This window comes from Anastrepha obliqua, chromosome 6, assembly GCF_027943255.1.
Source record: "Anastrepha obliqua isolate idAnaObli1 chromosome 6, idAnaObli1_1.0, whole genome shotgun sequence".
Taxonomy (NCBI): Eukaryota; Metazoa; Arthropoda; class Insecta; order Diptera; family Tephritidae; genus Anastrepha; species Anastrepha obliqua.
The window spans coordinates 12,493,609-12,565,697 of NC_072897.1; the positions used below are offsets into that span (position 1 = coordinate 12,493,609).

A 72,089-nucleotide genomic window follows, 5' to 3' on the forward strand; every position below is an offset into this window, starting at 1 on the left:
CTAAGTAGAAGGCTTTCCCAGCTGCACACATTACCCCACATAACAGCAGTGCAAGAGCCCTGGGTCTTTAGGGGCCGTCTCTGTGGCTTAAGTGCGCTGAAAGGGGCCACGCTATTATATGGCAGGAGTTCTAGCAGACCTAGGACCGGTCTTATAGTATCATCCCACCTCACTGTGACGGGTCTTGAGCAATTCTGTTGCCAATACCTGGTAGCGGCTGAGGTGTGTTATAGGGGTAGACGCGGATGGTCGAAGTTTGTGATTGCATCTGCTTACTTTCCTTATGATGCTCTGGAAGGGCCACCACCCTGGAAGGCCACTAGTCTCGTGAGGTTCTGTGAGCGGCGCAGTCTGGGCCTCATCCTATGTTGCGATGCTAATGCCCAGCATACAATCTGGGGCAGCAGCAAGTGCAATGGACGGGGCTCTCGACTATTCGAGTTTATCGCGTCCTCCTGCCTAGACATACAAAACAAGGGCTCAGAGCCAACGTTTGTAACGGCTAGAAGGCAGGAGGTGATTGATCTAACCCTATCAAACTTAAAATTGGGGTGGTCAATCAAGAACTGGAGAGTCCTTGCCGAAGATTCGTGCTCGGACCACAGGTACATTGAGTTTCAGTGTGGCGAGGAGGCACAAATGCCATTGCCCTCTAGAAACCCAAGAAAAACAGACTGGCAGAAGTTTAGGGAGGCACTGCGGGACCTTGACGTTGCGCCACCAAGACTTCGAAAAGAACAGGCCATTGAGGCGGCTGTTGAGAAACTCAACGCTGCCCTAACCGATTGTTTTGAGTCAGCCTGTCCAATTCGACCTCTCCCGAGCCGGACTCCCGTTCCTTGGTGGAATCGAGAGCTCCAGATGTTGAGGCGTGAGTCGAGAAAACTTCTAAACCGGGCCCTCAAGACTAACCTTGCAGAGGACTGGGAGCGATACCGTGATGTTCAGAAGAACTACAAGAGGCTTATTCGGGAATCGAAAAAAGCCTCATTTAGGGAATTCTGCAGCGGTATTGAATCTCTGAGTGACACGGCGAAACTGGTTAGGGTCCTGAAAAGGGACCAAACGGCAAAGCTGGGGTCACTTAGGAAATCTGATGGCTCCTTCACGGAGCGGAAAAGTGAGACACTCAGCTTGCGGATGGAGTCTCACTTTCCTGGTAATCAGACAAGCATCAGCCGGCAACAGCCCTTATTGATAGAGGCAGTTGTCAGAGCTGCTACACCTTCTCGGCATGACTGGTTCGTTGCCAGATCTGTGGCGAATGAGGCCGCCATTCGATTTGCCATCAAATCTTTTGGCGACTACAAGTCGCCCGGACCAGATGGCATATATCCTGCCATGCTGAAGGGAGGTGCGGAGTTCGTGACAGCGGCCCTGAAGAAAATCTTCTCGGCATGCCTGGCACTGGCTTGCATACCACGCTCTTGGAGGATGGTGAGGGTCGCTTTCATCCCAAAGGTTGGAAAAGACGACTACACCAGCCCCAAAAGCTTTAGACCCATCAGCATGACCTCTTTCATGCTGAAAAGTCTCGAACGACTGGTGGAACTGCGCATACGTCAGAAGTCGCTGAAGGCTCACCCTCTGTCTCTATTTCAGCATGCCTATCAGAGTGGAAAATCCTGCGAGTCGGCACTGCAAAACCTTGTTGATAGGGTAGAGCTGGCCATCGACAGGAGGGACTACGCTATGGGCATCTTTTTAGACATAGAGGGGGCGTTTGATAATGCCACTTTTGACAGTATGTGTAACTCTGCCAGTAGGCACGGCGTAGACCGGGTGCTAGTAAATTGGATTCGTTCGATGCTGGCCCAAAGAATCGTTTCGGTGCGGGCAGAGGAAGATCTGCTGGTGTCATCTGAGGTTAATAGAGGCTGCCCCCAAGGCGGTGTGCTGTCTCCATTGCTCTGGTGCATGGTAATCGATCCTCTACTCACCACTCTAAACGAGTCGGGAGTCTACGCACAAGCATATGTGACGATGTTGCTTGTCTGGTAACAGGCCCTTCGCTTATGAATATCTGTAGGAAAGTGCAGAAAACTCTGGATCGGATTGACACTTGGTGCTGTGCGAACGGGCTATCGGCAAATCCCGCCAAGACTGGTATTGTCCTCTTTACCAGAAAGAGGAGTCACAATCCAGCTATCCAAGGAAATTAAATATCTTGGAGTAATCCTCGATAGTAAGCTCCTATGGAAATCACACGTTGAAGCAAAGGCATCCAAAGCACTGACAGCTTTCTGGCAGTGCAAAGGTGTCTTTGGGAAAACGTGGGGTCTCTCTCCTAGCAAGGTCCTATGGATCTACACGGCTATGATAAGACCCATCATCACCTATGCATCAGTGGTCTGGATGAGCAGACTATCCCTAGTGGGAGTCAGGAGGACCTTATCGAGACTACAACGCACTGCGGCCATCTGTTGCACCGGAGCTTTTCCGACTACTTCAGGCCCGGCACTAGATGCTCTGATTGGTTTACCACCACTTGATGCTTTCATCCGAGGAGAGGCCTTGAAGGCCATCTGCAGACTGAAACACAGTGGGAACTGGTACGGCCCTTGTCCGGCATTGGAACACAGAGAAGGCATGGACATCGATCCAACGACTCTCTCCATGCCCCTTGACTCAATGCCATCAAGAGTCGTACTTGAGAAGAGATAAAGTGTAGTGCTACCAGAGGCTCAGTTGTGGGGAGACTCAGAAAATGAGCCCGGCAAACACTGTTTTCGCATTTTTACGGATGGCTCCAGGACCGAGCATGGCTCCGGCTCTGGGGTCTACGTGGAATCCAGCGGGACAAAACTGCACTTTGCTCTTGGAATGCATGCATCTGTGTTTCAAGCGGAGGTGTATGCAGTTCAAGAAGCGATGAACTTTGTTGTGGAAAAACGATGGAGAGGCAGATCTATATGTGTCTGTAGCGACAGCCAAGCAGCGCTTATGGCCTTAGACAGCCCTCAAACCACATCAGGGGTAGTGAAGTCCTGTAAATCCAGGCTGAACTATGTCGGTAGACATAATAGCCTGATGCTAACATGGGTCCCGGGACACGTGGGTATCGCGGGTAACGAGACCTCTGACTCCTTAGCTAAGATGGGCTCTGAAGCCAACTTCTTTGGCCCAGAGCCCGCTTTGCCACTCCCCTCTGCGGCCATCACGGCCACGGTTAGCAAATGGGTAGCTACTACCCACAAGCGAGCTTGGCAGGCTGAGAGAGGCTGCAGATGGACAAAACTGATGTTACCTGTCATGTCCGATCGACTGTCGCAAACCCTTCTGTCATTAAGCAGAGGGGAGTGCAGACGGCTGGTTGGACTGATGACGGGCCACTTTCTGTGGGCGAAGCACATGGAAAGGTTGGGCATCTCAGACAGTGTACTCTGCCCAGCTTGTGAAGAGGAGGATGAGACGGCGGACCACTTCCTGTGTGTCTGCCCCGCCTTCGCCCGAATCAGGTTTGAGGTCTTTGGCACTGATGTGTTAAGAAGCGACCATCTTGGCTCCTTGACACCACAAGATCTTCTCAGATTTCTTCGGAGATCGGGTAGATTTAAAGAAAATTAAAAGGGAATCCAAGTGTAGTACAATGGACTCAATTAATGTCTGAGTGCTGCACTTGCTAGTTGTCCCGACAAAAAAAAAAAAAAATAATAATTACTATGTACATTATATCACTATTGCAATAACGTAAATAAGATTGAAAATTTTAAAACTTTTAATTTTAGTCAAATTATGCGTTTCTTGCAATTCTAGCCGTGAGGATGATCCCCACGGCGCTTCAAAACAACTTAGTGTCGGTCACCTGTGACCCCCATGGCATTCAACGTGTTAAACTGACTCACTTAAGCCGTTGCCGTCCTTTTTGATTCCACTGTAGCAGTTTAACTGCTACTTTACGTCAAGCCATTTTGTTTTAAGTACATACCCATTTCTAAGCAAAAACAAGATCTTCAATTTATAGTTAGAATTTAATTGTAACTGGGCTTAACTGCCAAAAATTCGAAATTTTTTTTTTGCACTTGTTAAGCTACGAATATCTCAACGATTCGCGAAAAAGCATTATTTAAAAATGAGAGGAATGAGAGAATTCGAAATTAGATACATAAAAGAGTGTTATGTACAAATATATGGTTTTACTTAGCCGAGTTGAATTCTTCACGGACTTTGCAGCGAGATGTATTCACGGATCTCTTTAACATTCTATCTTCAGGGACTCAGAAATATTTAAAGCGGCTTGCTTTGCAGCTGATCTTCGCAAATCTCCTGAGGTGGTTTGAACTACGGCTGATCGAACTTTATCATCCTTTCGGACAAATGGACAAGACGTACGAGCAAGGACGAACTGAGGATGACTGGGTCACCCTCAGAGAATGAGCTCTTGGCCTCTAGCCAAGAAACAGTTGAGGTCAAAGCTGTGAGCCACAGCACGCCAACTATAACTATAAATAAGCCAAAAACATCCGCGTAAGCCAAGGGGCAAAGGCATGGAAACAAAGGTCCCTGGAGGTATAAACTCTACTAGAAGTCTCTCGTCTCTCTCGAAAAGATAGACCGACAAGGACAGATGTCAAATAATTGACATTTCTAGCCGCCAATAAGACAAATGCCAAAAAACTAAGGAAGAAGAGAGCCTGGGAGCACTAGAGAAAGTGGAAAACAAACTTCGATTCGGTATTGGGAAGGCCCAGCTTAATATATTCCGTTCTGCGAATCCGGAAGAGGAGCAAGATGAGGTCGACGGTGCCAACAAACTGCTGACTGGCACGGGTATGTTCCGCTTGAAAACATAGAAGATTGTAAATTATTGTCAAAGAATTTTTCCTATTGAAAAATGAACGAAGATCAGAGTCTTGCGGAGGTAGCTTTTCTGGCCACCCATTTTTGACAAAGGCTGTAACTCGGCGTAGTATTGCATCTTTCCCGGCGTGCTTTAAAATAACGTCTGAATCTATCGGCGTATTAATTGTTTTAACGTTTAAACAGGCTTCTCGTTTGTCGAATTCCCCATCAGGCCCTAGCGGTAGTCGTGATAGCGCGTCTGCATTTCCATTTTCAGCAGTTTTGCGATATTTGACATCGTACTTATATGTCACTAGCAAACCCCGCCCCCTTCGCTGGGCACACTAAAATAGAATAGATATGGTTTAGAACAGAAAATATATGGTTTTCATATTATTTATTTCTTTATTCTTTATTCAATCGCTTTGGCATAAACAATATTTTTTGTTTTTCTATTTGTTTTTGAGTAAATATAAAATACAAATTGAAAATCAGGAAAAAAGAAGATTGTTTTTAAATTTCAAATCAACGCAAATGAATAACTAAGAAACAACCGTCTTTTTCCTGATCATCCATGAATTTTTCGTTTCAATTTATATGTTTTATTAAGCATTGGAGCTTTTTTAACCATTATCCATTTATATTTTTCAAAAAAAAAAAAAACGAAAAAAATTGTTTTTTCCACGAACACATAATTTCATTCGGATTTCACATTAAATTCTCAAATTTCGTAAGAAATTATTCACTGTTCCAAAATCCACTCCAAAAAAATTCACAAACAATTTTTACATGTTGCACTTACGTTTTTTCCTTATGGCATCCAAATCAGAAAGAAATATTGACACATTGTAACTAACACTGTCAATTTGACAGTTCAGTTCCGCCCCAAGCGTTAAAAAAGTAAGCGACATTATGGCTGGCTCAAAAGAACGCTGTACCCGTTGCCACTGCTCCGAATTACAACCAAACTTTACGAAACCCATTTTCAATACTTACTTAACAATGTGCATAAGTTTGGTTTAATTCGGTGCAAAGACACGGCGGGTCCACGTTTTGGCATATATTTCGAGACCCTAGTCATCAATAGGTATGAAAATTACCCCGTATTAAAGCACTTATCAACAGCTTTCATTTGATATCCATATTGTACAAACACATTCTAGGGTCCACGTTTTGGTCTCTATCTCGAGACCCTAGTCACGGAGCGGATGGAAATACTCTGAACTAAAGCATTCACCAACAGCTTCCATTTGATACCCATATTGTACATACACATCCGAAGGTTACCCGGGTCCACGTTTTGACCTATATCTCGAGACCCTATCTACCAATAGGTATCCATACTATACGGAAACCATCTTCAATACCTCCTTAACAATGTGTGTAAGTTTGGTTTAATTCGGTGCAAAGACACGGCGGGTCCACGTTTTGGCATATATTTCCAGACCCTAGTCATCAATAGGTATGAAAATTACCCCGTATTAAAGCACTTATCAACAGCTTTCATTTGATACCCATATTGTACATACACATCCGAAGGTTACCCGGGTCCACGTTTTGACCTATATCTCGAGACCCTATCTACCAATAGGTATCCATACTATACGGAAACCATCTTCAATACCTACTTAACAATGTGTGTAAGTTTGGTTTAATTCGGTGCAAAGTCACGGCGGGTCCACGTTTTGGCATATATTTCGAGACCCTAGTCATCAATAGGTATGAAAATTATCCCGTATTAAAGCACTTATCAACAGCTTTCATTTGATATCCATATTGTACAAACACATTCTAGGGTCCACGTTTTGGTCTCTATCTCGAGACCCTAGTCACGGAGCGGATGGAAATACTCTGAACTAAAGCATTCACCAACAGCTTCCATTTGATACCCATATTGTACATACACATCCGAAGGTTACCCGGGTCCACGTTTTGACCTATATCTCGAGACCCTATCTACCAATAGGTATCCATACTATACGGAAACCATCTTCAATACCTCCTTAACAATGTGTGTAAGTTTGGTTTAATTCGGTTCAAAGACACGGCGGGTCCACGTTTTGGCATATATTTCCAGACCCCAGTCATCAATAGGTATGAAAATTACCCCGTATTAAAGCACTTATCAACAGCTTTCATTTGATACCCTTATTGTACATACACAACCAAAGGTTACCCGGGTCCACGTTTTGACCTATATCTCGAGACCCCAGTCACGGAGCGGCATGAAAAATACTCTGTACTAAAGCATTCACCAACAGCTTCAATTTGATATCCATATTGTACAAACACATTCTAGGGTCCACGTTTTGGTCTCTATCTCGAGACCCTAGTCACGGAGCGGCATGAAAGATACTCTGGACTAAAGCATTCACCAACAGCTTCCATTTGATACCCATATTGTACATACACATCCGAAGGTTACCCGGGTCCACGTTTTGACCTATATCTCGAGCCCTATTTCCAAAATAAAATATGATCCATGTTACTCGTGGATGATGTAGCTTTCGAATGGTGAAAGAATTTTTAAAATCGGTCTAGTAGTTTTTGAGCCTATTCGTAACAAACAAACAAACAAAGTTTTCCTCTTTATAATATTAGTATAGATGAGCGTTATGGCCCAGCGTTGCAACCGATGTGACGTCATTGTTGGTAGTTGACTGCTTGGGTTAAATATGCTAACCAGCGGCTTGTGGTCAGTTATTAACGTGAATGGCCTACCATAAAGATATTGGTGAAACCGTTTACCCCCAAAAATTATAGATAAGTCTTCTTTTTCTATTTTGCTCTATCGAACTTCATGTTTGTTAAGCGTCTTTGATGCGAAAGCGATTGGGCGCTCCCTGCCATCAGGATAGGTGTGCGAAAGCACTGCACCAATGCCATAAGATGAAGCATCAGTGGCAAGCACTAGAGGTAATTGCTCGTCGTAGTGCGCAAGTTGTGTAGAATATGCAGCTTAAAGAATGTGAACGCTTGTTGTTATTTTGGGCCCCACGTAAAAGGATTTTTTTTTTTTGGCGTAACATATTGATAGGGGCAGAGAGAAGTTTGGTATAAAATTATGGTAATAGTTAACCTTACCCATGAATGCTTCGACCTGCTTGATGTTTTTTAGTGGCTTAATATCTCTTACCGCTACCAGGCCGTATTCGTCTGGCAAAACTCCACCTGCACTGATTTGTTGACCCAGATACTCGATCTTTTCCTGGAGAAAAAAACACTTTTGCTGGTTGCATTTAATACCGTTGCTTTGAAGAACTTGGAGAATGTTTTCGACGCGTTGCATGTGCTCATCGAATGTTGGCGCTGTGATGATGATGTCATCAAGATAATTGCCACACCCCTCGATGCCTTGTATAAGTTCCTCGAGGTACCTTTGAAAAATTGCTGGCGCGCTGGCTATTCCATACGGAAGACCTTGGTACTGATATAGCCCAACCGGCGTGTTGACTACCATGATTGCTTTTGAATCATCGTCTAGCTCCATCTGCATATACGCGTCCTTAAGATCAATCTTAGAAAAGTTTGACCGCAGCGAATTGCGTGAGATAGACTTTCACGTGTAGGCAATGGATATTTCTCTATATCTATTTGCGCGTTAACAGCTCGTTTAAAATCACCGCAAATACGTACTGACCCATCAGGTTTAGGTACAAGTATTATAGGCGATGTCCATTACGAAAACCTGATTGGTTTCCAAATTCCGGCGTTTGTAAGTCTTTCTGATTCTTTTTTGAACGCAGACATTTGCGAAAATGGCATTTTTCGGCTTTTAAAAAACTTAGGCGTTGCGTTTGCTTTTAACTGCACGGTAGCTTTGAAATTTTTTTTATGCCAAGTGCTGGAGTAAACACTTCACTATACTTCTCACAAAGCGCGTCAACTTGTTTCACTTCTTTCTGGGTGATTTTTGAAATTTGCTTTATTTCAAACCCAAATTGTTTGAACAAATCCACACCAAAAGGATTGTCACCACTCTCAACGTTAGCTACCACAATATCAACTTGTTTTATTTTGCTACTACATTTCACAGTTGCACACAGTTCACCCAGCACTGAAATATGCTTTTCACCGAACCCGTATAAAATTCTTTTAGTTGCGCGAAGTTTTGGGCTATTTATTTGTTTATATGTATTTAAGTTCATCACCGAAACTGTAGCACCTGAATCCATTTGAAATTTTATAATTTTCCCGAAAATTTGCAAAATAATTTAGTTTTTATTATTTTCTGTTTTTACAACTCCTGTTACACTGTGCACTGTATCGATATTGTGAATATGTTGATTTGCTTTTTTGTTTTTATTTTTGTTCTCGTGTAAGTTTTTGCTTTGTTTACTCATACACACTTGCACTATATGGCCGTTTTTACCACATTTGTTACATATTGCGTTTCTGAATTTGCAGCTTTGTCGCGAATGAGAACTGCCACAACCCGAGCAAGATTTAAATTTTGGCAAATTCCCGGTAATGCAATTTGCTTTTGTTTTTTGAACATTCACAGCGTTGACTGGAATTTCTTTTTCACACACTTCTTCTTTGATTGCTTGTACTGTTTTTGTTGTTGCTTCAAACGACTCAGCTATGAGCATGACGTCGGCAAGGGTAGGTTGTAATTTTTTAAGCGAAGCGGAGCGAACAGCGTCGTGTGGTGTGTGCGTGATGAGCTGGTCGCGGATCATCTCATCGATGTATGAGTGAGAGCAGTTCATTGCGGAGCACACGAATTGACACTCTCTTGCTAGACAACGAAGTTCGGCTACATACTCTCTGAAAGATTGGTGCTGCTTCATGTCCCGTTTGAAAAAATCGTAACGTGCTGCGATGATGTGTCGCCTTGACTGGAAATGTTCTGTTAACTTTTCCGTTAATTCTTTGAATATTTGTTCTTGCAATTTAGTACTTCCAAAAAGATTTTTTACAAGTTCAAAGACTTCTGCACCAATCCACGACAAGAAGAAGGATTTTTTCTTTTCAGCACAATTGACACCGTATGCACTGAAATGTTGGTTGAGTTGTTCCAAATATGACTCCCATGTCTGCTGATCTTTGGAAAACTTCGGGAATGAAGGTACTATGGTAGAAGTTGTACCAATTTCTATACAGAGTTGCATAATTTATGTTAGCCAGTGTTACCTAAGTAATAAGGTGTAAGCAGTGTTGCATAACAACTTACATATAAGTGAATTTATAACAATAGCTCTTATTGTTCAGAAGTTTAATATAGAACGCTTTGTTAGACCCGTTTTTTACAATGTTGAACAATGTTTGGTACTCACATTCAGCTGTTGCCATAATGGGGCGCTTTTTTATCATCTTGTAATTGGTTGGTTGTTTAATGTTGGCTTTTACTGTGTTCAAATTTGAATGTGAACCAATTTCTTCAGGTGAATTTACAGCTTTTCGTTTTTTAGATGGACGCTTTTTTAAGATCCAGTCCGTCTTTTGATCTAGCTCTTCTTCATCGGTTTCGTATTGAGGTAGTGTTTTATTTTGCTGTACACTGTTGGTTTTACTAGTGACTACAGTTGTAGCTTTTAGTTTAGCGTTTTCTATTTTTAGCTGTTGTAGCTCATTTTTAAGTTCTTAATTTCTTCTTTTTCTATATTTTCTTGTTTTTTTAATAGATTTCCACCTATAGAGGGTGTGTAAAAGTGGCTTGATTTTTTAACGAATTTCCACTACCCGGTGGAGGTGTTCTTTGCAAATTCATTTTTTATTTATATGGCGGGCTTATTCGATTTGGTGTCGATTATGCAGTTGATGGTAAGATATCTATGGCAGTGCCGCACAGTATTTAATTTTGATAAACAAGAACAGCTTCTGTTTTTTTTTTTGTTTACTTATCAATTTGTTTACTTATCAATTTGTTCCAAGTGATTTTGCCGATCACCGCGATTTTGCTGATGTCCAGGATGGGTATACAATCGCTGGTACCTAGTCACGGTAATCCCAGATCATGTATTGTACCTAAAAATCATTTAAATACATTTTAAACTCCATTATATAATTCACAGGATGTGACTTCTGCTGAGGTGGAAGCCACTAACGGAGTCAAAATAATTGGTTGGTTGGTTAAAGTGGTGATTCTTCCAGAATCCAACTAGCGCTTCCGCCCCATTTTGTTGCCACATCCTCGTTACCAACTTGCTTAACGGTTATTTACAGCATGACTATATCCAGTCTGTGCGGTTTAAGAACCTTATTAGGTTGTTGACGTCTAAACCAGACAGTTGTTCGAGATTCTCGAACAGCGGTTTGCCCAGGGTTAACATTCTGTCCTTCCATAGGGCAGGGCATTCACAGAGGAAATGGAAGATTGTCTCCTTTTTCTCCGGTTGTTTACAACTGTGACAGTATGTATTATGAGGGATACCCATTTTGGCTGCCTGTCTCCGATACACCAAAAGCCAGTTATGACTGCCGTTAGTCTCCAGACGTCCCGTCGTTTCACGCTTTTTAATGTCGACGCTCGCTTGAGGTTGTATGTGGGCCATAACGTTCTGCTAATTTTGCATTTCGTCTGGGCTTTCCACCTACAATCCGCGATTCGAAGGTATTTTTGGGAAATTGCATTCTTGACTGCACCTAATGGTGTAAAACCGATTCTGCAAGAACGTTGGTCATGGCAGATCCCCCTCTTACCAGTTCATCTGCTTTTTTGTTACTTACAAGATGAAGTGGCTATTCCTGCTTTGTTCCACCACTTCAGTTGTTGTAGTAGCCGAGCCCAGTGCCTGGATTGCAGCTTGGCTTTCCGAAAGAATAACGATATTGCTCTTGAAAGATAAATCTGCGATTAGTAGCCTACAGGTTTCTCTGGTATTAGGAAGACGCACAGATTTCTCAAGTTTAAGTCTGTGAGAATATATACTAGCTCCAACACTGCAGCCCATTTTACTGCCATCTGTATAGACTGTAGTGTCGAAATTGTTTAGAGAGAATCCCTTATCCCATTTTTCCTTAGATGGAAAGAGAGTCGCAAAGTTCCTATTGAAAGTTACCGTCGGGACGATGTAGTCACAGAGATTAACTGAGTTTGTCGCAATAATAGACTAGCATGACCATACGTTTTTTCTCTCCAGTGACCCGCTTCATTTAACCTAAATGAACTCATTGTTGCCATTGTTGCCGGAATAACGTGTGTCAGAGCGTTCAGGGCCTCCCTAGGACATGGTCTGATCGTACCGACTGTTATTGCACATTCTGATCTTTGTATTCTGCCGAGTAATTTGGTATTGTACTCTCTCCCTAGAGCTTTCCACAAAACTACCAAATCATACGATAAAATTGGCCGTATAACCGTCTTATACAGCCATAATGTATGCTAAGGTTGAAGACCCCATCTTCTTCCTAGCATACGTTTACAGGCATATAAAGCAATTTCTGCCTTCCTTACCCCTTCTTCAACACATAATTTCCAGCTTAGTTTGGAGTCCAGAATTACTCCTAAGAACTTTGCGCTGGTTTGCACAGTCCTGACACCATTAACACCAGAATCAATCAAGTGAACAGACGTGTTTATAAATCGCTCTGCGAAATAGCTACCAAATCCCGGTAAAATATCCGCATATTTCATAAATTAACGAGATAGTGACTCTAAATATCAAAAGTGCCAAACTAATTCGCTAAGTTGCGCTTTGTGACATTCAAAAAAAAAAAAACATAAATAACCAAGGTAGTGCATATTTGCAACTGAGTGTCCAACACTCTCCTCCGTGCGAGCGTAGGCGCTCTAACAGTGTAAACAATTTGTTAAATAATCAACCGCTTGCGGTCCGACCAAATGCCGTACTCTCGCACGCGAATAAGCTTAACAAAGAAAGTGATCAAATCCACACTCCTCCTATAACTGATAATGTTCTAGCTGCTCTACTAACATCTACAACAAAGACCACCACTACAGCAACAGCCCCCGCAACAACAGCTACTCTTGCTCTCGCAACACTCATAATAGACACCAGCACGACAACGACAGCCTCAGCAGTAACAACCAGGGTATCATCAGCGACTAACGCAAAGTCTATTATGTGCACGACACTAAAAACATCTATTGCTGAGCAACCCAACAACACAAAGAAAAGCCAAACACCCAAGCGTTTACGCAGTTCTCCAGAAAAAGCAGAAATAAATGCAAACAAGAAAACAAGGAAATTGTCCTCAAAACAACAACAGCTCACATATTGGCTGAGTAAACCACCGTCAGAGAATAGATTTGATATACTGGACCAAGAGAACGATGTAGAAGAGAATGAAAAAGAAGAGACGCAAACTCTTAATTCAATAACAACAAAGCCCAAGTATGTACCAAAGCCACCACCAATCTATATACAAAAAGTCCAAGTATTAGGCACTCTTATCAAAGCTCTTAATGAATGTATACAAAATAACTATGAACTAAAAGTACTTAAGAACAATGAAATTAAGATACAAACGAAGGAATCAACGCATTATTCAGCAACAATAAAACTAATATACTTAAAGAACGAAATACTCAATACTATACATTCCGACGAAAGGAAGAAAAAGGGTTTAAAGTAATTCTGCGCAATATGCATCATTCTACAGACATAAATGACATTAAATCTGAACTCGCTGAATACAGTCATGATGTAACAAATATTTTCAACATCCTCAAAAGCGATACAAAACAACCTCTACCTTTATTCTCACTGGAAATCAAAACAAATAGTAACAACAAATCTGTTGCATTGTAAGGTAAAATTCGAGCCCTCATGTCAAATAAGGTCTCTTCCACAATGTCTCAACTGCCAAAAATATGGGCATACTAGAAACTATTGCACAAAAAATCCAATCTGTGTTAATTGTGCAGGCCCGCATAAAACTGCGAACTGTTCAATCAATAAAAGTAGTAAAAATATTAAATGCGCACTCTGTGGCGAAAAACACACAGCCAATTATAAAGGATGTATGGTATACAAATCACTGAGGGTGCAACGTTTCCCAGCTCTACGTAAAAAGGAACTCCAGACTCCGATACTGAACCCGCCGCAACAAGAAAACACAGTCGAACCCGCTAGAATCGGGTTATCAACCTATGCGCAAGTAGCAGCACAAGCTACAAATAATAAAACAGGTATGCCTAACCCTCAAAATGATGATATTCAAGAACTTAAAAAAATGATGAGCCAGCTCATCAATCAAATGACTAACATGATGAATATAATCACACTACTGGTCACCAAATTCGATTGACAAGCAAAGTAAAATGACAATAGCCTTATGGAATGCAAACGGACTAAATCAACATATTCTTGAAACTAAAACTTTTATAGACCAATACAACATTGACATACTATTGGTGTCAGAAACTCATGTTAATGACAAAAGCTACGTTAGTATTCCCGGCTACAAAATAATATGCACCAATCACCCTGACAGCAGAGCACAAGGCGGAACAGCTACTATACGGAGACAAAATATTATGTTTAACAAAATGGAAGAATATCAAATGGACCATCTGCAAGCAACGACGATACAAATAAATGACACTCTAGGCCAGCTTACCATATCAGTTGCTTACTGCCCTCCGAAACACAACAAAAAAACAACACAATACGCAAACTACCTTGAAACACTTGGAAGTAGACTTATTGCCGGAGGAGATTATAACGCAAAAAATATGATGTGGGGTTCAAGATTAACAAGCACGAAAGGAAAAGCATAACTTGACATCATATCGACCAATCAGCCTACTACCAACAATATCAAACATTTTCGAAAAAATATTATTTGACCAGATGAATCCATTATAACAAGCATGAATCCGATACCCCAACACCAATTTGGATTTAGGAAAAAACACTCAACAGTCCTACAGATTCATAGAGTAGTTCACAAAATTAATGATTACCTGAATAAAAAAAAGGGTTTGTCCATATACCTCGACGTAGCTAAAGCTTTTGACAAAGTGTGGCACCGTGGGTTACTCCATAAATTAAAAACACAACTACCTAATGACTTTTACCTTATGCTTAAGAGTTACATCCAAAACAGGAAATTCTATGTTAAATATTACGACGCATGTTCAGGCATTCAACCTATGAACGCAGGCATTCCCCAAGGCAGTGTCTTAGGACCAACATTGTATCTATTGTACACGGCTGATCTACCGGAACCGAAGTCAGAAAACAGCATGATTGCAACATTTGCGGATGACACAGTCCTCATGATATCTCATAAAGATACAAAAGTCGCAAAACAAAATTTACAAAACGAATTAAATGTGACATTAAACTGGTTCAAAAAATGGAACATCGAAATTAACGCTGACAAAACCATACAAGTAAACCACACAAACCGAAGGACAACCATTGAACCAGTTAGCGTTGGTAATTCTGTTGTGCATATTGACACCAAAGCGAAATGCCTGGGTATTACGATCGACTCGAAATTAAACTGGCAGGAGCATATAAAGAAAAAGCGAAATGAAGTTAAAAATCGTTTTAAGAAATTGTTCTGGCTACTTGAACCTCAGTCCAATCTATCATTGCAAAATAAAGTACTTATTTATGGAACGATAATTGCTCCGATCTGGAAATATGGAATTGAGATTTGGGGCACTGCTGCAAAAAGTAATTTAAGTATACTTCAACGAGTCCAGTCTAAAATACTTAGGACCTTAACTAATGCACCTTGGTACATACCTAACGCAGATATTCATCGCGACCTTGATATCCATACTATTGATGAAACAATACAAAGAGCTAGCAGAAGACACATAAATAGATTATTAACGCACACAAGTCCTATGATGAGAAGACTACCAAATAAAGAAAAATCTACCCAAAGTCGGCTTAACTGTCAAACACCAACAGATCTTGCAAAATCCATGTAATCAATTGTCAACTATTCGTATATGTCATTGCTTGTTAACCACTTGTTTTTAAATAGTATGTAATTATATTTCTTCTATATGAGCTTGGGGGCATTGGCCCTTCAATATCACTCTCATTCCATCTTTTTGTAAATCAAATTACTTATTGTCTAACGACAGGTGTAATATTTTATGGAAGAAATAAAAAAAAAAACACCACATCATCAGCGTACGCCACCGCTTTTACCCCACCTCTATTAAATTTTTTTAAGATTTTGCTGATCACACATAGCCAAAGAAGTGGAAATAATACTCCCCCTTGTGGAGTGCCCCCGTGGACCTTCTTGGTTATGCTGATATTTCCCATATTTGTTTTGATGATCCTGGTTTCTAGCATGGAGATGACACAGTTACTAATGCAACTGTCCACCTCCAGGTCTATCAACGTCCGTTGGATGGCATCTGTGCTAACATTGTTAAAGGCGCCTTCGATATCCAAGAATGCCGCCATGGTATAATGTTTGCTCTCTAGAGAGCGCTCCATTGTTCGGATTACCTCGTGAAGCGTTGTCACCGTAGATTTGCCTTTAAGGTACGCATGTTGTGCAATTGATATACCAGAGCTCTCCAAAGAGCTTCTGAGCTATATATCCAAAAGTCTTTCAAAGGTTTTTAACAGGAAAGACGAAAGACTGGTTGGCCTATAATCCTTGGCTGATTGAGACTTGAAATGAAGACGACCTTGACTAGTTTCCAACTATCTGGAATATGACCTAGGCTTAAACACGCTTTAAAAATTTCCTCTAGCCATGGTAGGATACAGTGCAAGGTTTCCTGTAATATCTTTGGAATGATCCCATCTGGCCCCGGAGATTTAAAAGGTGAGAAAGATTTAATTTTTTTAATTATTTCTTTTGCAAGATGCTGTGGATTATATTGGCTCCGTCTGATATTTCCCTTTCCACTTTCGTGGACGCTGCACCCCGGGAAATGCGTGTTTAGCAGAAGTTCTAGCGATTCTTCGGTCGTAGCATTCCAAGTACCATCAGGCTTCTTGACCCAACAAACCATTGAATGGTCTTTGGACAGAACACGGCTTAGTCTAGCAGAATCCCTGGTGGATTCGATTGACGAACAAAATTCCCTCCAGCTCTCTTTCTTGGCGCCCCTAATTGCCTTCTTGTACTGTCTCCGACTCTCTCTGTACAATTCCTAATTTCCTGTCGAGTAGCTGAGGTTAAACGTTGATCTAGAATTTTCCCTTAGTTTTGAGAGCTCGCTGTTAAATTTTGTTAAATTTTATGGGACAGCATGTTTTGTAGGCCCTACTAAATGCCGTCTCCAGCATTGTAACCCTCATCTCAAGGTTTTCGGTGAGAGTGATTTGGTGGATGGGAATATCTCCTATCCTTTTATATACTATGTTTCTGAACCTCTTCCAGTTAGTTCTTAGTGGATTTCTATACGGTAAGGGCGGATCAACATTACGATCCAGATCGTACAAGATGAAAGTGGGAGTGTTACCTCTGTTACATACCGGCAAGTTAGTGTTAATTATGAAATCATAAAGAGAATTAATGCGATGTCCACGTCCTCCTCCGCCAAGAGAACGGTTAGGTTGTCTGTTGCAGTCTGTGAATGCTGAAGATTAATTTGGACAACCTTTAAACCCATGTTTATTGGTTTCCTTTTTCGAGCTCGCTGTCATCTAGCTGCATGCCAGTAAGCAGTTCGTTGGCACCATCGACCTCATCCTGCTCCTCTTCCAGATCCGCAGAACGGAATATCTTCAGCCGCGCCTTCCTCATGCCAAACAGAAGTTTGTTTTCCACTTTCTCCAGTGGTCCCAGACTCTCTTCTGTAATTAGAAGGAGGAAAGACATGCTGTGCCTTTGCGGAGCCTCCGCTTTGATGATCGACTAATCGGTCTTCGGCACCGAACGGAAGGTAGGGGATTAATTGATTGGCTTCAAACTCCATGTTTGGTATCTAGATGCGAGCCTCGGCCTTCGTGGAATCTCGCTAGCTGGAATTAGCTTGAGTTTCAGGCCTTCCCAGCTGTTCTGGATTTTACCAAAAACGTTCGTCCGAAAATGCAGTGAGAAGTGGTCATCGCATTTAAGAACACGGTAACCGCGGACTACCTCCATCGAGTCGAAACCTGGTGTTTGGCCCTCCGGGTTCACCATGACATGGTCAACGACTATGTGAGACAACCGTGCCTCAATCTCTGACCACTTGTCAAGCCCAGGTTTTCCGCGGTTAGAGGTTTCATTTACCAATGCCATTTGAAGATGATCCCGTGCCACTTCACTAAATCGCTTGGTAGGTTTGGAGGCAACTGCACCCTGATCCGATATCTTGAGCTTCTTTGTTACCTTCCCAGTTTCGTCATGTGAGCGGTTTCGTTTTTTGGCATCTGTCTTGTTGGCGTCTTGGAATGTCAAGTATTCGTCAACCACCTTTGACATTTTGCCTTGTCGGTCTCATCTTTGGGATGAACTTTACCTTCGGCCTCGTTTTTTCGAATCCTGCCAATGATAGCGAGAGACCTCTGGTAGAGTTTATACCTCGAGGGACCTTTATTACCACGCTTTTGCCCCATGGCTTTAGCGGATGTTGTTGGTTGACTTATGGTTGGTGGCGTACTGTGGCCCACAGCTTTGACCTCAACTGTTTCTTGGCTGGAGGCCAAGAGCTCATCCTAAATGACGCAGTTATCCTCAGTTCGTCCGGGATCGTACGTCTTGTCCATTTGTCTGTTTTTTTAAGTGCGTTCGTCTTTTTCCCCTGTCTATCTGGTTGCTCGTATGTTTTCCCGTCATTTCTTTTGTTGTCCGTTGGTTTCGTGTTTGTTTTTCCGTCATCCGAATTGTTATTTTTTTGTTTGAGCATTTCATCTGGTTCGTACGGTCACCTGCCCCGCCAAGGGAGTTGCGCATGTCGCCATGCGCGGTGACCAAAGAGGATTAAGGGGAAATATCCGGTCGACCATGGCAGCGCTCCATACCATAGCAAGGCCACCTTTACAACATGAGGGGGCCTGATATCAGGAGGGCTTCTTTCGAAAACAGCCTCATTTAGTCCCTCGGCTGCCAAACCCACCCAATAGGCATGGGTGGCATCGCACCTTGGGTTGAAGGAGTGTTTTTTTTAACGAAGTTCACGTCTTTGACCTGTGTGGTTCTCGGGAGACCTACTCTCCTACCTTCCATATCTGGGAGGCGTTCCCCTATCCACCACCTGGGGATGCGCCCTATAGGGATAACAGGTTCCCTCAAGGGGTCAGAATAGTACTTGCATCAATATTCATGGAACATGATAGACCAGCTTCGCCCATGGCAGCCGGTTCTACGTTACCGGAATGACTCGGGTTTTTCTGACCAAGGGCTGCCACCCCAGTAACCTAGCGGCCGCCCACCACCTTCAGGCCGCAACAACTACAGCGGTATGCACAGCAGTCCCAACGTAGGCAACCCCACGAGTCCCTCACCCCCCGTGTTACTACTACCTTACCAAGAAGCTTTAAGCTTCTTCAATTAAACTGCAACGGACTCACGAGTAAGGTGGACGAGATAGTTGACTTTATGAGCCGACACAGTATCCCAAAAGCTGCGGTCCAGGAAGCCAAACTGCACGTTAGGTCCTCTCTTATCACCAGGGATGGCTGAACAGACACGATCGCGAGCGAGACAATGGTGGTTGCCTAGCTTTTATAGTTCACCACACAGTGCAGTATCGTCTCGTTGACGAAGGCATCGACCGCAGGGACAGCACCTTAGAATGTCGAGGTATAGATGTCCGGAGAGGCGATGCCGAGATGGAAATTTATAATGGTTACCTACCCCCTGTTATCTGCTGCCCAGGAGGATGTCACCCTGATATAGGTGCGCTCATCAGAGGTGAAAACCTATTGGGCATCACGATCTTTGGCTTTCGCATCACGATCTTTGGCTTTCAAGCCTGCCAAACGATCGTAGTGGACAACTATTGGCAGAGCAGATAGACAGTTCGACATTCAGCACTGTGAGCGACGACGCCCTCACCAGGGTAGTGGGCAATTGCAGCAGCTCGCCTGACATAACAATAGCTAGCGCAGGTATGATAAATAGCATAACGTAGCGAACTATGCTATCGCTCGCATCAGACCACCCGCCCATTATCGTTTCGACTGAGAGACCTGCCGACTTTGTTTCCGTGAATCACCGATCCTATTTTAGCTTTAAAAAAGCTAATTGGGTCAGCTTCGCGGAATTCACCGAAGACATCTTCGCCGCTCTTCCCATCCCCACCGATATGCGCGCAGGCGAACGCGCATTCCGCAAGGTGCACGGATCTGCTGCGGCTCGCTTTATCCCTGCTGGAAGGCTCAGCCGAAGCAGCCACCTACGCCAGGTCGATCACGCGGATCCGCGCATAAATGATCTTAATTTGGAGATCCGGCAACTGGTAGATCAACATAAGCGGACCAAATGGATAGAGCATCTGAAGACCTGCAATCTCACCACTGGGGTGAGTAAGCTCTGGTCCACCGTTAGGTCCCTGTAAAACCCGACGAGGCACAACGATAAGGTGACTATAACCTTCAATGGTTGCACTTCGTCGGACCCAAAGAGATGCGCGAGCTATTTCAGCCGACTTTTTACACTGTATCCTCCGGCCAACAGAACCAAGCGTCGTGCCACCAGACGGTTGCACAAACTGACGAATGATAGTGCGCCACTTACTTTCTCCAGCGATGAGGTTCAGAGGGCCATCAACAAATCAAAATCTTCAAAAGCCGTTGGCCCTGAAAGACTGAATGCGCTGATGTTGAAGCACCTGGGACCATTGGGAATAGGATTTCTCACAAGGGTCTTCAATCTGTCCTTGGCCACTCTCATCATCCCTGACAAGTGGAAAGCTGGGAGTGTGGTCCCACTACTGAAACCTGGAAACCCGCCAACCAAGGGGAATCTTTTCGCCCGATAACTCTCCTTTTCCCAGTACTGAAAACACTTGAAGCCCTCCTACTTCTACTCTTCACGAAACACCTGGCTCCAGCCCCACAATAGTACGGTTTCCGACGAGTGCATAGCACCACCACTGCACTCACTGCCATAAACGCCCAGATAAACCGCGGGTTTAACCAACACCCTCCTGCGAGAGGACTTTCCTAATAGCGTTGGACCTGAAGAAGGCTTGTGACACTGTCAGCTATTCCACGCTACTAGATGATATTTATCAGTCGACACTCCCGCCAGGGCTGAAGAGGTGGTCCGCCCACTACCTGAGCGGTCGTCACTTGTCAGTATTTTACGAGACCAAACATCAAGACAGAGGAAGATCAAGGAAGGTGTTCCGTAGGGTGGTGTCCTTTTACCGTTGCTGTTCAACTTCTACATCTCGTAGCTCCCCCAACCACCAGAGGGAGTCTCCCTGGTCTCATGCGCTGACGACTGCACGATAATGGCGTCGGGCAATAACATTGATGGCCTGTGTTTCAACGTGAACAACTACCTCACCGACCTTTCTCGCTTTCTCACTGCGAGGAATCTTGAAGTTTCCCTCACTAAGTCCACGGCGACCCTCTTTACCACCTGGACAAAGGAGGTCAAACTGTTACTCAAGGTAAAAGTCTATGACGCACCAATTAGGATTGTAAACAATCCCAAAATTTTGGGTGTAACCTTCGTCAGTTTGCTTTCCTTCTCAGCGCACACAATCGAAATTGTCACTAAAGTCCAAAATCGCAACAAGGTCCTCAAGTCGCCTGCCGGCAGCACTGGGGCAAAGACAATGAATTGTTGCTATCGGCGTTTAAGGCAATTGGCCGACCAGTTCTAAACTATGCCGCGCCTGTCTGATCGCCTTGAACTAGTGACACGCAGTGGACAAAGCTACAGACATGCCAAAATACTGCCATTCGGAAAGCGACCGGTTGCCTCCTGATGTCTCCTATTCAACTCCTTCACAATGAGACACAAATGCTCCCTGTAATGGAGCACAAAAAGCTGCTCAGCAAGCAGTTCCTGCTCGGGTGCCACCGCAGGTTTCACCCTTGCAGACACCTGCTTGAGTCAGAGACGACTCCTTGGCACGTCAGGAGACACCTTTTAAGCTACACCGACTAGATCCAGGACACAACTGACAGAGATCTACTGGACCACACAGCGTTTAGACAGTCAATAAACGACGTTCACCGGGAGGCCGTCACCACCTTCCTAAGCTCCCGTCCTACGAATGCCGTAATCGGAGTCCAACCACCACCTATAGCAGATGAAGAGCTCCAGCTTGCCGTGAGCAGGTTAAACTCCCACTTATCCAGAATTGACCCCGGCATACCAAACATATGTCTGGCACGTGAAGGTACCCCGCACGCCATTACCAACTTTTCACATGCCCCTTAAAACCTACTCATCTAAGACTCCTCTTTATCTGGACCCAACCCGTCGAAACAGCATGTTTCCTGGGCCTATCTTTAGATGAGCCAGACGAAGACGACCGGTGATATACACTACGCTGGCGGGGCTTCTATTACTGTTAAAACAACAACAACAATAACAACCAGCATCGCCTGAGGAGGCCCGCAGGTTAGGGCATGAAAATAACGGGTGGTTTTTAGCTATTATCTCTTTAAACAGTTGGTTTAAACTGCTGATGCACGTTTCGTGTTTTGTTTCAATGTCAAACATCTTCAGTTCGGTCTATAATTTAACCATGAATCGTCTTACAAACGAACATTGAATTTTATTATAAAAATGCGTGTTCTGTTAAGAAAGTTTATCGCGTGCTTCTTCCATTTCATGGTCAGTTTAATCGACCCACTGAAGCGGCTATTCGAGCTATTGTGACTAAATTTAGAACCAAATTTACATTATTGGACATCAAACCACCGACACGCTTACATAGAATCCGAACTGAAGACAATATCGCAGCTGTATCGGTCAGAGTTAATGATGACCATCATATTATATATCGATTCGTCTCCATTCGCAGCAATTGGGTCTCTGTTACTCAACAACGTGGAAAATTTTGCGAAAGGATTTAGGTGTGAAGCCTTTTATAATTTAGCTGGTGCAAGAATTGAAGCCAAACGACCTACCGCAACGCAGATTTTTGGTGAATGGGCTCCTGGAAAGTTGGCCGAAGATCCACTTTTTTATCGAAAAATTGTGTTCAGCGACGAAGCTCATTTTTGGATCAATGGGTACGTAAATAAGCAGAATGGTCGATTTTGGAGTGAAGATCAGCCAGAAGAATTCAGGAGCTACCAATGTATCCAGAAAAGGTCACAGTTTGTGGCGGTTTATGGGCTAGAGGCATCATTGGACTGTACTTCTTCAAAGATGCTGCGAATCGTAACGTAACTGTGAATGGTGAGCGCTACCGTGAAATGATATCCAACTTTTTTTTGCACAAAATGCAAGAGCTTGACTTGCATGACATGTGGTTTCAGCAAGACAGTGTCACATGTCACACAGCACGCGTAACAATGGACTTGTTGAGAGGCGAGTTCGGTGAACATTTATTTTATTTATTTATTTATTGTCTTTCAATGGATACATTCTTACAGACTATATTAAGATAATGTACAATAGTTTAGTAATTACTAAGAAAAGAACGATTTAAGATGATTGACTAAGATGCCATACGGCCATGTAAAATCAGCACCAGAAGAATTGAAAAACATATTTAAATCTGCACATGCATTAGGAATCGGAGCATTCACCCCATAGTTGGTTCTCGAGAAGCCAATTTTAAAGGTTTCATACTGTCGGAGCCTCATATTGGGTATATTAAATTGAATTTTACTTAAAAGGGAAGGACAATCAATAGATCCAGAAATGATACGAGTAATAAGTGAGCACGATAGAATAGATCGTCTGCTATCAAGTGGTTTTAAGTCAATTAATAAACATCGAGAGCGGTACGATGGTACAGGTTCAGAAAAGTTTTACTTCACGTTCGGTTAATGGTGACCCTTACCATGTCAAAATCTATTAAGAACCAACTTGAAGAGGTTAAAAAATGTAGTAAATAACAGGATAGGACAGATTCCGATCCACCAAACCACTCTCCCGGAAAAACTTGAAAGTAGGGTTATAACACTTGAGAAGACATTTAGTAGGGCCTGCAAAACTTCCTGCCCCATAAAATTTTGCAGAACATCTCACCCTCCTAGGTGAAGCAGTGAGCTCTTAAAACTAAAAAAAAAAAATGTAGTTCAACGTTTAACCTCAGGTGCTCAACGGGAAATTGGGAATTGTACAGAGAGAGTCGGAGACAGTACAAGAAGGGTATTAGGGGCACCAAGAAAGAGAGCTGGAGGGAATTTTCTTCATCAACCGAATCCACCTGGGATTCTGTGAGGTTTAGCCGTGTTCTTTCATTCAATGGGGTCTTGGGTCAAGAACCGTGATAGTACTTGAACTGCCACGACAGAAGAACCGCAAATACTTCTGCTAAACACTAATTTTCCGGGATGCAGCGCCACCCAAAGTAGGAGGGGAAATATTAAGCGGAGCCAATATAATCCACAACGTTTTGCAAATGAAATAATTACTAAGGAGAAAGTTCAATGGACTATCAAATCTTTTTCACCTTTTAAATCTCCGGGGCCCGATGGGATCATTCCAAAAATGTTACAGGAAACCTTGGACTGTATCCTACCACGGCCAGAGGAAATTTTTAAAGGATGTTAAAAGTTGGAAACTAGCCACGGGCGTCTTCATACCAAAAATATGTAGGGACATGAATCAACGAAAAACTTTAGGAAAATCAGTATTTCGTCATTCCTGTTAAAGCCTTTGAAAGACTTTTGGATATATACCTCAGAAGCTCTTTGGAGGGCTCTGGTATATCAACTGCACAACATGCGTACCTTATAGGCAAATCTGCGGAAACAGCGCTTCACAAACACTATGCCATGGCGGCATTCTTTGATACAGAAAGCGCCTTCAACAATGTTAGTATACATGCCATCCAACGGATAATTGGGTCATCTCTATGGTACAAACCAGCATCATCAAAAAGCTAATACGGATAATATCAACATAACCAAAAGGGTTGATAGAGGTACTCCACAGGGGGGAGTATTATCTCCACTTCTTTGGTTATGCGTGATTAGCAAAATCTTAGCAAAACTTAATAGAGGTAGGGCAAAAGAGGTGGCGTACGCATATAATGTGGTGTTAAAGGCATCAAGACTGTGTCCCAATACAATCAGTGGGATCATCCAAAGAGCGTTAGGCGAGCTTAACTCTTGGGCAACAGGTTGTGGCCTAAGTTTAAACCCGCGTAAAACAGAACTTATGCTTTTTATCACCAGATATAAAAAACCAATTTTTACGCTACCAAGTATTAACGGATAAACCCTCTCACTTTCACCCAGTGCAAGGTATTTATGGGTCATTCTAGACTCCAAACTTATCTGGATATTAAAGGTCGAAAAAGGGGTAAGGAAAGCAGAAATTGCTATATTTGTCTGTAAACGTATGCTTGGAAGAAGATGGGGTCTTCAATCCAAGTATAAATTATGGTTGTATAAGGCGGTTAACCTCGGGAGGACTGAATACATCGTCCCGACGGTAACTTTCAATAGGAACTTTGCAACTCTCTTTCCATCTAAGGAGGAAGGGAATAAGGGATTCTGACTAAACAACTTCGACATTACAGTCTATACAGATGACAGTAAAATGGATTGTGGTGTTGGAGCTAGTATATATTCTCTCTTAAAATTGAGAAATCTGTGCGTGTCCTTAATACCAGCAGTGTGTTCCAGGGTGAAGTACTGGCAATTGGGAAGCTTGTAGGCTACTAATCGCAGATTTCTCTTTTAGGAGCAATATCGCTATTCTTTCGGATAGCCAAGCTGCAATCCGACCACTAGATTCGGCTACAACAATCTCTAAAGTGGAGCAACAAAGCAGGAGTAGCCATACCACCTTGAATGAAAACCATAATGTTGTCGTAATCTGGGTCCCAAGACATCAGAACTTTCAAGGTAACGCATTTTTGCAGAATCGGTATTCACACCATTAGGAGCAGTCGATAATACCATTTCCTTAAAATACCTCAGAATCGCGGATTATAAATGGGAGACCATACGAAATGCAAATTAGTAGAACGTTATGGCCCACGTAGAACCTGAAACAATGGTCGACATAAAGCGACGGGACGCCTGGAGACTAACGGCAATCACAACTGGCTTTAGGCCTATCTAGGAACAAGCAGCCAAAATGGGCATCCCTTACAACACATACTGTCACAGTTGTAAACAACCGGAAAAAAGGAAACAATCTTCCATTGCCTCTGTGAAAGCCCTGCCTCATGAAAAGACAGAATATTAACCCTGGGGAAACCGTTGTTCGAGAGTCTTGAACAGCTATCTGGCTTGGACGTCCACAACCTAGTTAGGTTCTTAAACCGCGCAGACTGGATATAAATAGTTATGCTGTAAATAACTGTTTACGAAGTTGGTAACGAGGATGTGGCAAGAAAATGGTGTGGAAGCGTTAGTTGGATTCTGGATTAATCATCACAATAACCAACCAACCTTGACCCATTTACTCCTAGCCAAATTTGGTTCGCTGACTAATACCAACTGTCCTCTCTGTAGCGGCTTGACCTGTTCCCTCAATTTAGCGCGACAGATCAGGGATGGCAAATAATCACTTGTTCACCTTTCCCATAAGCGGTTGGTTGTGATGGAGAGGTGTGATACGAAGAGTGTTTGATCTGATTTCATTATCTATAATCTTCTCCATTACTAAAGGAGATGAGATTGATTGGTCTGAAGGACTTAGCCAGTGAGTAGTCCTTTTTTTCTACCTTTGGTATGAAAACCCCTTGAGTTCTTTTTTTCGTTTTTTGTGGAGGAGGGGAAGCATTAAAAGCCAATGGCCGAAGCCGTGGTGTGGGACATTAACCCCCCTCATGTCCTACGGTAAGTCCTCCTGGAACTTCACCGTTAAGTAATACGTCAGGAGGCCGTTGTGTCATTCTGTTCTGTACATTTCGTTAAGGAGCTCTTTCTAGGGACCTACGTGATATGATATTTGTGGCCACTACACAAGTAATTTTCTAGTTTTCTTCGTTTTTGCACATATATGGAATACGATTTGTCTCACTTATGTTTTCATCAAACGCTCTCTCAAGCATATTTCGCTCATTAATGAGCCGCTGGCATTGGAACAAGATATGCCTCGCCGTTTCTTGTTCTTCGGGGCACTGCGGGCAGTACGGGTCGTTCTCAAGATGGAACCTGTGTAGGTATGCTTTGAACCGCAACCGCGTCCAGTAAACAACTGTGTGATACAAAAATTAATCTCTCCGTGTTTTTGCTCAATCCACTTCGCAATGTTTGGAATCAGTTCAAAGGTCCAACTATCTTTCTCGAATTGCTCCCATCTTTTCTGCCATTCTTCAATTGTTCACAGCCTTTCTTCTTTTTTAGCACACGTTCGATGGTTTCTGCCCAATGGTGTTATGTAGCTTATACATCTTAACCACGAGAAGGTTGATAGGCACTATTCCCGTTATCACATGGATTGCATCATCTGAGACAGTGCGATAGGCACTGGGGGTTTGCAGGGCGCCAAGTCTGTATGTGGCTCGTATGTGTTGGAGATACGATGGCTTCGTGTTTGCCCAGATTGGTGATGCGTACAGAATCACTGAGCTCGTGACTGTTAACAGGAGTCTCCGTATACTTGCGCGAGGGCTGCCAATATTACGGATTAGTGTAGTCAACGCGTTATTTATCCTTACGGATTTTTCACTGACTGACTGTAAATGATGCTTAAACGACATTTTCGAGTCAATGAGTGCTTTAAGATATTTGATATATGGCTGCGACCTTATATCATGGTCAGCTACCGTAATCACTAACTCTTTACGTACCCGTCGTGTTGTCAGTAATACGACTTCAGTGTTTTGAGCTGCCAGTTCTAGCTTCACATTTTTAAGCCATCTTTTAGTTCTTACAATTGCATCGTTGCATAACGCTTGCAACACGTCCAGATACTTTCCCACTACCACCAACGCAATGTCGTCTGCGTATCCAATGAGGATAGCATCTTCAGGAAGCTCAAGTTTGAGGATACCGTCATACATAGCATTCCAAAGGGTTGGGCCAAGCACCGAGCTTTGTGGTGCCAGTCACTTAATACAGGGTGGGCCATATAGCGTTTGCTTTTTGAACCACCTATTTTTTGAGAATGGTAACACAAATGACATGGCAAATGTGTTCATAATTTACTTAAAGGTTTGACATTTACGAAATGGGATGCTATACGCTTGAACAAAATTGAGAAATATTGAAAACCTATTTCCAAAGTGGGGAGTCTGCTTCTTCTTTTCTGATTTTCACATCAGTGGCTACGTCAATAAGCAAAATGGTCGGATTTGGGGCTCAGAAAATCCACACGTTACTGTAGAGAAGCAAATGCATGCGCAACGAGTCACTGTTTGGTGCGGTTTTTGGTCTGGCGGCATCATCGGGCCATTTTTTTTCGAAAATGAGCGAGGAGCCGCGGTTACAGTAAATTGCGAGCGTTACCGTGACATGCCCAACGAGTTTTTGTTTCCAAAAATTGAAGAGGATGACATGGACGACATTTGGTTTCAACAGGACGGTGCAACTTGTCATACTGCCATAGTTACACTCGAACTTTTGGCTACCGTTTTTGAAAGCCGAATAATCAGCCGAAATTCCGATATTAATTGGCCACCTCGGAGCTATGGTTTAAGCCCGTTGGACTATTTTTTGTGGGGAGCCGTTAAGGACAAGTGCTATGCGAACCATCCAGAGACGATTGATGCTTTAAAACACGAAATCGAAGTTGCCATTCATGAAATTGGAGCCCAAACAATCGAAAATGTGCTTAAAATATGGGTTGATCGAATGGCCTACTGTAAAGCAAGTCGAGGCAGTCATTTGAACGATATTATTTTTCATTCATAAATGACAATGTTCAATCTTCAAAATAAAAAAAAAGTTTGAAAAAATATTGATTAGTTTTTTATAGCCGATTCAAAAAGCAAATTTTACATGGCCCACCCTGTATATGCCTATTCCGTTGTGAGTATCATAAAGCAAGCGTATGTTTTCAAAGTAGCTTGATATGATTTTTTGCAGGTATGTCGGCACCGCGAATCCTCTCAGTGCACTCGTAATCTGGGGCCATTTTTTATGTCTAAGGTAACGACAGCGCAGTATTTCTTCGCACCACCTTTCCATTTCCTGCCGCTAGTGGCTTGACGAGCAATACTCATTACAACTTGTATTGATTCCACGGTTGAACGGCCTTTTCTAAAGCCGTATTGGTTTGGGGAAAGCCCTGTTGGTTTCTCTAGAAACTCTTGCATTCTGTTACATAAGACGCGTTCTAGTCTTTTGCCGAGTGTATCTAGCAGTGGACGATATGACGATTTATGGTCTGGTGGCTTTCCTGGTTTGAGTATCAGTACCAACCTCTGTATCTTCCACACTTTTTGAAAAACGGGATCAAAATATTGCCTCTTCCACCCTTTTTGCTGTGCTCTTTGAAGGCGAAAATCACTCTTTTCTACACCCATTGGTATATCGACGGTTATTGCCTTATGATCGCTGTACGTATAGATGGAGCTTACAGCCCATGTTGCGTTGCGGGCTGTATGATACTATGGGCGAAGGCAAGATCCACTATTGAGCATCCCCTTTCGGTTTGAAAAGTGAATTTACCAGGCACATTGAGCAATTCCAAGTCAAATGGTGCCAGGCTTTCCAAAAGCACTTTGCCACGTGTGTTAGTACGCGTACTTCCCCAAGTAGTAGACCAGGCATTGAATTCGCCAGCTATAAGTACTGGATGCTTGCCACGTGCCTCTAATGCAAAGGCTGTCAGCATTCGTCTCAACCCATGTAAAGCCGTGTTTAGCAGTCATCATTCGCTCTGCGACTTGTTTGAACCATCCGACCTCCAGGAATAACCATCAATGTTTTTCTATTCCTCGGATATAAATGCAATATCTATTTATTGCTCTTGCATGGTCTACGCCTAAGAACTCTGGGCAGTTTGACAGTGGTTGGGATTAAGCTGTACAACCCTCATTGGATGGCTTCTCTTCGCGCCTTTTTAGCCAACGGACATTTGTAGCTGGCAGCTGCATGGTTCCCCTTGCACAGTGCACATTGTTCAAGATATTTACACGAAAGCGCCTTATGGACTTCCTGCCCACATCTTCTACAGAGTCCCGATCTGTCTATTTGGTCCTTGCACTTTTGACCGACATGATCGTATCCCCAGCACTTGAAGCAACGCTTATGAGAATCGACCTTTCGTACCCCGGTATGACAACCATCCAATTCGCACACGTTGAACCTCTAACACCTTTTTCACATCCCGGGTTAGGAGGACAATGAAGGCCGTCTGTGTACCGTTGTACACCGTTCTTAGGCTTCTTACAGCCGCTGCATCAGGACGTTTAATATTGCATTGGGCATGAAGCGCGTCACATAATTCTTCTGCAGTGGTTACCTCATCCAGATCTCTGCACTGTACTGTTACAGTGTGAGTTTTAACCGTCACTTTTGCTGCGGTTTTCAGAACATCTTCAATCGCTGCTTGATATGCTGATGATTTTCCGTACGGTGCCCCTTGAGGCGCTATGATCAATTCCTGTTTAGCTGTTCTGCGGATTGCTTTTACATCTTCCCCGAGAGTCTTGAGAGAGTCCGATGTTTTTACCTTACGCAGAATGTTAGCATACGTAGCATTTTCGGACTTGGATATGATTATAGCATCAGGTGGCTTCTTTTCTTTTCTTCATTTGACAACCATCCAGCCGGCATTTTGGTCTTTAATTGGTGCCGGTACTGATTTTGTCCGATGAATAGCTGCCGTTGCACACCTTTTTTTTGCCGCAGGCGATAGTGCGTTCACGACAGGGTTGCCAGTTCCTTGAGTACTAGGACTGTTTCTTGTTCTCGTCCTTTTAACTGATTGTGTGATGATACCGGAACATTCTTTTCTAATAGTGTTAACGCTTGAAGTTTTTGGCGTATTCTTTTTTCGAGTTGTCTGTTGTTTCTCACACTCTTGCATCGCCATAATAGCTTCGGTCTGCCTATTTTTCATAAGTGAACCGATCTTTTTTTTCATGATGCATATTGTGACGGCCTTTGTAGTACTCCAAGATAGAGTCAATAGCTTCTCCTAGACTCATCATTTTTACTTGTAGTGCCTTCTTCTTTTCAGTTGCACTTTTTCCTTCTCCAGCGGGTTTTCCGATGCAGAACTCACCCACTGGTGTTTCCATCTCTTTGTTTTTTGCTCCGTCTGAGCCTTCTATGCGCCGTGTTGTTGGCGTTATTACGTTGCTTTGGGGCGGTATGTCTTCGGCCCTTATTAGTTCTCTGGCAATGCATTTTACTAACGGCGTGCTGCATAGCTCCGGTTGCACTTGAGGCCGCGCTCCTCCTAAAGGCTTCGATGCCACCTGTTGTTATTATTTCATCGTTTTTGTTTGTAGGCTTTAAATTTGTTTCCATGCTGTAAGGGTTCCAACTCACGGCCGCAATCTCCGCTAATATACGTAGCTTCCGTAAGTCTCATGGTTATCTATGAGTTCAGGGAGGCCATGCGAGGGTTGACACTGCCCTTTTTGGGGTATAGTGTTCAGAGCCAGACTTCAGGCGGGAACTAATGGGGAGTCATCTCAAACCAACCTACGTGGCCACCAAAGGTGGCAACAGACATTGAACGTATCGTGAGACTTGCCAAGTTTTAGTAGGACGGAGAGGCAGCGAACCATTCTGTGAGTCGTTTCAGTTGGATTCCACTCCACTTACTAAGATCACAGAGAGTCAATACCCCAGCCTAATCGCAAACTGCTTCAACTCCAGTATGCCGATCTTACTGGAAGATCTTACTGGAATCAATCCTGATAGCTCGCAAGCCACTCCATATCATTAAAAAGACAGCCGCTCCTAACATGGAGAACAGACGCCGACCAGGTAGCTGCCCACTATGAGCCAGTCGCGCCTGGACTTTTCTATTGTTCACCATGCGGTGATAGGGATACTTTTCTTTTTATTAAAGGTGGCGTCGAATTGCCTTTAACACAGAAACCTCATCGAGATAGCATTTTATACGCGCGTTCTGCGTTTTTGACACTTAATGTAAGAGCAAACTCTGAGGGCTTCCGTTCTTCGTGATACTGAGATTAAGTCTTGGTCAGACCTTGCACCCGAGGACACTTCCAGTTGAGCTCCCCCACTCAGGGACTGGCCACCCTAGATTTTAGTCGTCTTTTACGACAGGCCTACCTTATCTCGGGCAAATTCTAACCCCTGACCCGTTGGGGTAACCCCTTGTGCTCTTCTCCACACTGTGGGTATGTATGCCAGCGCAAAACTGTTTCGCATTATCACAACTAGTTGTGGTGTAATTACTTCCTCGCCCTGCTGTAGTTAGGTTAGGTTGGAATGGTTACCCAAGTAATGGGCACACTTGGACGAAGATAAACGGATTTGTATTTTGTGAGACTATTGGGAAGGAGGTAAGGTGAAGGAGGAAATCGATAGGATGAAAGGAGAGGGCGGCGAGAGGTGGTGGTGGGATGGTTACGAGGGTGGGTTTAGAGTGTGGGGATTAAGAACGATGACTGTGCTGCGTTTGCGTCAACCGCTTTACACTGCTGATAAAGTTCATCCGATGTTTAATGCCAACGCCAGCTGTTTCAGCAGGTGTAGCAAATGTGTGACCAGCAAGACGCCTGCTTTTTCGACCTCATCACATGTATACCTGAAACCTTTTTTCAATTTCAAACGTTCATTAACAAAAAATGGTTACAAATTTAATCTTGAAAATAAGATCCATCGCTAGTGACATATTTTTCCCATCTCTCAGGCAATTTGTGGATGCCGCGTCAAAAAAATTGGCCGTCTTTGGCCGCAAACTAATCATCGAGCCCTTTTTTGGCTTCTTCGAGAGAATTAAAGGGCTGCTCGGACAGTGCGTGGCCCATCGATGCAAACAAATGATAATGGGAAGGCGCCAAGTCTGGTGAGTAAGCCGCATGCACCAGTCGTTCCCAATCGTACATTGTCAGTCTTCCGACCTTTAAAATCATGCCCATGTCTTTCAAACGTTTGGAAATGGTTTTTTGGGTCTCTCCCAACTGCTCTGCCATCAATTCTTGCGCTTGACTATCATCTTCATCCAACAATGCTTGCAATTCGTCATCCTCAAACTTTTTCGGTGGCCGGCCACGCTTCTCGTTCTCCACGCTAAAATCACCACTTCGGAATTTTTCAAACCACCTGAAGCACTGCTCTACTTAGAGCATGTCCACCATAAGCTTCAATAAGCATTTGATGAGCTTGAGAAGCGTTTTTCTTCAATTGATAACAGAAAATCAACGATGTCCGCAAATCGTAGCTTGATGACAGACGAAAAAAACAAGACATTTGGGAAGGTTTAAAAATACTCCTGGGGACATCTATGGACTAATAGCTGAACGTCTCATTTCATAGGTATATACCTGGTACATATGTGCCATCTATCTCTTTAATAATACATAGTTTAATATCCACTCTCTCCTTAGCCATAAATTTATGAAGCCTAGCTGCTACGGGTATTAACGAGATTTCCTCGCAGAATTTTTTAAAGCTACCCCTCTTTGCTGCCCTAATTTCCTTAGTATATACGGTTAAACAGATAGGCTGACATTGTTATCGGCGTTAATGCCGGTTCCTAAATACACGAAGTCTTTTACAATCTCGAAATCATGACTCTCAACAGTGACGCAGGTGCTGATACGCGAGTGCGCCGACTGTTTGCTTGATGGCAGGAGGTACTTCCTTTTGTTCTCGTTTGTCTCTTTATCCAGTTAGGAAAAGGCCGAACTAACAGTGCGGTTGTTAAGGCCGATGATGTCAATATTATAGGCACACGCCAACAATTGTACGCTTTCATAAATAATTGTGCCTGAGCGATTAAGTTCTGCGGCTCGTACGCTCATTTCCAACATCAGGTTACAGAAGTCACACGACAACGAGTCACCCTGTCTGAAACCTCGTTTGGTATCAAACGGCTCGGAGAGGTCCTTCCCAATTCAGATGGCGCTGTTGGGGTTGAGCTTCTGCATGTTGCATAGCCGTACCAGTTTTGCAGGGATACCAAATTCAGACATTGCGGCATACAGTAACTCCTTTTCCTACTGTAGGTTGCAGCTTTGAGGTCGACGAAAAAATGGTGTGTGTCTATTCTCCTTTCATGGGTCTTTTCCAAGATTTGGCGTGCTATGAATATTTGGTGGATGGTAGACTTTCCAGGTCGAAAGCCACACTGATAAGGTCCAATCTATTGGTTGATGGTGGGCTTCAGCCTTTCACACAATACGCTCCCTTGAACCTTATAGGCGATATTAGAAGACTAATCCCGAGGTAAAAGCCACAGATTCCAGGATAACCTTTCTTACGGATTGGGCAGAGCAGACTTAAATTCCTATCGGCCGACATTCATTCATCCGAGCATATTTTGCAAGCATGTACTTACCAGTTCCTCGCCGCCATGTTTAAAAAGCTCAGCCGGCAGTCTGTCGGCGCCCGCGACTTTGTTGTTCTTTAGCCGCATTATCGCTATTCTCAACGATTGGGGAATCGGGATCTTCACATTCTCTGTGAGATGCACAGCTTTCACTATTTAACAGGTTCGAGAAGAGTTCCCTCCATAATTAAAGGGTGCTCTGAATATCAGTCACAAAAAGACCGTCTTTGTTCTTACAGGAAAACGCCCCGGTCTTAAAACCTTCTGTTAGCTTCCTATTGGCCAACATCTTAAGCCCCTCGCACTCATGTATTTCGGGCTCTCATGTCTTCATTCAGATAATACTTCTCTCTTCCTTTCTTAGCTCTCGGTAGCGATCCCATATGACATTCCTCGTCATACTAACTGTTTTTGCACAGAGGCGTGTGCGCAGTTAACTGCAACGAGGTGATGGTCCGAGTCGATGTTGAATCCTCGGGTCGTACGTACATCTAAAACACTAGAAACGTGTCTTCCATCTATCACAACATGATCGATCTGGTTTCGCGTTTTTCGATCAGGAGACATCCAGGTAGCTCATGAAGTATCTTCTTATGCTGAAATGTGGTGCTGCAGACTACCATGTTTCGGGCCACACCGAATTCGAAGTTGGATCTGTTTTCTGAGGAAAATAATAAACTCAGCATCGTGTATTTGCCCGGTGATTTTTTTGTTTTTGAGCCCTTTGAGTACTAGTTGCAAGTATTGTATTTCAAACGGTGACTCGAGAAAAGGGTCTAACACCATAGGCTGGGCTCAAGGTCCAACACATGTATGATAAAGCAAAGATTTAAAATGCTCATAAAAGTCAGATATTGTGAGGCTACCATTAACCGTTGACGAGCGTCTTTTCGGAGCACTAGATTGTCTCCACCGATTTCTGGAGTTTCTGACTGTGTTCAGTATCTTTTTTTAGCTCATAATTTAAAATAAAATTTCCGTTTAGTTACATACTTAATTCTGGACTCAGTAGTCCGTGTAGAAGCATCTAGTGGCCGCTGCTACTATTTGGTTTCTGCATACATGGCCCACGAAAATGCAGCACCTCCTGAGGAAGGGGGTCGTTTGATGGACTCACCTTCATTTAATAAGGAGGCCATCCTCATCGGCTGCGACGCCAATGCGAGACATACCATTTGAGGAAGCAGCGAGATAAATGATCGACGTGAGCCTCTTTTTGATTTCAATTTAACGCGAAATGTCCTTATTTGGAACAAGGGCTACACCACCACTTTTGTACCGCATCAAACGGTTGGGAGGACGTCCTTGATATCACTCTCTCGACTAATTCGCCTGCCATTAGGGTTGATAATTGGAAGGTTTCTCAGAGAAATTCCTTTTCGGATCAGATGTTGATCCTTTTCGAAATCAATTTCGCACGGGAAAAAATATCTTCCCACAGGAACCCTAAAAGAACTGACTGGTCTCTGTTCAATAGGGTTTTCAATAATAAACTAAGCAGGCGAACTTTTCCCTACTCTTCCACTGATCAACTGGACAAGCAGGTGGAGCACTTGAAGCGATCCTATCAGGCGGCATTTTTTAGCAAGAAAGACTTTCCTCCCTGGTGAAGCAAGACGCTGACTGACTTGAAAAAGAAGGTTAGGAGGGTTCTTAGCATATGCTACCAAACTAAAAACTTTAAAAATTACCGTGTAATTTTGAATGAATAGAAAAAAGCCATTAAATATGCGCAACTCCTGGAAGGATTACTGCAAGTCCATTGAATCCATGAAGGATTCTGCAAGGCTAAGCCAGATTCTTTAGAGAGACTTCTCTTGCAGAAATCTTGTAAAAAGGGAGGACGGGCAGTGGGCTGAATGACTATCCTGGTGAATAATTACCGGAAAATTATATTAAACCACGTGAGATTGTCGACACGAGTCGACAGGTAAGGCTACTCGATGTTTCCCTGGAATCTATTCTGTCGGCTGACAGAATCACGTGGGTAATCAATAGTTTCACTCCCTTTAAATCTCCTGGCCTTGACGATATTTTGCCTGTGATGCTTCAGAAAATCGGTACCTTGGTGATCTCTGTCCTGTAAGAAATCTACATTAAGAGCGATAATCACTTCCCTGCCAACTGGAAGAAAACGAGGGTTGTTTTCATATCCAAGGCAGGGATGAGGGGTCACGACTCGGCCAAGGACTTAAGGCCTATAAGTCATACCTCATTAGCCGAAAGGTGTTTGAAAGATTGATTGATTATTTCCAGCGCAACATGCTTACCTGAAATGGAAATCAGCAGTTACGAGGTCGTAGGGACTGTGGCAAAATCCCTGGAAGGCAAACAATTCACTTTGGCGGCCTCCTCAGATATAGCACCTTATAATAACATTCGGGCGGAGTCAATTGTCACTGCGTTAGATAGTCTAGAGGTGGAAAGACCTATCTGTCTCTGGATCTCGTCCCTGCTTGGCTGCAGGGAAATTAATGCGGTCGCAAGAGGGGCTAAAGTCACTAGATTCGATCACAGGGGGACGATGCAGGGTGGTGTCCTTTCGCCCCTAATTTGGCTAATTGCTATTAACGAAGTTCTGATAATACTAAATAAGGAGAGAGTTAAGGTGGTAGCATACGCCGAAGTCATAGCTGAGATTTTAGAAGATCACTGGCTGTACTCAGTCGCTGCGCTGCCACTTGTGGCCTCCGAGTCCACTCTAACAAAACGGAGATGGTGCTATTTACCAGAAAATATAAACCTCCACCCTTTCGACTTCCCAAATTAAACAACCACGTTTTCCCGCTCTCATCGGAAGTTAGGTATCTTGCCATGATACTTGACTCGAGACTCCATTGGAAGCTACACATTGTGAATCGGGTAAAGGAGGCCAGTATAGCCTTCTACTCCTGCAAATCTATGTTCGGTAAAAAATGGGGACTCAAGCCACAGGTCGTGCTGTGGATGCACAACGCAGTAGTTTTGTCAATTTTAACGTATGGATGCCTGGTTTCGTGAGAAGCTCTGCGGAAGGACTATAATATCACTAAACTGGGGAGGGTGCAAAGGACTGCATGCATTGGCATCACCGAAGCATGTAGAACTTGCTCCAGTGCTGCACTGAATGCCCTTTTGCACTTACTTCCCATCGACTTTTCCATCATTTCCATCGCAGCTCAAAGTGCAATCTTTCAAAGGACATGGACGCATTTTTGGGCAGTTAACACCGTATTTCTCCGAACTTCAAAGAGATCTCTTTGCGGATAGAGCAAACTATAGCTGCTAGAGTTCTAGAGCAATCTTTCCAAATAGGCAGGGTGGGATGGAGGGAAAAATCTGCACCGAAGCTTGCACCTCTGTCTTCACTGACGGTTCCATGATGGAATCGGGGATCGGAGCAGGGGTTTTCTCTAAATCAGCCAATTTATCCATCTTCTTTAAATTGCCGAGCACTGCTAGTGTTTTTCACGCAGAAGTCTTTGCGATCTTGCAGGCAAGAAAATACTTAAGGAACGCGGGAGCGAGGGATATATTAACATTTTCTCCGATAGTCAAGCCGCGATTAAGGCTCTGACGACGCCATGGTGCAGAACGAAATCAGTAAACTCCTGTAAAGAAGAGATCAAATCTGTTGGGTTTGCAGGTAAAATTTCTCTGATCTGGTTCCAGGACATAGGAACATGGAGGGAAATGAAATTGTTGATGAGGGGACTGAATTGGCCTCAGAGATCTCCTATCCGGTCATCAGCATCCTCTTGACAGTTTTTAAAGGGGAACTGCACAAATTATTTCTCAGGAAAATGCAGAAAAGATGGAGCTCAATTTCTTCAGGTGCTATTTTGAAAACCCTTTGATCCCAATCCGATATATGAAGGACTCAGAAACTTCTTTCAACTCCTCGCCATTCAATTTCCAAACTCGTAACTGTGTTTACCGGTCGCTGGACGCAGAAGCTGTGGGGACCTTTCAGAGAAGGAGACTGTGCAGCATTTTCTCTGTAAATGTCCGGGTTTGGCAGCTAGAAGACTAAGGTCCCTGTTAGCTCCTTCCTTCGACAGCCTGGGGCAGTGCGCCAACCTAAATTCAATCAATCATCTCCATTATATCAACAGCTCTGGTTGGCTGTAGGTATCAGCTTGTTGGAGATCTCATAATGGTATCAAAACGTCGCTTTAGTGCTACTTGAGGAGTGCCAGATGCACTTCAACCGTTTCACTGACCTAGCTAACATATTAAAAGAGTTGAGGTACTTGAAAAAACTTTTAAATTGTAACTTATTAGTTAAATTGGATATTGTGTGAAATAATTTCTAAATTAGAACATTCATTTTGTTGCACTGAGTGATGTACTAGCTTCTTTGTTATAATAATTATGAATGAAAAATTCGTATGTACTGGATAAACTCGGTTTTTTCAACTTATTTTTTCTAAAATTGTTTCATACTGAAAGCCAATTACAGAGAAACTGTTGCCATATAAGTTACTTAATATAACATCAGCCGGCTTATCCTTACACATAAGTGTTTTGTTGCTGTTAAAAGACATCCAGTTGCTGTTTACACAAATTGAGTCCTTCCTCATCAGCACCTAATGATTACGGTCTAACAGCAGGAGGGACTTTCTTATATACATAAGCACCTGCTTATATTGTAGTTTTTTCGCGATGAAGTCTTTTCCTATGTATATTTTAGTACCAGACAGTTTCTTTGTATTTTTCAGAACCTCCGCTGCCATATCGATGGTCTCAAATTCAGCTACCACTTCTTTTTTGTCGTCTGTCACATAAAGTTGCCGCGCCTCCCGCACATCATTGTTAGACAATCTGAGTGTTTCACGGCACATGTTTTTGAGTTTCATGTCCAATTCTTCCCTCTTTTTCTTAAAATGTTCTTTCCATCGAAGTTTACAATCAAGTGTCATACCTTGGTACTTCGCAGAGTTTTAGTATGGTACCTGTTGAACATCTATGTATGCATGTTGGTATATAATATATTGTATTTTTGTGTTTGTAAAAACTACGTGTACAGATTTTGTTTGTTTTAGTCCACTGGGAGACCTTATTTACCTAAAGCGGTTTGTTATGTGGCTGTCAATTTGCTTTCAGTTTCACCAACTGCAATAAGCGCGGTGTCATGTGCAAACGTACCTGTGACGTAATTAAGATCAGAAGGTAGGTCATGTGTGAAGATAAGATACAGTAGAAGCCCAAGACCACTGCCTTGAAGTACTACTGCCTTTATTTTGTCGGAGACTTGTTCTTGTTTTACTCGAAAGTAGCGTCCTGATAAGTACGACTCCAAGATTTCGTAGTGTTGTTTGGGAAGTATGAGTTTCGGTTTAACAAGCGCAAACCTGTGTGACAAACTTTATCGAATGCCTTTGCCACAGAAATACGCCAGAATATACTTTTTGTTTTCCAAAGCTTTTTTTAATTCGTGCGTGATCCTGTGTACCTGATTGATTGTGGAATGTTCTCCTCGAAAACCAAACTGATGTGTCGGAATTATTATGTTTTCGTTCTATTATTTTATTGAGTCGCTTAATCAACCGCTTTTCAAATAGCTTTGAGATCACAGGTATAAATGATATGGGCCTATACGATGCAACTTCGGGTCTAGGTTTATCTGGTTTTTTTAGCATAATTACCTCCGCAGTTTTCCAGAAAATTGGAACGTAATGAAGTTTAAAAGATGCCTTAATTCTGTTAGTGAGAATTTGGATGCTTTTAGGTACAAGATGCTTAAGTATTTTTGCGGTGCTTAAATCGAAGCCAGGGAACGTTTTATTTTTTAGCATTTAAATTTCTCTTATTAGTTCGGCGCTCGTAACTCGTGGAATTTCTTCTTGTAGCACGGATGTACACAGGTTTTTGCGTGTTGCTTCATGAGCTGAAAAAACATCAGTTAGATAGTCTGCATATAATTCTGCTTTCTGGGAATTGTTGTTAGCCCATTTTCCTTCTATCATCTTGCGAATAGGACAGTGCACTTGTGGCCTTTTTAAGTATTTAGGGCATTTCTATAAGGAGTAATCCACACGGCGATCGTTCGAGAAAAATTATCATTTTTAATTGTTCTTATTTTTCGACTAAGGTCTTTGGTCATTTTGTTTAGATAAGTTTTATTTATTGGACCTCGAGTTTAATACCACTTACTGCTAAGTTTTCTTTTTATTGAGATAAGATCTCTGATGTCCTTTGGGCATTGCGTAATGATTACGGTTTCCTTAACTGTTGGAGTACTTTTCCATGCGGCACGTTGCACGTTGGACGTAAACCTTTGCACTTCATTATCTAATTGCTCCTCATTAATTATTTGTGCTTCATGATTTTTGCAATTTTCTAGAACTTTCTTGAAACAATGCCATTAATCGGTTACTCAATCTGCCCATCTGTTCTTTGAAAATGATATGGTGAGTGATCCGAGTTTAGATAATCACTATCTTCAATTTCTAGAAAGCTTCAACACATTTTGTTAACTATGAAAAAATCAGCCTAATAGCGGTCGCCCCTCGGCAGGCAATGGCAAACCTCCGAGTGTATTTCTGCTATGAAAAAGCTCCTCATAAAAAAATATCTGCCGATCGGAGTCGCCTTGAAGTTGTAGGTCCCTCCATTAGCGGAACAACATCACACCACGGAACAAGACGCACACCACAAATTGGAGGAGAAGCTCGGCCAAACACCCAAACAGGGTGTAAGCGCTTAGTTAGTAGTATAACCAGAGAATGTTAATGGGAGTAGTACTAATTTGTAGATTCAAGGGATTTTCAAATTCAACTTACCTCATTAGTGGGGTATTGCAGATATTTACCACGCAAGTGGAGGGTTTCTATATTTACTTACCACGCTAGGACAGGAATTCAGATTTTTTCTGCGTTTACCACACTACTAAGGGATTTCATAAGATTTTTCACCACACTACTAAGGGATTCGGCTTATTTCATGCCCACAGCGAAGCGAATAAATTTGCGATTAAGAAGGCAGCGCGGCAGTTAATTTGTGGCGCAGATGCTAAAGTCGGCGGAATTATTCGTTTTGTTTTTTGGCACGTATTTAATTCAGGTTCAGGTCCTGAAGTCATATTTTTTTCCTTGCACATTTTTTTTTTACAATTCAAACCAGGAAAGTTTGGTGAAATTTTTGAGTTTATTTTAATTAAAATTTCTTTAAAATACTGTTTTGTTTTGTATTTCATAAATGGAAATTTCTTTTCGGTATAAAATAGTTCATACTGGATATGACCTGATTTTTATATAAATCAATCAAAACAGAAAATATGTACATATGTCTTTAATCTCTTTTATCAAATCCAAATTAGTACTCTAAAGTATATGGTTTTAAGAAAACTGCAAAAGGGGACTTGCTACTGGTGCTTGAGCGATCATCTGATCTAAACACTCTGAAGATCAACGAAGCAGTTAAAGCTGCCTTAGGAGATGTAGTTGAAGTAAGGACATTAACTGAACTACGTCAAATCGAAATTCGTGATCTCGACGAAATCACGACGAAAGACGAAGTTCATGAAGCTATAACTAGCCAATTCAAGGAACTAAATGTGCCTTTGTCTGCAGTTGCTAACTTGCGAAAAGCTTATGGTGGGACGCAAACGGCGACCCTTAAAGTTACACCAGAGATTGCCACTAAGCTTACAGCAGCAGGCAAAATACGGATTGGCCTAGTTATCGGCCGTATTAGAGAAAAACTTGACCCGAAAAGGTGCTTTAAGTGCATGGAGTACGGGCATGTCGCAGCGAGATGCAAAAGTACGGACGACTTCACCAAGTCCTGCTTCAAATGCGGCAGTAAAGATCACCAGGCGAAGAGTTGTACCCAAACAGCAAGTTGCTTAATTTGCTAAAAGAAACAAATAAGCGACACCGCACACGCGATGACTAGCAACAAGTGCCCTTTATATCAAAGAGCACTCAAAGAAATGCGACATAAATGAAGTTTCTCCAACTGAATTTAAATCACTGCGAGAAGGCTCAAAGCCTGCTCGAACAGTCTGTACGAGAGCACAAAATAGATATTGCAATACTCAGCGAACCCTATAAATACGGAAATGGGAATGATTGGGTATCCGACACAACAGGCAAATCGGCTATATGGAATTGTGGAATGATTAGGTCACGAATGACGAATATGAACGCAACACGTGGCTATGTACGAGCCCGTGTTGGTAAGCTGTTTGTTTACAGCTGCTATCTTCCACCTAGCTTAACCCTAGCGGAAGCCATACACGCACTGGAAGAACTTGCACATGACATTAAAGATCATAGTCCGGTCATTGTAGCTGGCGACTTTAACGCTTGGGCAGTGAACTGGGGATGCCCTCGAACCACCCCTAGAGGTAAAGCCCTTTCAGAAGCGTTCGCTATGCTTGACATAGCGCTTATGAATACCGGGAACCAGCAAAGGGCAAATAATCGACCTGACATTTATTAGCTCTAGCCTCGTGAGTAGTACGAGATGGTCCCTTAGCCAGTATTACACTGGTAGTGATCACTTTGCAATACTTTGCGTTATAGGCAAACAGGATAGGCCTAAGTTATCTAACTCGCACGAGGTCAGATACCGGGTTGGAACTTTGGACCTGGAAGTGTTCGAGATAATGATGGCAAATTTTACACCTACTGGAAATGCGGCTGAAAAAACTAACCAAGTCATGAGGCAACTCACTAAAGCATGTGATGCAGCTATGAGTAAAACAAGGCCTAATAAAAACCACAGAGAGCCCGTTTACTGGTGGACGGAAGAAATCTCTGCAGCACGCGAAGAATGCAATAGAGCAAGAAGAACATATCAGCGGTCGAGAGGTACGACCAGCTTTGAAAGGAACAGAATCCTATTTAAACAAAAAAGGAAAACGCTAAAAAATGCAATTAAGAGCAGCAAACGCCAGTGCTTTCAAAAACTATGCGAGGATGCTGACAGCAATCCATGGGGATTTGCATACCAGCTGGTGATGAAAAAAACAAAAGCCTTCAAACCGCTGCCTACGACGTGCCCGGTTATTTTGCGCAACGTGGTCAAAATATTGTTCCACCAACAGCAAGGCATCGCAGGCAACGCTGCCAGCTGTATGGAAGACGATGGAAATCGATGCCTGACCAACGCTGACGAAATTTTGCACATTTGCAAACAGATCAAAGGCAATAAGGCACCCGGGCCCGATGCGATCCCGAATGAAGCTCTTAAGTTGGCAATCCAAAAGTATTCAGAAATCTTTGTGGATGTTTACAACTCCTGCTTAGAAGAATGCACATTTCCGAAAGAGTGGAAACTGCAAAAGCTAGTGCTAATACCAAAAGGGTCTAAGCTGGCGGAAGATCCCTCAGGATACCGCCCACTATGCTTACTGGACACGGCAGGGAAAATACTAGAGAAGCTAATTGTAAATCGCCTGGAATCTTCCATCGATAGTGAGGGTTATCGCCGCACCAATATGGCTTCCGTAAAACACGCTCTACCACAGATGCTGTTATAGCGGTTAAGCGCATCGCTCACAAAGCGATTGAAGGTTCTCGCTGGCTCTACGGAGATAAAGAGTATTGCCTAGTTACAACGTTATGCATTTAATACATCAAACTGGGACAAAATCCTAAATGCGCTGGAGAATTTCCGAGTCCCAGCCTACATTCGGAAAATTGTTGCAAGCTACTTCACTAACAGAGTGCTGCAATACAAAACCGACGAAGGAATGAAAAGGTACAGAGTAACCAGAGGAGTACCATAGGGGTCAGTGTTGGGCCCACTCCTCTGGAATATAATGTACGATTTGGTTCTGCGTCTCCAACTACCTCCAGGATCCCAAATCATAGGGTTTGCTGATAACATTGAAATCGTAGTCGTTGCTAAATTCCTAAACCAGGCCGAAGCGATTTGCAACCAAGCGGTCGAAATCACAAAAGATTGGCTGCGCATTAGTGGTTTAAGCCTTGCAAACCATAAAACAGAGGCAGTTCTCATCAGTAGGAGGAAAATAGTTGAAACAGCGAATCTCAGAGTAGGTGACCACGCACTAGAATCTAAGCTGTACATCAAATATTTCGGGGTAATGATTGACCACAGATGGAGCTTTAAACAGCATCTAACATACGCCAGCGATAAAGCAGCGAAGGCTGTAACCGCATTGACACGTATTATGATGAATACGAGAGGACCTAGGCAGGCTTCTAGGAAGTTGCTTAGCAGTGTGGTATCATCTATCTTGCTATATGCGGTACCAGCCTGGGTCGAAGCAACTAACTGTAGCACATACATGAAAGGTATTAAATCGGTATACCGGTTATGTGCCCTCAGGGTGTGCTGTGCATTCCGCACAGTATCGGAAGATGCTGTACTAGTCCTCGCGGGTATGCTACCAGTTAAGCTGACTGCACTAGAATTCGCCGAAATAAAAAAAAACATCGAGCGGATCCAGCACAGCTGACTAACCGAAGGACTGAACGGGAGCGAAGCATCCGTACTTGGCAAGAGGAATGGAGGAACTCCATGAACGGACGATGGACATATCGATTGATCCCGAATATCACAAGATGGATAAATCGAAAGCATGGTCAGATAGATTTCTACCTGACCCAAGTACTTAGTGAGCATGGATGCTTTAAGGCTTTTCTGCATAGATTTAAGCACGAAGATGACCCGTACTGCACCTTCTGCGACAGTTTAGTTGAAGATGCAGAACATGTTTTCTTTGTCTGCCCTCGTTTCGAGCTGGAAAGAGTAGAATTGAGTGTTAGGGTGGGGAAGCCAATAATGGTTAGCAACCTAGTAGATATCATGCTTGACTCAGAAGAACATTGGTCCGCTGTCAGTAACATGGCAAGGATAGTAATTACCAAGCTGCGTCGCAATGAACAACAGCGCAGATTGTTACGTAGAGGCAATAGGCCACACCCCCTCCCGTGAAGTAGTACCTAGTAATACTTAACGGTATTAGGAATCACCAAATTGCGTCACGCTGAACAGCAGCGCAGATTTTCATGAAGAGGCAATAGGCCGCTCCCCCTCCCCTGAAGTATTACCTAACGGTCGTCCCGCGGGAGGGAAACGGAGCTGGGGTGGGGTTTTTAGTGGGTGAGTCGAAAGACAAGTTTCACACTTTTCGGATTTCAATGCTTTTTGCCACCTCCATAAAAAAAAAAAAAAAAAAAAAAAACGCATACAAACTTTCAAATATCGCAGAATATGTGCATATAAAACTGCGAATCGAATAAATGAGTGATTTAGAAAAGTTCATTAGTAATTGTAGTTTAGCGCAATCGTGAAAGACGTGTCGTGTATGCAGTACATCGTCCCAGGTTCAAGTCCCTTAAGTATTTTTCTTTGTTCGATATTTTTATTTAAATTTTTTTATTTGGTTTAATTAGTATTGATTTAAAATAGTGTATTCAGGTTTTTCTAATACCTGTTATTTAAAAAATTTATTCTCTATATAACATTATTCATACTTCTTTTGAATTGATTTATATGTAAAACAGCCATAAAGGCAATCATATGAATATGCATTCCTATATTTAATCTCTTTAGTCAAATCTGAGCTACTAACATATACATATTGATGAGAAAATATTCTAATATCCATGGATGCATCCAGAAAGCCAAACGCGCATACACGCATATGTAGGTATATAAATATATACAAGCCTTCAACGAACGCAAAATGTATGCATATAAAAAACAACAACTGCGACCGCCTTCTTGTCCGTCAGTGAAAAGATGGGATATATATACCCTATGAGCAAAAAGAACCGGGTAGGTGATGTTGACTGTTTTCTTCGATTGCCAAGGCATAGTCCACCATGAGTACCTTCCATCGGGCCAGACAGTCAATAAAGAATATTATTCATCGGTTTTGAAGCCTTTGAGAGATGCTGTATGTTGCAAACGGCTGTATGTGAGCAAACAATTCTTGGATTTTGCGTGATGATAACGCGCCGTCGCACCGATCAAAGAGACCAAAGAGAATACGACGAAGGAGCTGAAGGCCATGTCGGCCTGCCGGGGGTGTTTGGAGGACTGGGTTAAACGTTGGCTCATGTGTGTTGCTTCAGACGGGTCATATTTTGAAGGAGATAATATAAATTTGCCTGAAATTTAACTCTGTTTTGTTTGATTTAAACATTCCCGGTACTTTTTGATCATAGGGTACATATATGCGGCTTTGCGGACAGAAATGTGTGATTCGCTGGAATTTCTCAAGGAATCTAAGTCGCATTAACTCGCGACTGTCGCACAGTTAGAAGACATATTTACATACATATAAGGGTGGATACATACATACGGAGCCGCGGTCACTCGACATGACAAAAATTCAAGATTTATCAAATATTGGCAAATAATTCCACGCGAAATATTCCAATATTGACTATTTTCGAATGGTCGCGAAAATTGGCATATGGGCGGCTCGTTTTATGAATGAAATTGAAATATGAGCTCGAACTTATGAATGAACTTTTTGCAGAGAACGTTAAATACAGAGAATTCTCACGAGCTACGAATAGTGTGAATTGACAAAAATGAAGTCTAACCGCTGCCGGGGTGTGGTGAAACTTTTAACAGAGATGTTTTACAGCGATTTCTCCTTTAGCATATTGGCCCTGCACAGTTTTTGGCTTCTGTAGGAAATCAAATTGACCAATAGCCGACGGTATTTTGCAAAGTATTTGCTTGTGCATTTTTATGTTCCCTTGATAAACGAAAATTTATTCAATTTGTATTTTCAGACAAAGGTGATGAAGAAAAAATGATTGAATATTCATTATATGCGCCAGCATTTCAAATCAAAGTAACTTTAATATTTTGATTTAATTTACCTCTCACATTTTGGTATGTGCGTTTTAGTAAATTTAAAACTAAGCAAATTTGATGAAAATTTTTACTAATTTTTTGAGTCGAAATTAATTCATAGCATACAAGTGTTTTGGGTATATCGACATATGTATTGACATTTGAGTATGCATTTATTTGTTCCTTTGGCAAACCAATTTTTGAAGTGAAAACTTCTTTAGAATCGTTGGGAGTGATTTGAGAAAAAGTGAAACGAAAAAAGCGACACTCTTGGCTACGAATATTACATATAAACGTAACTTTTAGGCCAGCGCCGACAGCATGGCGCGATAGCCGAGCGGCTAGCAATGTGAGCTTCCGATCCAAAATTCTTGGTTCGAATCACAAGAAAAAAAAAATGTTTATACAGTTATTTTATTTTATTTTATGATATGTTTATGAGGAGCTTTTTTTCATGGCAGAAATACACTCGGTGTTTTGCCATTGCCTGCTGAGGGGTGAGCGCTATCAGAAAAATAGTTTTCCTTAATTTTGGTGTTTTCACCGAGATTCGAACTGACGTTCTCTCTGTGAATTCTGAATAGTAGTCACGCACCAACCCATTCGGCTACGGCGTTTGTTTAATTTTACTGATGCAAAAATGAGGAAAAATATATGAATAAAGTTTGCTTACTGTTTACACATTTTCCAAAGGGGACGGAGAACCAAAAAAAAAGTCGATTTTCAAACAAATACGAGTGCATATGTGTAATTGTGTTAGAGTTTCGGTCACGCCCCAGCAAAACCTGCGTGCATATGTGTTTGTAACATTCAAAAAAATGTAATTGTGTTAGAGTTTCGGTCACGCAGGTTTTTCTGGGGACGCTCATAATATATTAGCAACCGCGTGTGTATTTTTATATTCGTAAATATTTTCATTTTTAAATATTTACCGCAATTATGCCGAAAAATAATACAGAAAAGTGTCGTGAGTATCAACAGAAAAAAAAAATACAGTCTAACGGTTAGACGGGATAGAAGTGAAACCTTCCGTAAGACAAACTGAGAGAGAATAAGACGAAAGCAGCATTAGGAGCGGGATAATTATAGGTTCATTATAATATTGCTCTAAAGTTCATATTTTATTTTCTTCATTTTATTTTATTCATCCTCAATGTTTTCAATTTCAACAAATGATACGAGTGGCTTATGATAGATAAAATATGATACAAATGCTTTGGTTTCGATGTTGTCAAAAAAAATACCCAAACGGACCGAAGAAACAGACTTACAAATTTCTTCCATTTTCGTCTACTTGTATTCATATAAAAATTTATGTCTCTTCCCACCAAAGCTAAATGTATTTGTATATTTCTTCTTGTATTTATTCAAGGCCGAAATCCCGGCGGTACTGCAATACCGGGCCAACCCCTGACAGAGGTGGAGCAAGCTCCTAAAACACTCCGCCCATTTCCAAAAATCAGTTTAATATTTGTTGTCCTCCGATGGAGGATCTATCAGATGTTAAACTACACTTTGATCTTAGCCATAAGGCCGAGAAGCGATAACCATACACAACCAACAAACTACCTTGTCATTACATTTTCTAATAAACCTTTTGAGAATTACACGCTCACAAAAATTAATGTACGAAATATTTATACCGATTCACTTAAACACGGCGAGCTGTTTGATTCATGTTCGTGCCTGTGTATGTGCATTTGTGCGTTCATATCGCCACAGTGCATGACTACCAGCCTTGGCTGAGCACAGTAAGAAAATGTATTCGAGCGTATATATGTATGTATGTACGTTAGTGTGTTTGTACGATTGTGCTCTGCGCTCAGCTTTGTGTCGATTTTACTGTGCGCTGCGCAGGTTAGGGTATTCTTGCAGAATTTAAAGATGATTCACACACTGTCGACCGACTGGGTACAGTTGTCACAAGTGATGATATTTATAATTTTTATATGAAAAATCAAGGCGAATCTTTTGGAGGTGGTAGCAATAACACAGCTGATTTGTTATTTTTTTCTTCCGCCGTGTACATTTGCATGTCAACACAAAATTGAATTAAGAAACGTTTTACTTAGCTTAGTGTATGAATTCACCTTGGAAAAAATTCAATTTTCTTCTATAATCAATTTTAATAAAAAAAACTGTTTTGAATAAATAATCAGAAATGTCCTACAATGCAAATTTCAAAAAAAAAAAAAAAAAATCCATTTTCGTCTACTTGTATTCATATAAAAATTTATGTCTCTTCCCACCAGAGCTAAATGTATATTAGTATATTTCTTCTTGTATTTATTCAAGGTCGAAATCTCGGCGGTACTGCAATACCGCGCCAACCCGTGGCAGAGGGGGAGAGCAAGCCCCTAAAACACTCCGCCCATTTCCAAAAATCAGTTTAACATTTGTTGTCCTCCGATGGAGGATATATCAGATGTTAAGCTGATAAGAACAGATATCACACTACCTAGTCAATAGATTTTAAATAATAAACCTAATAAACCTTTTGAGAATTACACGCTCACAAAAATTATTTATATCAACATATAATATAACGCTTCGTAACTAAATAACTTTTAGGCCAGCAACGACAGCATGGAGCGGTAGCCGAGCGACTAGCAATGTGAGCTTCCGATCCAAAATCCTTGGTTCGAATCACAAGAAAAAATAAAAGTTATTTTTATTTAGTTCGTCGCTACGTTTATATCAACATATAATATAACGCTTCGTAGCCAAGTTGGTCGCTTTTTTCGTTTCACTTTTCCTCAAATCACTCCCAACGATTCTAAAGAAGTTTTCACTTCAAAAAATCAATAAATAGCATCACGGAATTCATTCACGAAAATTTAATAAAGTATACACCAGAAGTATCGCGGATACTTAGAAAAGATTACAATAAAGTTCCAATGATTTTAAGTGGCGATTTTAATGTAAATTTTGCATTGGACACAGCGGTTCCTTTAATTGACGTTCTCAATACAACATTCAATTTAAAAATGTGTAACAATCGCACTGAATCGACAACACGATCAAAAACAACCATTGACGCGGTATTTCAAAGATATGTTGACAACATCGAAACCAAAGCATTTGTATCATATTTTATCTATCATAAGCCACTCGTATCATTAGTTGAAATTGAAAACATTGGGGATGAATAATAATAAAATGAAGAAAATAAAATATGAACTTTATAGCAATATTATAATGAACCTATAATTATCCCGCTCCTAATGCTGCTTTCGTCTTATTCTCTCTCAGTTTGTTTTACGGAAGGTTTCACTTCTATCGAGTCTAACCGTTAGACTGGTATTTTTTTTTTTTAATTTAGATTTTATTACAGGGAATAATAATATACATACATTTGTATGTATGCATTTTCTAGATAGTATAAAACTTTAAAATAAATAAAGGAAAACTTCAAAGAAACGTATTTGCATATATGGGACAACTAAGTTCAATTGCATCTTTATTAAATATAGTGTTGCACGCATATTTGTGCACTGAAGCAACATGACCTACCTCACGAGCATCGCCTTATATTTCATGTAAATAACCTAATGATCAAATTCCTGCCTCACAAATGCTAAAAAAAATTTCTTTTGAATATTCATGTACATATTTGTATGTGCGTATGTACACTTGGTGCCCATATCCCTTCAAACAAATCAAAAAATTCTGTATACAAAACGCTTCATTACCAGGCACACAGGAAGATGACATATGCAAATATAAATATGTGAATGGAATTCAAGCAAAACAAGTTAATAATATACAAGCAAATATACAAGTTAATAATTAAAATATTCACCTTCATAAAGTTCAATACCCCTGGTCGCAATTCAATTGCTGACACAAGTTTTTCATTTTAATAAATTTCAATACTTCTTGTCGCAATTCAATTGCTGACACAACAATTGCTGACACAGTTCCGCTCGCTCCAAATTTAATTATTTTAACCCAAAGTGCTGACGACCTAAAATAAGCTCACGTTGCATTCAACGTGATGATTGCTGCTTGATAGGTTAATATAAAGTAGATAGTAAATAAAAATGTAATAATTAGTATTAATAATAAAGTCCGATCAAGAAGACGTAGTCTTCCGGCAAATAATAATTTATTAACAAAAGATATTGTGGACATAGTCCACTCTTTTTGAATAAAATAAAGATATAGAGGACATAGTCCTCTCTTTTTTAAAATAAATAAAATTAACAAGTATTTTATTAATTGGCGCCCGAGCAGCCTGGTATAAAAAATATACCACGGAACCTAAGCCTGTACGCGTCCGTCCGCAGGCACCCGTTCGTTTAGTGTATTGCAAATGAATCCTTAGTAGTGACAAACAAAACGGAAAAAATTCATGCAGTCGGAACGGTTTTAAACTAAGTAAATTTAGTGATAATAAAAAATAAAAAAAAAATCATCATAAACTTTTAAATAAAACGCGTTATTTGGTGTGAAGAATAGAACTATTCAATATAAACGCAGTGCGTTCTAATTTAAATAAACAATTGAAAAATCAACTTAAAAAAAAACAACAATACCAACAACAACACCAAGGACAACAACAACAACACCAAGAACTACACCAAGAACAACAACACTAACAACCAGCAGCAGCACAACATCAATAAGGTCATCGGCAGTTCTAATTATTGTGTAATTTAAAATATATTAATTTTTTATTTTTAAGAAATATTATAGGGAAAAATAATCTTACCTTAGTAAAAAATAAATAAAAATATAGTAAAAAGAAAGAAAAACAATTTTTTTCCCAACAAAGATTTTTTTTTAAATACTATGGCTAATCCTAACAACATAATAAGACCACCTATCCTTAATAATCCTAGCCCCGACCCAATACCAAAACCATCAGTACGGCCACAAAGTTTTCAAATAAATGCCGAATTAGAAAATATGATAGCTTCCATTTGTGCACAACAGTGTAGGAGTATTGTGCAGTCTATAATAAACCCCAACGCGGACATAAATTACGGAAATGACCAAACCATAGAGGAAAGATATAGGGAAAACTTAAACGACTTGGACAAAATTCCAGACATAGTAAGAAGTTTGAGAGAATTTTCTGGAAACCCATCCGAATTTAACTCCTGGAAAAAAAGTGTCGACAGGGTATTACAAATCTACAACTCAATGAGGGGAACTCCAAAATTCTATGGAATCCTAAGCGTAATTAGAAATAAAATAGTAGGGAATGCAGATATTGCATTAGAATCGTACAATACACCTCTGGACTGGAATAGAATAGTAAGATGTTTGACCCTACATTACGCCGATAAACGTGACTTAGGTACACTGGAGTACCAAATGACCTCACTTATCCAGGGAAGAAATAGTATTCAAATTTTTTATCAACAAGTCTACTCGCATCTATCCTTGATCCTAAACAAAATTGGTTGCATGGAAATGGGACAAGAGTCTTTGCGACTTTTGACTCAAACATATCGAGACAAAGCTCTCGATACTTTTATAAGAGGCTTAAACGGAGATCTACCGAGACTCCTAGGCATTCGTGAACCTTCAGATCTTCCACAAGCACTACATCTTTGCTTGAAGTTAGAAAACCAACATTATAGGTCAGAATACGCGAATAAACACCAAAACCACAAACATCGTCAACAACCACCACTTCCTTCAACGCGTAACTTGAACACGCAAAATTATAACAGACCATTTTACCCGGAATTAACGTTTCAACACCCTACCAAATATAGTACCCCTATGAACAGTATGCAACAAAATACATTTTAAAATCAACCGCTTTTCCCTCACCATAACCCCCAACCTGCGTTCCAACCGCATCACCAAATGCGACAACAATTCCAGTTTTAACCAACAAGACCGACAGCACCTAAACCCCAACGATCTGAACCAATGGAGGTTGATCAGTCGATACAAACAAGAAATATTAACTACCAAAACAGACCCCGTCAAATGATGCAACTGCAAGGCAAAAGACCTGCATCAATGAATCACGTCCCACCACCATTTAAACAACAATGAAATTTTCACGTACAAACTAAACAGCAAAATGTTGACAATTCAATAGAATCTGAAGAATTTCAACCCGAAAATTACGAAGACAACTACTACCAGCAACTGCAAAACGAAGATATTGAAAACTACGTTGAATCCTTAGATCAACAGGATCAACAATATGGAATACCTACCCAAGATCTGACTGATATTCATTTTTTAGGCTGACGTATTCTTCGCTTCCATATTTCGAATGTAAGGCGAAGAATGGTCAAATTTTAAAAATTTTAATAGACACAGGGTCTAATAAAAATTATATTCAATCATCTCTCGTTAACAATCCTAAACAAAACGAAAAAATTTTTTTTGCCAACTCAGTTTCTGGCGACATTAAAATCACGCATCATACATTCGCGAATCTGTTTAATTTACCCAATCATCCTATTAAATTTTATATTTTACCTTCTTTAAAATCATTTAATGGTATTTTAGGCCATGACAGCTTACAGGAACTAAATGCTATAATTCATATTAAGGAAAAATACATATTAATAAATAAAAAAATCAAAATTAAAATTCACCAACAAATTTCCCAATCCGTAAACAAAATGGAATTTAGAACTAGTCATATGGACGAAGTTCAAAAATCTCAATTAGAAGAAATTATAAATAACCATCCCAATTTATTCAAAGACCCTAATAAAAAACTTACATTTACTTCTCGAATCAAAGGAGAAATTCGAACCACATCTGACTCACCGATATATTGCAAATCATATCCTTATCCCATGGCACTTAAAGACGAAGTTGGAAAACAAATAAATGAACTTTTAAGCGATGGTATAATCAGGCCTTCTAGATCACCTTATAATGCACCCGTCTGGATTGTCCCGGAAATTAATGAAGTTCTCGCAAATTTAGGGAAAAATAAGTACTTTTCAGTGGTAGACCTTAAAAGTGGTTTTCACCAAATTCCTCTAAAAGAATGCGACATAGAAAAAACCGCATTCTCAGTCAATAACGGAAAATTTCAATTCGTCCGACTTCCATTCGGATTAAAAAACTCGCCATCAATTTTCCAACGTACTTTAGATGATGTTTTAAGGCATCACATAGGTAAAATATGTTATGTCTACATAGATGACATAATTATATTTTCCAAATCCGAAAGAGAAACTTCGAAAATCTATATAAAATATTCGAAACATTAGAATCCGCAAACTTCAAAATACAACTAGACAAGTGTGAATTTTTAAAAACAGAAATTGAATTTCTAGGTTTTATTGTAGGAACTGAAGGAATAAAAGCTAACAAACAAAAAGTAGAAGCAATAGCCCAACTACAACCCCCAAAAACTCTAAAAGATTTGAGAAGCTTTCTAGGCATGTCAGGTTATTATAGGCGTTTCATACAAGATTACGCCAAACTTGCTAAACCCCTGACATCCCTTTTAAGAGGGGAGGAAGGACGCATCTCAAAAAATGCCTCCAAGAATACAAAAATATCTTTAGATCAAAATGCTCTGGATGCTATTCAAAAATTAAAAAATTCGTTAGTCTCATGACATAATTCTCTCTCATCCCGACTTTGAAAAATGTTTCGAGTTAACGACAGATGCTTCCGACTACGCAATAGGCGCAGTTTTATCTCAAAACAAAAAACCTATAACACTCCTTTTCCGAACACTGAGTAAAACCGAAGAAAATTATGCCACAAATGAAAAGGAAATGTTGGCTATAATTTGGGCATTAAATTCACTGAGAAATTATCTGTACGGATCCCGAAAGGTAATCATATTCACAGACCACCAACCTTTAACATATGCTCTTAGTAGTAAAAACACTAAGAGCAAAATGAAGAGATGGAAAGCCATCTTAGAAGAATACGATTATGAACTCAGATATCAACCCGGTAAAACAAACGTGGTAGCAGATGCACTATCTAGGCCACCACAGATAAACTAAATGACAGCGACCCAACATAGCGACGAAAGTTCATCAGACAATAAAATACCAGCAGTGGAATGTCCTATAAACGCCTTCAAAAACCAAATTCATATTTTAATAGACAAGCATGATAACTACAAATTTGAAATTCCCTTTCCAACTTATCACAGGCATATAATAAAAAAACCGCAATATACCAGAAATATATTAATTTCAATTCTAAAAAAATATCTTAATCCTAGCGTAATTAATGGACTACTTACTACCGAGCCAATCATGGGAATAATTCAAGAAGCTTATTCTGAATATTTCATAAATTACAAAATTAGATTCACACAGTCACAGGTCAAAGAAATAACTAAGGATGTAGAACAAGAAGAGGTCTTAATCAAGGAACACAGAAGAGCCCACAGAGATGCTAAGGAAAATAGAGAGCAAATAAAAAAAATTTTTTATTTCCCAAAAATTACGGAAAAATCCAATAGAATTGTTAAAAATTGTCAAATTTGCAGAGAACAAAAATACGATCGTCGTCCTAATAAACCACAATTCCAACCCACACCAATTCCACAAAATCGTGGAGAAATCGTCCACATTGATATTTACTCCACCGAAGGAAACCTCGTACTAACAGCAATAGACAAATTTTCGAAATACGCTTTAGTCAAAATTCTAAAGTCTAGGGCAATAGAAGATATTAAGGAACCATTAAAAGAAATCGTTTTAGCTTTTGGCATCCCTAAGTCCATAGTCATAGATAATGAAAAGTCTCTAAATTCCGTATCAATAAATTTTCTTCTTAAAGATCAATTTGGCATCGAAATCTACACTACACCACCATACTCTAGCTCTGTTAATGGTCAAATAGAAAGATTTGACTCAACCCTTTCAGAGATTATGAGATGCTTAAAACCAGACAAACTTCACACTACTTTTCACGATTTACTTACCAGAGCAATACACGAGTATAACAGGTCGATTCACTCCACCACCGGCAAAAAACCGATAGATATATTTTTTAACAGAAATTCAAGTAATGATCCAAAAAAAGCAATTTTGGACAAGCAAGAAATCATCAATCGTTTAACAGAAAAACAGAAACAGGACTTAAACTACCATAATCAGAATAGGCGCGAAATAAAAATGTATTTACCAGGAGAAGAAATTTTTGTCAAAGTTAACAAGAGACTAGGATCAAAACTAACTCCTAGGTATAAAAAGGAAATAGTCAAAGAAGATAGAAACTCAACTGTTTTAACAATGACAGGCAGAATTGTCTATAAAAATAATATTAAAGGAAAATAAATTACCTTTAGAGATTGTGTTTAACCTTTGTAAAAACTGAAGTTCAAATTTTGGATTACACTTCTTCGTATGTCGTGACAATTAATAGAGGTACAGCATCCAATATCCATATCCAATACCCACAATTTTATCCAACAAAACATCCCAAATCATCATAACCTGTATCCCATCCTTATCCACGAATTAAGCCTTACCGAAAATATTTTAGAAAATATAACACCCACTATAAAAAATAAGAGAGCAATAAATGCCATAGGTACTATTTGGAAATATGTCGCAGGATCTCCAGATCACGACGACTTTGAAATAATAGCTGGTAATATAAATGATCTAAACAAAAATAATAATAAACAAGTGTACGTAAATGAAGCTTTTAATAAAAGATTAAAAAATCTAACAGAGATAATAAATCAAATTTCTAATGTAATAAGAAAAGATGTATTATTAGAAAACGAAATAGTTATAAACCTACAAAATAGAGTAAGACTAGTTAAAGAAGAGTTAATAAATATTCAAAATGGAATCGAGTGAGCGAAGCTTGGAATCGTCAACCCATTAATATTAGATAAAAAAGAAATTGAAATTGCTACAAGTAAAATTAGAGAAGAAAATATTGTTTTTGTGAGCCCCGAAGAGGCACTCCAATTTGCCAAAGTATCTGTCTTATACAGTATTAATAAAAAAATATTTTATTTGGTTAAGATTCCCTTAACAAAAAAGGAAACCTAAGAAAACCTAATTTTAAGACCAGTAAAAAGAAAAAACTCTGTAATCAATTTAGAATTTAAGCAGATTTAAAAAAATGACAACACAACATGGCTATTTATGTCGATAAAACGCGGAGAAATATATCTGGAACACTTCTTATTAAATTTCATAATAGCAGTATTAAAATTAACAATAGGACTTTTAGTAATATAGAAGCCTCACCTTTACAAATCATCCCCGCATTAATGCAGCCCGCTCCTTTTGAAAGCGACCATATTAATTTCCTATCACTTGAAGCTCTTAATGAATTACAGATTAATAATACGGAAGTAATTTCAACTATTCGGAAACATTTCAAAATTGGAGGATGGTCAATCTCTGTTATTCTCAGTCTAATTATCATTTCCATAGCATGCTTACGATTTGTCTTTAAAAATACAAAAAAAATAATTGTTTGGGAACCTCAAATTCCACACACTAATAACGAGCCTCATGTGACAATGAGTGTGCAACATTGGGCTGAATCCCATAAACCAATAGCATTAGAAGCTCCTATCAAACCACCAAGATTGAACAATATTCCGTTTTTTTAAATGATTGCGGACAATCAATTTAGAAGGGAGGAGTTAATAATTAAAATATTCACCTTCATAAAGTTCAATACCCCTGGTCGCAATTCAATTGCTGACACAAGTTTTTCATTTTAATAAATTTCAATACTTCTTGTCGCAATTCAATTGCTGACACAACAATTGCTGACACAGTTCCGCTCGCTCCAAATTTAATTATTTTAACCCAAAGTGCTGACGACCTAAAATAAGCTCACGTTGCATTCAACGTGATGATTGCTGCTTGATAGGTTAATATAAAGTAGATAGTAAATAAAAATGTAATAATTAGTATTAATAATAAAGTCCGATCAAGAAGACGTAGTCTTCCGGCAAATAATATTTTATTAATAAAAGATATAGTGGACATAGTCCACTCTTTTTGAATAAAATAAAGATATAGAGGACATAGTCCTCTCTTTTTTAAAATAAATAAAATTAACAAGTATTTTATTAATTTACACATATGCATGTACATACAACCGCACACACAGGGCACTCACTTTATTCCTCAAAATGTGTACAGTGAGTCACAGTCAAAGTGAGCCACACTTCCTAGTCATCAGATTTAGTAGAAATTTGTTTAAAAATACCACAGATTGGAAAAAAGGTTTATGTGTTTTTATTGTTTGAATATTAGCTTCAATAATTCATCGCTTACATGAAGAACTTTCTTTGTTTATTATAAAAAAATGAAGAAAAACTAAAATAATTCACAAATCTATCTCACAGTGAAAGTGAGCCACCTTAGCTGAATTGAACTTAAATAACAAATTAATACTTTGTTGGGCCACCTTTGTTGGAAATAACGGCTTTTAGACGTCGGGGCATTGATTCTAATAACTTACAGGTATATGTGGAAGCAATTGCACGCCACTCGTCTTGTAAGGCATCTAAAAGACTTTGTTTTGAAGAAATGCTATGTTTCCGCAGGTTTTGGTCAAGACGGAACCATAAGTTTTCAATTATATTTATATCTGGAGACTGCGGTGGTACTTCCAATACGTGGGAGCAGTTATATAATAGATATTCCCGCGCAACAAACGACTTGTGCTTAGGATCATTGTCCTGGTAAAAATAGAAGTCGCCTTCGATCCCTAGTTTTTCGACACTTGGCTTAAGATTTTGCTTCAAAACGTCTATATAAACGTATTTATCCATTATGCCTGGAATATGTTGAAGATTTCCAGTTCCACCACCTGCCATGCAGCCCCAAACCATGACGGAGCCACCGCCGTGCTTCATACTGGGAGTTAGGTTTTTCGCCTTACCATCTTCTTACCGTCAGAGCCAAATAAGTTAAATTTACTTTCGTCTGTAAAGAGAACCTACAAAAATATTATTATAGCCTCTACGTTGCATTATACCGTTATAAACCTTTTGCCAGAAACTCATATCCTTGTAGACATATTTCAGCGCAAACTCCAACCTTTTTTTTCGATTTTTGCTGCTAATAAATGGCTTGTTTCTGGCCGTACGACCATTATAACCATGCTTTCTGAGAACTCTTCTTACAGTTTCGGGGTTAACGTGGATATTTAGCTGCTCCTCAACCATCTTCGTCAATTTCGGAGCACTAAGATGAGGATTTTTCTTCACTTCCCGCAAAATTAATGCCTCGTCCCTTTCTGAAAACGCCTTTTTTTTTGCTTTCTTTCTGCTTGTTTCCTACTCTTCCTCCTCTAGTAAAGCAATGTATGATGTGCTGGACAGTTCCTCGACTTTTATTCACATATTCCGCAATTTTTCTTTGGGATTTCCCTTTTTTAAAAAGATCAATTACTAACTGTCTAATTTCAACACTTGTTTGTCGACCCATCTTTATAACCCGCTTGATAATAAACAACTTAAACACTAAGAATAAGATGCAAGCGAAAATTAATATCCAAAAATACATATCCCGTTATTTTAAAAGAAACAATGTTAGGTGGCTCACTTTGAGTGTGACGTTAGTTTGTGCGTTTGTTTTTGATCTTCATTATTACTCTTACTTCGGCAGCAAACAAACAGAAAAAATACAGTTAGATTACACAAGCATTCTCACTTGATAAAGTTGACAAAAACTAATGGGTGTTTGAAAGTATTTACAAAAGTTGTTTAATCAAATATCTTCAAGGAATTGGTGGCTCACTTTGACTGTGACTCACTGTATGTCGTTCAAAGCTAAAATTCTATGCCTAGCGACTACAAGAACAAAATTCAGTCATAGATGCAGGCGTAGCGGCCACTGAATCAAAATCCTCTATAGAAAACGCTTCATTACCAGGCGCACAGGAAGATGGCATATGCAAATGTAAATTTGTGGATTTATATATAATACATTTGCGCATATGTATATGCTGTGTGTGTGTATGCTCACAAGCCACAGCTCAAAATAAAACGGTAAAACTTCTCAAGAAATCCAGCGCGCATTCAAAGGCGCAGCGCACATTCATATGGCCTCTGGCAACGATACAGCATGCTTGACTGCGCTTTGTATGTGTTAGTGCAGTCGGGTGGCGTCGTGTCACACATACTTGTTGTCGGTAAAAATCAAAAATTTTAGATATTAGCGTCAAGCACCCGACACGCACACATATAAAGTTCTTGTCAAACAATGCTTGACCGTGACCAGAGGCCAATAGGCACAACATTGTATGTACAGTAACCTTGACATGTTTACAGGCACCTTCAAAGGCTCTGATTTCAGAGTAAGGTGCTAACTTTGCAGATATATGCATAGGTTTTGTGCACTTTTTATCAATTCAAGAACTACATACGTAAAGTAATCTACTAAATAACTGTTTGCCTACTATCAATTAACATAAAATAATTGTTTACAAATTTTCTCTTAGTATTAAAATGTTCGAATCACACCTTTTTTTTAAGCTACTTGTTTTCTTCTGCAACTTACTGTATGCTCATGCGCGGACTTGACGCACAGCAGCTGCGGCTGTCGAGCATTTAGAAAGACATATTTACATACATATATTGATGCATACATACATATGTATGCACGATGTCGCGGGCACTCGACTTGACAAAAATTCAAGATTTATCAAATACATATTGGCAAATAATTCTACGCGAAACATTCTAATATTGACTATTTTCGAATTGTCGAGAAAATTGACATATGGGCGGCTCGTTTTATGAATGCAATTGAAATATGAGCTCGAACTTATGAATAAACTTTTTGCAGAGAACGTTAAATATAGAGAGTTCTCACGAGTTACGAATAGTGTGAATTGTCAAAAATGAAGTCTAACCGCCGCCGGGGTGTGGTGAAACTTTTAACAGAGATGTTTTACAGCGATTTCTCCTTTAGCATATTGGCCCTGCACAGTTTTTGGCTTCTGTAGGAAATCAAATTGACCAATAGCCGACGGCATTTTGCAAAGTATTTGCTTGTGCATTTTTATGTTCCCTTGATAAACGAAAATTTATTCAATTTGTATTTTCAGACAAAGGTGATGAAGAAAAAATGATTGAATATTCATTATATGCGCCAACATTTCAAATCAAAGTAACTTTAATATTTTGATTTAATTTACCTCTCACATTTTGGTATGTGCGTTTTAGTAAATTTAAAACTAAGCAAATTTTATGAAAATTTTTACTAATTTTTTGAGTCGAAATTAATTCATAGCATACAAGTGTTTTGGGTATATCGACATATGTATTTACATTTGAGTATGCAAACCAATGTTTTTTTTAAATTTACATTTTATTACAGGGAATAATAATATACATACATTTGTATGTATGCATTTTCTAGATAGTATAAAACTTTAAAATAAATAAAGTAAAACTTCAAAGAAACGTATTTGCATATATGGGACAACTAAGTTCATGAGCATACAGTAAGTTGCAGAGCATACAGTAAGTTGCAGAAGAAAACAAGTAGCTTAAAAAAAGGTGTGATTCGAACATTTTAATACTAAGAGAAAATTTGTAAACAATTATTTTATGTTAATTGATAGTAGGCAAACAGTTATTTAGTAGATTACTTTACGTATGTAGTTTTTGAATTGATAAAAAGTGCACAAAACCTATGCATATATCTGCAAAGTTAGCACCTTACTCTGAAATCAGAGCCTTTGAAGGTGCCTGTAAACATGTCAAGGTTACTGTACATACAATGTTGTGCCTATTGGCCTCTGGTCACGGTCAAGCATTGTTTGACAAGAACTTTATATGTGTGCGTGTCGGGTGCTTGACGCTAATATCTAAAATTTTTGATTTTTACCGACAACAAGTATGTGTGACACGACGCCACCCGACTGCACTAACACATACAAAGCGCAGTCAAGCATGCTGTATCGTGGCCAGAGGCCATATGAATGTGCGCTGCGCCTTTGAATGCGCGCTGGATTTCTTGAGAAGTTTTACCGTTTTATTTTGAGCTGTGGCTTGTAAGCATACATACACACAGCATATACATATGCGCAAATGTATATAAATTCACAAAATTTACATTTGCATATGCCATCTTCCTGTGCGCCTGGTAATGAAGCGTTTTCTATAGAGGATTTTGATTCAGTGGCCGCTACGCCTGCATCTATGACTGAATTTTGTTCTTCTAGTCGCTAGGCATGGAATTTTAGCTTTGAACGACATACACATTTTGAGGAATAAAGTGAGTGCCCTGTGTGTGCGGTTGTATGTACATGCATATGTGTAAATTAATAAAATACTTGTTAATTTTATTTATTTTAAAAAAGAGAGGACTATGTCCTCTATATCTTTATTTTATTCAAAAAGAGTGGACTATGCCCACTATATCTTTTATTAATAAATTATTATTTGCCGGAAGACTACGTCTTCTTGATCGGACTTTATTATTAATACTAATTATTACATTTTTATTTACTATCTACTTTATATTAACCTATCAAGCAGCAATCATCACGTTGAATGCAACGTGAGCTTATTCTAGGTCGTCAGCACTTTGGGTTAAAATAATTAAATTTGGAGCGAGCGGAACTGTGTCAGCAATTGTTGTGTCAGCAATTGAATTGCGACAAGAAGTATTGAAATTTATTAAAATGAAAAACTTGTGTCAGCAATTGAATTGCGACCAGGGGTATTGAACTTTATGAAGGTGAATATTTTAATTATTAACTCCTCCCTTCTAAATTGATTGTCCGCAATCATTTAAAAAAACGGAATATTGTTCAATCTTGGTGGTTTGATAGGAGCTTCTAATGCTATTGGTTTATGGGATTCAGCCCAATGTTGCACACTCATTGTCACATGAGGCTCGTTATTAGTGTGTGGAATTTGAGGTTCCCAAACAATTATTTTTTTTGCATTTTTAAAGACAAATCGTAAGCATGCTATGGAAATGATAATTAGACTGAGAATAACAGAGATTGACCATCCTCCAATTTTGAAATGTTTCCGAATAGTTGAAATTACTTCCGTATTATTAATCTGTAATTCATTAAGAGCTTCAAGTGATAGGAAATTAATATGGTCGCTTTCAAAAGGAGCGGGCTGCATTAATGCGGGGATGATTTGTAAAGGTGAGGCTTCCATATTACTAAAAGTCCTATTGTTAATTTTAATACTGCTATTATGAAATTTAATAAGAAGTGTTCCAGATATATTTCTCCGCGTTTTATCGACATAAATAGCCATGTTGTGTTGTCATTTTTTTAAATCTGCTTAAATTCTAAATTGATTACAGAGTTTTTTCTTTTTACTGGTCTTAAAATTAGGTTTTCATAGGTTTCCTTTTTTGTTAAGGGAATCTTAACCAAATAAAATATTTTTTTATTAATACTGTATAAGACAGATACTTTGGCAAATTGGAGTGCCTCTTCGGGGCTCACAAAAACAATATTTTCTTCTCTAATTTTACTTGTAGCAATTTCAATTTCTTTTTTATCTAATATTAATGGGTTGACGATTCCAAGCTTCGCTCATTCGATTCCATTTTGAATATTTATTAACTCTTCTTTAACTAGTCTTACTCTATTTTGTAGGTTTATAACTATTTCTTTTTCTAATAATACATCTTTTCTTATTACATTAGAAATTTGATTTATTATCTCTGTTAGATTTTTTAATCTTTTATTAAAACCTTCATTTACGTACACTTGTTTATTATTATTTTTGTTTAGATCATTTATATTACCAGCTATTATTTCAAAGTCGTCGTGATCTGGAGATCCTGCGACATATTTCCAAATAGTACCTATGGCATTTATTGCTCTCTTATTTTTTATAGTGGGTGTTATATTTTCTAAAATATTTTCGGTAAGGCTTAATTCGTGGATAAGGATGGGATACAGGTTATGATGATTTGGGATGTTTTGTTGGATAAAATTGTGGGTATTGGATATGGATATTGGATGCTGTACCTCTATTAATTGTCACGACATACGAAGAAGTGTAATCCAAAATTTGAACTTCAGTTTTTACAAAGGTTAAACACAATCTCTAAAGGTAATTTATTTTCTTTTAATATTATTTTTATAGACAATTCTGCCTGTCATTGTTAAAACAGTTGAGTTTCTATCTTCTTTGACTATTTCCTTTTTATACCTAGGAGTTAGTTTTGATCCTAGTCTCTTGTTAACTTTGACAAAAATTTCTTCTCCTGGTAAATACATTTTTATTTCGCGCCTATTCTGATTATGGTAGTTTAAGTCCTGTTTCTGTTTTTCTGTTAAACGATTGATGATTTCTTGCTTGTCCAAAATTGCTTTTTTTGGATCATTACTTGAATTTCTGTTAAAAAATATATCTATCGGTTTTTTGCCGGTGGTGGAGTGAATCGACCTGTTATACTCGTGTATTGCTCTGGTAAGTAAATCGTGAAAAGTAGTGTGAAGTTTGTCTGGTTTTAAGCATCTCATAATCTCTGAAAGGGTTGAGTGAAATCTTTCTAATTATTTGACCATTAACAGAGCGATGCCAAATTGATCTTTAAGAAGAAAATTTATTGATACGGAATTTAGAGACTTTTCATTATCTATGACTATGGACTTAGGGATGCCAAAAGCTAAAACGATTTCTTTTAATGGTTCCTTAATATCTTCTATTGCCCTAGACTTTAGAATCTTGACTAAAGCGTATTTCGAAAATTTGTCTATTGCTGTTAGTACGAGGTTTCCTTCGGTGGAGTAAATATCAATGTGGACGATTTCTCCACGATTTTGTGGAATTGGTGTGGGTTGGAATTGTGGTTTATTAGGACGACGATCGTATTTTTGTTCTCTGCAAATTTGACAATTTTTAACAATTCTATTGGATTTTTCCGTCATTTTTGGGAAATAAAAAATTTTTTTTATTTGCTCTCTATTTTCCTTAGCATCTCTGTGGGCTCTTCTGTGTTCCTTGATTAAGACCTCTTCTTGTTCTACATCCTTAGTTATTTCTTTGACCTGTGACTGTGTGAATCTAATTTTGTAATTTATGAAATATTCAGAATAAAATTCTTGAATTATTCCCATGATTGGCTCGGTAGTAAGTAGTCCATTAATTACGCTAGGATTAAGATATTTTTTTAGAATTGAAATTAATATATTTCTGGTATATTGCGGTTTTTTTATTATATGCCTGTGATAAGTTGGAAAGGGAATTTCAAATTTGTAGTTATCATGCTTGTCTATTAAAATATGAATTTGGTTTTTGAAGGCGTTTATAGGACATTCCACTGCTGGTATTTTATTGTCTGATGAACTTTCGTCGCTATGTTGGGTCGCTGTCATTTAGTTTATCTGTGGTGGCCTAGATAGTGCATCTGCTACCACGTTTGTTTTACCAGGTTGATATCTGAGTTCATAATCGTATTCTTCTAAGATGGCTTTCCATCTCTTCATTTTGCTCTTAGTGTTTTTACTACTAAGAGCATATGTTAAAGGTTGGTGGTCTGTGAATATGATTACCTTTCGGGATCCGTACAGATAATTTCTCAGTGAATTTAATGCCCAAATTATAGCCAACATTTCCTTTTCATTTGTGGCATAATTTTCTTCGGCTTTACTCAGTGTTCGGAAAAGGAATGTTATAGGTTTTTTGTTTTGAGATAAAACTGCGCCTATTGCGTAGTCGGAAGCATCTGTCGTTAACTCGAAACATTTTTCAAAGTCGGGATGAGAGAGAATTATGTCATGAGACTAACGAATTTTTTAATTTTTGAATAGCATCCAGAGCATTTTGATCTAAAGGTATTTTTGTATTCTTGGAGGCATTTTTTGAGATGCGTCCTTCCTCCCCTCTTAAAAGGGATGTCAGGGGTTTAGCAAGTTTCGCGTTATCTTGTATGAAACGCCTATAATAACCTGACATGCCTAGAAAGCTTCTCGAATCTTTTAGAGTTTTTGGGGGTTGTAGTTGGGCTATTGCTTCTACTTTTTGTTTGTTAGCTTTTATTCCTTCAGTTCCTACAATAAAACCTAGAAATTCAATTTCTGTTTTTAAAAATTCACACTTGTCTAGTTGTATTTTGAAGTTTGCGGATTCTAATGTTTCGAATATTTTATATAGATTTTCGAAGTGTTCTCTTTCGGATTTGGAAAATATAATTATGTCATCTATGTAGACATAACATATTTTACCTATGTGATGCCTTAAAACATCATCCAAAGTACGTTGGAAAATTGATGGCGAGTTTTTTAATCCGAATGGAAGTCGGACGAATTCAAATTTTCCGTTATTTCTATGTCGCATTCTTTTAGAGGAATTTGGTGAAAACCACTTTTAAGGTCTACCACTGAAAAGTACTTATTTTTCCCTAAATTTGCGAGAACTTCATTAATTTCCGGGACAATCCAGACGGGTGCATTATAAGGTGATCTAGAAGGCCTGATTATACCATCGCTTAAAAGTTCATTTATTTGTTTTCCAACTTCGTCTTTAAGTGCCATGGGATAAGGATATGATTTGCAATATATCGGTGAGTCAGATGTGGTTCGAATTTCTCCTTTGATTCGAGAAGTAAATGTAAGTTTTTTATTAGGGTCTTTGAATAAATTGGGATGGTTATTTATAATTTCTTCTAATTGAGATTTTTGAACTTCGTCCATATGACTAGTTCTAAATTCCATTTTGTTTACGGATTGGGAAATTTGTTGGTGAATTTTAATTTTGATTTTTTTATTTATTAATATGTATTTTTCCTTAATATGAATTATAGCATTTAGTTCCTGTAAGCTGTCATGGCCTAAAATACCATTAAATGATTTTAAAGAAGGTAAAATATAAAATTTAATAGGATGATTGGGTAAATTAAACAGATTCGCGAATGTATGATGCGTGATTTTAGTGTCGCCAGAAACTGAGTTGGCAAAAAAAATTTTTTCGTTTTGTTTAGGATTGTTAACGAGAGATGATTGAATATAATTTTTATTAGACCCTGTGTCTATTAAAATTTTTAAAATTTGACCATTCTTCGCCTTACATTCGAAATATGGAAGCGAAGAATACGTCAGCCTAAAAAATGAATATCAGTCAGATCTTGGGTAGGTATTCCATATTGTTGATCCTGTTGATCTAAGGATTCAACGTAGTTTTCAATATCTTCGTTTTGCAGTTGCTGGTAGTAGTTGTCTTCGTAATTTTCGGGTTGAAATTCTTCAGATTCCATTGAATTGTCAACATTTTGCTGTTTAGTTTGTACGTGAAAATTTCATTGTTGTTTAAATGGTGGTGGGACGTGATTCATTGATGCAGGTCTTTTGCCTTGCAGTTGCATCATTTGACGGGGTCTGTTTTGGTAGTTAATATTTCTTGTTTGTATCGACTGATCAACCTCCATTGGTTCAGATCGTTGGGGTTTAGGTGCTGTCGGTCTTGTTGGTTAAAACTGGAATTGTTGTCGCATTTGGTGATGCGGTTGGAACGCAGGTTGGGGGTTATGGTGAGGGAAAAGCGGTTGATTTTTAAATGTATTTTGTTGCATACTGTTCATAGGGGTACTATATTTGGTAGGGTGTTGAAACGTTAATTCCGGGTAAAATGGTCTGTTATAATTTTGCGTGTTCAAGTTACGCGTTGAAGGAAGTGGTGGTTGTTGACGATGTTTGTGGTTTTGGTGTTTATTCGCGTATTCTGACCTATAATGTTGGTTTTCTAACTTCAAGCAAAGATGTAGTTCTTGTGGAAGATCTGAAGGTTCACGAATGCCTAGGAGTCTCGGTAGATCTCCGTTTAAGCCTCTTATAAAAGTATCGAGAGCTTTGTCTCGATATGTTTGAGTCAAAAGTCGCAAAGACTCTTGTCCCATTTCCATGCAACCAATTTTGTTTAGGATCAAGGATAGATGCGAGTAGACTTGTTGATAAAAAATTTGAATACTATTTCTTCCCTGGATAAGTGAGGTCATTTGGTACTCCAGTGTACCTAAGTCACGTTTATCGGCGTAATGTAGGGTCAAACATCTTACTATACTATTCCAGTCCAGAGGTGTATTGTACGATTCTAATGCAATATCTGCATTCCCTACTATTTTATTTCTAATTACGCTTAGGATTCCATAGAATTTTGGAGTTCCCCTCATTGAGTTGTAGATTTGTAATACCCTATCGACACTTTTTTTCCAGGAGTTAAATTCGGATGGGTTTCCAGAAAATTCTCTCAAACTTCTTACTATGTCTGGAATTTTGTCCAAGTCGTTTAAGTTTTCCCTATATCTTTCCTCTATGGTTTGGTCATTTCCGTAATTTATGTCCGCGTTGGGGTTTATTATAGACTGCACAATACTCCTACACTGTTGTGCACAAATGGAAGCTATCCTATTTTCTAATTCGGCATTTATTTGAAAACTTTGTGGCCGTACTGATGGGTTTGGTATTGGGTCGGGGCTAGGATTATTAAGGATAGGTGGTCTTATTATGTTGTTAGGATTAGCCATAGTATTTTAAAAAAATTCTTTGTTGGGAAAAAAATTGTTTTTCTTTCTTTTTACTATATTTTTATTTATTTTTTACTAAGGTAAGATTATTTTTCCCTATAATATTTCTTAAAAATAAAAAATTAATATATTTTAAATTACACAATAATTAGAACTGCCGATGACCTTATTGATGTTGTGCTGCTGCTGGTTGTTAGTGTTGTTGTTCTTGGTGTAGTTCTTGGTGTTGTTGTTGTTGTCCTTGGTGTTGTTGTTGGTATTGTTGTTTTTTTTTAAGTTGATTTTTCAATTGTTTATTTAAATTAGAACGCACTGCGTTTATATTGAATAGTTCTATTCTTCACACCAAATAACGCGTTTTATTTAAAAGTTTATGATGATTTTTTTTTTTTTATTTTTTATTATCACTAAATTTACTTAGTTTAAAACCGTTCCGACTGCATAAATTTTTTCCGTTTTGTTTGTCACTACTAAGGATTCATTTGCAATACACTAAACGAACGGGTGCCTGCGGACGGACGCGTACAGGCTTAGGTTCCGTGGTATATTTTTTATACCAGGCTGCTCGGGCGCCAATTAATAAAATACTTGTTAATTTTATTTATTTTAAAAAAGAGAGGACTATGTCCTCTATATCTTTATTTTATTCAAAAAGAGTGGACTATGTCCACTATATCTTTTATTAATAAATTATTATTTGCCGGAAGACTACGTCTTCTTGATCGGACTTTATTATTAATACTAATTATTACATTTTTATTTACTATCTACTTTATATTAACCTATCAAGCAGCAATCATCACGTTGAATGCAACGTGAGCTTATTTTAGGTCGTCAGCACTTTGGGTTAACCCTTAGCTGGTCCGGTACTCCATGAGTAACATAACTGGTCCGGCGTAGTCTGTGAGACGAGTACGTTTTGAAGCTCAATAATAAAACACAACATAAAGTTATTATTAGTTTTTAATAAACATCGATATTATGAACACAAATGAACTATATTTAGTAAAAATACATGCATTTGGGGCAAAGTCTAACAAATTATAAACACAAGAAGGAATAATGTACCACACATCTACAAAAAAAATGCTTATTCTTTCCGAAAATAATAAAAAAGTGAGAACAAGCTAGTTAACTATTTTTTTTTTTTAAGAATTGATTTGTAAATCATTATATAACCATAAAACTCATAAAGATATGGAAAGTTGAAGGTGGTTTTGTATCCAGCAAGGCCCAAAGCTCACAAGTTTGAGATACAGTTTTTGCAGATTGGATCTGTGCACCCTAAGCAGACTGGATTCTTGCAATAAACGCATAGGTATTTGGTCATCCTGCGTTTGTTGCTAGGCCATATATGGCAAATCTTACGTTTTTGGAGAATAAGATTTGTTTCATCGTTAGTTGGTTGTTCTTCTGGAACTCTAAGTATCCTTCTAATCATGGTTCGTATTTCACGTGGTATATTCATCATTGTTATGCGCCGTTTCATATGATCTTCCACCAATTGCATAGCTAGCTGTTTTCCAAAAACTTTTCTTTCTTTTATTATTGGATTGTTTTTGTAACACTGATGAAGAATATAAGAAATATCCAAGACACGGAAAAAGATTGTCAATGGCCACCTTCGACTACGACGACTGGATGTACTTTTTGAACACTTTTCGTCAATGGAATCAACTCCTCCTTTATTTTCGTTATAAAAGGTGATTATTTCTGGTTTATTAGTTAATTGGTCAATGTATTCTCTGTCGTGCATGGAAGATATCAGAATTGTGGCTTTTCCACCTTTTCCAACGTGGGAAATTATTGTGCATTCCTCCCTAAATCCATAGAATGTTGATCCAGCAGCTCTTTTGCGATTGGGTAGGAAGGTCTGTGGTATTTCGGGTTTATTTTTTTTTAGGGTGCCTACATACGTTAAATTTTTCTTTAGAAGGACGTCCACTAACTGTATTGAAGAATACCAGTTATCAGCTGTTATGTTGCGATTGTTGTTGAAGAGCGGCGTTGCTAGGCGTAATACTGCTTGCGTAGGTTTTAAAAGTTTCTTATCTTCGTCACTGAGACCAAAACCATCCGAGTCCTTTCCGCAATAGATATAAGCATTATAAAGATAGCTGTTTCTCGCGTCTGTTAAGCACTGAATTTTAAGGCCATATTTTGCTGGCTTGTTTGGCATCTACATCTTAAAGCGGCATCTCCCACGGAAACTCACCAGCATTTCGTCTACAGTAGCAGATTGCCCTAATCCATATAAACTTTGGCAATTCTCTATAATATAAAACTGTTAAACACGAAAGATATAGCTGCAGTAGGGTCATCCTTTTTGCGTTCTTCTCTATCTTCTCGATTATCAAATCTTATCACAACCAAAAGGACAGCAAATCTTTTCTTACTGAGAACTGCTCTGAATATGTCCCTTCCAGTTCCATCTGTTGCAAATAGGTGGTGTTTTGAAACCGCAGAATATTTTTCACTCATCGAATTTAGCTTTTTGTTAGTGCACTGCATAATATGTTCAAATATATTGTCACTAAAAAGTAAGCCCCAAATAGCTAGCGGATCTGCAGACTCATCAAGCATCCTTGCCTTTGATTTCAGTATGGGAACTTTCATCACAATGTTATGTTTTCGGACTTTAGATGATGGATGAACTTCTGAAGTACACCACCTATACCGATTTTTGCCATATATATATTTCTTTTCACTTTCCGTTGAGTCCACTTCATCACTGTCATTGTCCTCCTCATATTCAGATAATTCCGAGTTAGTGTCATGCTCTGACTCAATATTATAGTCGTCCGACACATCGTCTATATCACTACCACTATCAGTGTCTTCGTTATTCCACTTAGAGAGAGTTTCTTCATAATCACAATCGCCCAAACGCACCCGTTTAGATGGCCCAGCCATAACTCACTATATTTGAAACACGCACTAAAGTAACGTAAAGGGTCCGGCGTAGTCTGACAGACTACCGCGCAAATATAATCATTCCTAACTTAGAGTATAACTGAACAAAATCGACAGAAATGTGACTATTTTTTAATGACCAATAGGGGAAGGAATAGGCGGAGCGACCGGTATGTAGGTGGTTCCAGTAGCAAATAAACAGGATTTGTTTATATGACGTAGTCTCTCAGACGACGCCGGACCAGTTAAGGGTTAAAATAATTAAATTTGGAGCGAGCGGAACTGTGTCAGCATTTGTTGTGTCAGCAATTGAATTGCGACAAGAAGTATTGAAATTTATTAAAATGAAAAACTTGTGTCAGCAATTGAATTGCGACCAGGGGTATTGAACTTTATGAAGGTGAATATTTTAATTATTAACTTGTATATTAATAAACATTGTTTTGCTTGAATTCAATTCACATATTTATATTTGCATATGCCATCTTCCTGTGTGCCTGGTAATGAAGTGTTTTGTATACAGAATTTTTTGATTTGTTTGAAGGGATATGGGCACCAAGTGTACATACGCACATACAAATATGTACATGAATATTCGAAAGAAATTTTTTTTAGCATTTGTGAGGCAGGAATTTGATCATTAGGTTATTTACATGAAATATAAGGCGATGCTCGTGATGTAGGTCATGTTGCTTCAGTGCACTCATATGCGTGCAACACTATATTTAATAAAGATGCAATTGAACTTAGTTGTCCCATATATGCAAATACGTTTCTTTGAAGTTTTCCTTTATTTATTTTAAAGTTTTATACTATCTAGAAAATGCATACATACAAATGTATGTATATTATTATTCCCTGTAATAA

The 72,089-nt window shown here is 39.7% G+C and overlaps 1 non-coding gene and 1 pseudogene across 1 annotated transcript; both read right to left on the reverse strand.

The window, feature by feature from the left end:
* Nucleotides 1–48,271: 48,271 nt before the first annotated feature.
* On the reverse strand, nt 48,272–48,453 carry LOC129251107 (U2 spliceosomal RNA; annotated as a pseudogene).
* A 741-nt stretch (nt 48,454–49,194) lies between these two features.
* On the reverse strand, nt 49,195–49,389 carry LOC129251113 (U2 spliceosomal RNA). The gene has a single exon (XR_008582921.1). It is a non-coding gene; the product is annotated as a U2 spliceosomal RNA (small nuclear RNA).
* Between the last annotated feature and the right edge of the window lie 22,700 nt (nt 49,390–72,089).